This window comes from Punica granatum, chromosome 6 (genome assembly GCF_007655135.1).
Source record: "Punica granatum isolate Tunisia-2019 chromosome 6, ASM765513v2, whole genome shotgun sequence".
Lineage (NCBI taxonomy): Eukaryota > Viridiplantae > Streptophyta > Magnoliopsida > Myrtales > Lythraceae > Punica > Punica granatum.
In genome coordinates this window covers 669,737-730,684 of record NC_045132.1, presented here as the reverse complement: position 1 = coordinate 730,684, position 60,948 = coordinate 669,737, and the positions used below count along the sequence as shown (strand labels likewise).

The window sequence follows — 60,948 nt, the reverse complement described above, 5'->3', positions numbered from 1 at the left end:
GAAGAAAGTAGCTGATCTTGAAAGATTGTTCTTCATTTGATCATTATAGTTGGACCAATCATTTTCATTTTTTTAAAAAAATATTTTTAAATTTCCATTTTGTTTTTATGTTTCTCCATTTCTTCGGTGTTTTCAAATTAGTCCCGAATAAGGTATCTCTTATTTCCAAAAAATATTTTCTTTAGTAACTTTTATTTAGAAAAAATTACAAGAAATTTCATATTAAAAGAACTAGATATACAAACTAGGATATATGCAATATTTTCTTTTTCAAAATTTTAGTTTGAGAATGGGGAAGCTTGAACATTTTTCCCTTGTACTCGTTTTTGTTATCAATGAACACTCATTGATTTTTGAGTTTTTTAAAAAAAGGTTGTTAATGGGGAACCTTATCATCACAAGTGTCCCCTTTTTTTTAACCTCCTTCTTTTGTCCAGTGTTTCTAAGCCACTCGGACAATGTAGTGGTGTAACTTGATTGACCTATCATACTTAGACAAGTTCTTCCCAACATAATTTTTTTTTCCCTTTTTATCTAGATTTGTCCCTATTACGTGCAAATTTTTTTCTTTTAACGATTACTATATTTAGAAATAATGTCACTTATGTAAGTAAACCTTTAGCATTTAAAAGTTAATATAACTCATGTTTTTCACTCATGTGACATGCAAGTTTTTCTCCCTTTTCTTGATCACTACTATAGGATTAGACATCATGCATTTTATATTTTTTTCAATAAGATGACGGTGCCATGCATTTTACATTATTCTCCTTCTCTATTTTATCTTCCTGAAAAAGTTATACGTATACTTTATACTCTCTTTTTTAGAAATTTTCATTAATGGATACAAACTTTTCTTTATATTGTATCTTTCTTAAGGAAGTAAACTAATTATACACGTACTTTTTCAAATTACAAGTAATACATTTCTTCTTTGATCCATATGTGAAGAACCAAAGATGAAAATTAATTTCGTTGTTTACATTATTTTTCATAAATTTATAAAATACAAGCATTTTGATTTTCTTAAAGTACATCATGTTCTTTTTTACTTAATATTGTTTGCCAAATTTCAAATCTTACTCATTCCTTTCTTTAAAGAACAAAACCATAGGTTTTATACTAAAGAGTCAACCCATTTAACGCATTAAAGACACACTCCGTGAAATAAAATAAAAATATAATATATGATAATATGAATATATATATATATATATATATATGATTGAATTATAAGCTAAAACTCGCATTTTAAAAATTAAGAACAAACATTGGCACATAAGAGGAATGAGTTCCATCATCTATTAATTTAAAATTTTAAATCGAACATGTGCCAAAAGATTTATCCCTCAATAAATCTCTTACATAAATATATATAGAGTAAAGTTAATTGAATTGGCATGATAAATTATAATAAATTTTATTAAATGGAAAGGTCTCAAATTCAAGTTTAGTGTCAATAAAATATTCAATAAAAGAATGACTAAATAATGATCATGGCATTAATATATCATAAAAATTTCATAAATTTGAATTGAGTTTATGTAAAAAGAACACATTTAAAGATAATACAGAATTATAGATATAATTTTATTCTTTTGTATTTTCTAGATATATAGAGATGTTTATAATTCGTTAAAAATAATTAAATAAAGGTGTCATCTAATTTGTAAAATTTCTATAACTTAAAAAAAAAATTGACTCATAACGAAGTACTGGTCGTTTGTACTAAAAAGTATCACCATATTATGTTTTAATCATTTTTATATTTATTTTTTCAAATATTTGAATTTATATAATAAGATAAGTTGAAAATAATAATGATAGTTATTCTAAACTGAAGATTTTATTCATCATAGATTCATGAATATTCGAGATCTATTGTTTTAAGATATTATAATCATTTAAACATATGCAGGTTTTTCTTATTCATTTTTTTACATATATAATTTCATCCTGCATCAGGTTTATTGAGATTAAAAAAGAAGAAAATGAATATATATACTGAAAGTCTTTTGTATATTGAAACGGAGATATGTTTTAGTTAATAATGTCCCTCGTCCTTTTGCTGTAACCAAGCTGACATTTCGGCGAAGATTAGTGATAGCGAATAAAGTCGGGACCCTCGTGAATGTGATCCGACCGAATTGAAAAGGAGAAAAAGGTTTGCCGTTAGTGCATACACAATTGGAAAAATAGACTATATATTATATGTAGAATTTCCCAATTCACGTCAACATTAGCCAGAAAACCGAAGAGGAAAAAAGAAGAGAGAAGAAAAAAAAAAAGGAAAATATTATGTCAATTTTATTATATTTTAAAATTACAATATATATCATATCTTTTAGAATGTATTGTCAATCATAACATAATATTTTGCTTTTGTATTAATTTTATCATAACTTTTTAAAATTACACTATATAGTACATCATTTAAATGGTAGTGTCAATTATGGGATGACGTCAAATTTTCCGTGAAAATTAAATGGAAGGCTAATGTGACACACCCGATGATGAATAGTGGACTCGGACTCTGCCACATGGGAAATAACTTATATTCCAACCCTTTCACCCACTCGACTCCCTCGCCATCAATACTTGAATCTCATTTCAACTTTTCACACATCTCTCGTCTCACTACAGCCACAAATTTCTCTTTAGTTTAGTGCTTTGCCCTTTCTATCCCTTTTCATCCATAAGCTTACAAGTCTCTCTCTTCACACTTCTCATTCTTTTATTCTCATAGAAGAAAATAAATTAAGGTTTATATTTTATTTGACAGGTATAAACTTCTCTTTTCTTTGTAATAATTTTTCATCTCTTATTCACTATATGAACCGCAATAAGTTTAATATGTGATTTTTTTATTCTATTGATGGCGTAATTGTTTTCAAAAAGAGCAATTATGTATGTGAAGAGGCGGGACTAATATTCAAGTATTGATAGTAAGGAAGTCGGGGTGGGTAAAAGGGCATGGAATGGGTTAGAATTTGGGTTATTTTGTATATGGCAAGAGTCTGAACTCATTATTCACCCACACGTACCCTACTTCGACATTCTGTTTAATATTTATTGAAAATTTAATATCATGTCGTTATTCTCACTGCATTTCATTATTTTAAAAGGTTACGATGAAATTGACGTAAAAATAAAAGATTGTGCGCGTATATTTTTCAATAAAAAAAATGAAAAAAGAAAAACCCACCTCGCCGTTGAGAGCCGTCGTAAGAAACCCTTTCCATGCTTCCAGTCCACCATGATATCTTATGAGTCTCTGTCTCTACCCCTGAGGATGAAGCTGACGGACTGCGAGAATTAGCAGAAAGAAAGGTACTCTCTTTTGCTTTCGTTTTCGATTCTCGCCGACTCCATTTTCTTCTCTGCCTCATGTTGCCGCAGGCAAGGCTTCATCCATCCCCTGTCTCTTTCTCTCCGAGCTTGTTCTGTATAGATTTCTGCTGGGCAACGAGTAAAGTTTGAACTTTTGACTTGGGGTGCTCTGTTTGAGAGTTCTCTCTGTCGAATTTGAACTCTCAGTTGGGTATTTGCTTTGAATATTGCCATTGGGTTAGATTCTTCTTCTTTGATTAGGCAAGGAGCTAGATAGGGCTTATATCCGATGTGGTTGGGGCTGACATTTTCCTCTCTATCATTTCTTATTGAGCAGAATTCGTCTCAGTTCTTATTTGGGGATAGTTGTGAATTGGATCAAGCGAGCGTTTCTTGGGTTTATGTTTAGCAAGTGTGCAAGTGTTTTGGTTCAATGGAAGAGCATTTTTTGTGGACTGTTGTCTGATTTCCTATTTGGTTATTCGAGTGATAGAGATGATTGTTAAAGTAAACTGATGCTTTTCTATGCGAACCAACTTTCGCAGATTATGGTGTTACATCTTCAGCCGGTCTGGTAGCTATGTCAGGACATGGTGCTGAGGGGACAGAGACGGTAGAATCCATACTCGAACTTCAGGTGCAAAATCCGGATGAGGAAGTCTTCTCCTCTGGAGATTTGAAGTGGACGGGGTATGGGACTGCCGAGCGCCATGATGTTGTAGCCCTGATTCCATACGCAAGGGTTGATGATTTTATAATTGGAGAATGTGCAAATGTAGAGTCTCCCACGAGGTTCCATATTGAAAAGGCGAAAAAACGACCCCTACGGAGCTTGAGAGAGTACAAGGAGGACGAATATTTGGAACATAAGCTGTAAGTTTAAAAAGCCCTATCTCACTATGTAAGGTGTATCTCGTGTCAATGCTGGAGAATTTCGTACATGTTACTCTATGCCTGTAATTCCAAGAAGAGTTCCTTTCCTCGTATATTGTGTCATCCTTTTCCAGTGGGGATGGTTAATCAGGTAACGACTGGAAGGGAGAACATTTGTCTCTATTCACCGTATGTGCTATAGAGGTTTTCTTTTTCAACTGTGGAAAGACTATCACAGAGTTCAGGTTGATCATTTTCTCCTTTCTGCACCATGAACTTGACTGAACACGCTTTTTCTGCCTTTGTGGCTTTAGCTAACAAGCTGGCTGGAAAGAGTGAAGAATCTATGCAGCAGAACTTGTCAGACGTAATTAATTTTCATCATTTTTTTATCTGAACTTTGAAGGTACTGGTGTTCTTTTGGTCCAGAAGACTATGGAGAAGGTGGCGGTGTATTACCTAGTCGAAAATACCGGTTGAACACTAGGAATCGAGCTGCTAGGCCTCAGTCAATGCGAGGGTGTATGTGTCGTTTTGAAGTGACACGGCTCTATGCCCGTCCCTCGATTGCCCTCATCAAATACATCGAAAGGCGCCATGTGAACAGGGCAGGCTTCATCTGCCACGGCCCTCTCGATAAGGATGCTATTGGGCCTGGAGCCAAGAAGACGCCATACCTCTGCAGCAGGATCAAACAACAGACAATGTCTATGATTTATCTTGGAATTCCTGAAGAGAATGTCTTGGAGAAGCATATTGAAGGTATTCAGCGCTACTGCGGGCTTGATGAAAAGCTCATGATGCTCGCTTCTCAGGATGTCCACAAACTGGGGATGATAATTAAGAGATCGACGCATGAATTGGCTCTCGATGATCAGGCAAGCATCCGGATGTGGGTTGAAGGCCATAAGAAGTCTATATTCTTTTACCAGGATTCTTCAGAAACAGATGCTTTTGTTCTCGGGATTCAAACGGAATGGCAGTTGCAGCAAATGATTCGATTTGGGCATAGGAATCTCATTGCGGCTGATTCCACATTTGGCATAAAGAGACTTAAGGTACGCCTTGTTACTACCTTTTATGAGTAGCAGAGAGCAAACTACTATTTGAGCGGTCCAGATAGAGACCGAAGTGCCCTATGGTCTCTGTTTTCAACTCCCCCATGCCTCATTTAGTGCAAACTCATACTAGTCACTAGTTTCCTGATGAGGCCGCAATTTACCCAAATCCATGGGCTTGCTGGGTGTCCGTGGCCCCTGGGGCTGACTCTATCTGGAGTAACTTTTCTCAAAAGAGTTACTAATATCTTTCTAAATTGCAGTATCCCTTGTGCACGCTACTGGTGTTTGATTCCAGACAGCATGCACTTCCTGTTGCATGGATAATAACTCGTAGCTTTTCAAAGACGGATATGACCAAGTGGATGAAGGCACTACTTGATAGAATCAGAAGCACCGAACCTGGGTGGAAGGTCAATGGTTTTATGATAGATGATGCAGCTGCAGAGATTGATCCCATAAGGCATGCTTCTTTGTTACTAATTCGGCAATGTCTTTTTATGTGAATTAACGGTGATAAAGACTGCATACTTTTCATTTGATGAGTAGGAGCTCATTTTACGCTACGGGATTCATATATTTATTTATTTCAGGGATGTCTTTGCTTGTCCAGTATTGTTGTCTCTCTGGCGAATGCGAAGGACATGGCTGAGGAACGTCATCAAGAAATGCAATAACTCTGAAGTTCGGCGAGAAATCTTCAAACGACTGGGACAATTAGTCTACAGCATTTGGGATGGTGTTGATTCTTCGGTTGCCGTGGAAGAGTTACTGCAGGATTTTGTCGATCAGACGGCCTTTGTGGAGTATTTTAAAGCATCTTGGGTTCCTAAAATAGGTAAGCTTTGGGCACTCCACTTGGTTTATTCTTTTTGCACTTGTATTTCTGGAATGAGTTCTCACGGAACTTGTTCAGAGATCGAATCTATAATAATGACAACCAGAAAAATGGGAACAGGCATTCTATAATTAGACAGGAATACAAGACTCAAAATACAACTTTACCATGGTACAGCTTAAGCTGGTGGCCAGTGCTCTAATAATGTAAATTATGTACGGTTTCTGCACATGCAGATAGAATCTTGAATAATAAGGAAATGGAATGGACATAACAAAGCAGGGAGGTAGAAATGGGTCCAAGAAGCATAACAAAGCAGGGAGGTAGCAGCATGTTGATTGTCTGAATTTTTTTTGAAAGTAATCCTAGTAGGAATGGTTTTAGTCAATAAATTGTAACGAAACAACTGATCGGTCATAGTGACGTGCATGGACACTATATTCATATCAGGCACAATATAATTGGACTTTGTGCTGTTTGACAGAAATGTGGCTTTCTGCAATGAAGTCCCTTCCGCTTGCGAGCCAGGAAGCATCTGGCGCCATAGAAGCCTACCACTTGAAGTTGAAAAGCGCATTATTCGATGATTCACATCTGGGTGCGCTCCGGAGAGTTGACTGGTTAGTACATAGACTTATGACAGAGCTCCATTCGAGCTATTGGCTTGCTAGATATGCAGATGAGAGCGATTCCTTCCAAAACGTAAAGGAGGAATACATTGCTTCTACTTCATGGCACCGAGCTCTACAAATCCCCGATTCTTCTGTTGTATTTGATGAGAAAGCTCGGCTCTTTGCTAAGGTCTTGAGCCAAGATGACAGCAATAGGACATATCTTGTGTGGAACCCCGGGTCAGAATTCGCGTTCTGTGACTGTGCATGGTCACTTCAGGGGAACCTCTGCAAGCATGTGGTCAAGGTCAACATGATGTGTGAGAGTCTGCAGGGCAATCATCCTTCACTATCTCTGCAGTCATTCAGGGAAAGGTTATTAGATTTTTGGAGAAAGCCGATGGATGATTCAATCGACCTCAATCTGTCCGTGGCCTGGACATATCAGATGCTCGATCAAATTCAGAAGCTTGTGGAGCTGCATAGCTCGAAGGATATCAGCAACATAGTGAATAATCTACAGGTGCAATGGGCCTCGAAGAGATTGAGAACATCGCTTGGCGTGCCTTCATCTAGAATTTGTTCCGAGAAAAGCACAATGGATACTGCCGCTAGGAGGAGGAACCGCAAAAGAAGAAGATTATCGCAGTTGGGATGACCATGAGTCTGCAGAAGGATAGTTTTAGGGATGATGCTGGCCATGAATTATGCGGTTTTTTCGAAGTAGTCCTCATGGTAGTAGTCAGAGTTACTATGCAAACTGACACTTCATCATTTTCATCTTTCTACGGTTTCGTTTTCCTCCTTGTTCTTCAATAATTCAGTTCATTTCTTCGGCCCCTTCAACATATGTTTACTTTCTTTCCCCTTTCTGTAGGCAATAGCGGATTTTTCTTTTCTTAATCTGTGATATGAGAGTTCTGAAACTGCTGTATAGAGTCATAGACTGACTGATTCACTATTCAGAGCGAAAACTTTCTTGCTGGATTGAACGAACTTCTTGTATACTCCCGTCAACCGAATGAATAAACAGCTTTATGCTCAAATTTCGGAGTTCTTACTGCTTTTGCCGGTGCAGAATGAAAGATTTATTTTCCCTTGTTTTTGGATTATATGGATAAATATTGGGCAAAAGCGAATTCAAGGATGCTAGGCCATCCCTATGGGATCCTGAATGTGGCTATCGGCGCCAACGATGATGGCTGCAGACCCGTGCCAATGGGCGGTGGCGCCGAGAAGAGGATGTAATACACTGATTTTGCTTGTGCCCTGGTTTTGCCGGACAGATGTGAGTCACAAACTTGGATTTCAATAAGTGGGGCCAGAGCTCAAGCCCTCCACAGGCTGTCCGAACACAGACAGCATTTGAAGAGGAAAGATTTCATTAATTAGGTTTTGCCCAATGGACGAATGCGGCAATCTCACCTTATCCACACTCCCACCACAAACCTTGTCCTTCCACATCATCATCCCCTCCCAGCATGCCATTATCTGATATATCTCTTGACTTCACAATTTAGATCTCTCTCTTTAACTTAAAAAAAGAGTTCGTTGGCAGCTCAAGTTTGAGGTGGACTGAGCCCAAATGGCAACTCTCAACTCAAGTGTCTTGGCCTGCAAGTACTCCATCTCGGGATCCGGAGCCTCCGGGCTTACCTCGAGGATCAGCTCGGTCTCGACGGGGGTGTCGAACGGTGTGAAGCTGCCTGTGATCAGAGCCCAGCAGGCTAAGGAGGAGACCTCTGCGACTGAAGGCAGGAGGGCTGCTCTTGGGTACTTGGCTGCCACCATCTTCGCTGTTGCCGCCTCCGCTTCCTCCGCAAATGCTGGCGTTATCGAGGAGTACCTCGAGAGGAGCAAGGCCAACAAGGTCTCTTTTGTTTTGCAGATGTGTTGGAATCCAATTTAATTCATGCTTCCTTTTTCCCCTGAAGATGAGTCCCCGATGAAGAGATCGACTTGTGTAACTGTTACAGGTTTCTAATACGATGATGATTTGTTTTGCTTGTGTCGTTAAGGAATTGAATGACAAGAAGAGGCTGGCCACGAGCGGGGCGAACTTCGCAAGGGCGTACACCGTCGAGTTTGGAACCTGCAAGTTCCCCGAGAACTTCACCGGCTGTCAGGATCTCGCCAAGCAAAAGGTTTTAACCATGATCTCGAGCTTTCCATTTCATAGGACATGAAAAACGAGATTTCGGGACATTCGTCGTGCTTTCTAACGCTGGGACATCTTTCATTCATTGTTTTTTTTTTTTAATGGTGCAGAAAGTGCCGTTCATCAGTGATGATTTGGATGTGGAGTGCGAAGGAAAGGACAAGTACAAGTGTGGTTCGAATGTTTTCTGGAAATGGTGAATAGAGATTTGAAATTGAAATCTCCAGCAATCCTGAAAATGAATTATAACCCTGTACTTAATCTTCTACCATTAGTTTAAACTTTAAACACTGAAGAGCATTTGTTCGGTTAGTTGTTGATCATCGTAATTTCTTTCCTGATCGCTTCCTTATGGTTCTTATTCAAGAGGGATCGGTCGATCACCTCTGATTTGAGAATTTTAAGGATGAATTCGAGAGGTGAATGATCTAGAATGGTCACCACGAAAGACAGTGTGAGAAATACTCCATTACAACACGAATTTGTGGATCCGATTGCAGCAAAATAAGGATCACATGGAGGAAAGAAAATCATTTAACTTTTCAAGTCTCTCTCTGTACATGCCAAACTCTCTCTCTGTGTATCATCACTTAAACATCTATGGGATGTGTTGTGTACAACGAAGAATGACCTAAGTTTAAGGTAACATCAGAAAGATGCAAAAAACTGAAAGTTCCTGATGTTACTCTATCGGCTAACTTCAAAGAACGTACCCTCATTCGCCAAAATTTGTTATATTCCCGACTCCTGAGCAAAGAGCTCCTCTCCTCAGCCGCAGATGATCAGCTCTCTTAGTTGTTCCCTGTCCAGTAAGCAGTCAAATGCAAAAACTACATTCACGCCCAACGTATGTGAATCTCCACCACTAATCTATGGAGCTCGAGTGAAGCTTAGGCCTGACCCAAACCAAGACCTCCTTTTTATAGGCAAAGAGAAGAACTGTTGTTCTGCATCTCTAAACACGGGGCTGGAACAACTCCATCCGCAAAGCCTGAGATAAATTCACAGTGCCACTTCAAGTTTGGACGGAGTCCGAGTGTCGTCACATTCCTCATGCAGATATCTTCAAATGCTGCACCCTCCATGCCCTCCAATACCGGTGCTTTCGTTGAATTTATACTGTAAATGTTGCTCATAAAGATTCCCTTTATGGTTGGGACAGCTTTTGAGTCCCATCCGTCATCAGGGTGGTCATTAGAGCCTCTACTAAACCTTATTGGCACTTTCACTCTCTCCATGAAGATGTTGCTAATGCTTATGTTAGATACATATCCACCTCGGCCTACATCAGTTTTGATACGGACCCCAGCAGCAGAATCCCAAACATGGAGGTCCTCTATAGTCACATTTGAGATCCCTCCAGACATCTCACTACCAATTCCAACCCCAGAGCATGTCGGGGTTGTGCCCGATATTCTCCTAATTGTGATATTCAAGCTAGGACGAGCCATTGAAATCCCATAGTGGTCCCATCCACTTTTAACTGCCACCAGATCATCTCCACTCTCGATGTAACAGTCTTCAATGCAAACGTTGGTGCTCGAGTCTAACATACATAAATCCATGCAGGGTAATTTAGTGGCGTATTTCTCCTAGTATACTCTTAATAGTTTAATGAAAACAACTCTAGCCTGAACCAGAATGAAAAGTATTCCTCCAGACAGGGCCAATGAAATTAATCGTGTGTAGGTTCACCATTAGTTATCTTCGAACCCCAATAAACAGTGGCTGTTATTAACCAAGTCCTAGGAAATCATATCTAAATTGAGTAAGGATACCTAGTTTCTAGTGCTGCGGCATCTAAGAGAAAAATTACGAGAGGGTACAAGAAAGGGATTGCTTACCAGGATCTATGCCGTCAGTATTTGGGGCATCCAGAGGAGCCAAGATCGTCATGTCTTTGATAACGACATTACTGCAAACAAACTTTAGAACTAAGTTAGTTTTGCTTGAAACTGCCTAGCGCATTTGGTATAAAAATGGGGATAATATTCATGGCATTAATCAACATCTAATAATGATATAACATTGGACACAAAGCAATGAAAAAGAGTATAGTTAGACCTGGAATAGACTGGGTGTATGGTCCAGAATGGCGAATTTTGGAAGGTAAGGTTGGAAATGAGAATATTTTGCGAGTTCATGATTTCTACAAGGTGGCCTCTTGTGTGTTCCAGTGTCCTGTTCCACCATAGCTCCCACCACATCTTCCCTTGTCCATCTATTGTCCCATTATTTCCTGTAAAAAGGATGAACACCAATCAGCAGGACGAGCAAATAGAATTTCAAAAGGAAAAAAAGAAAAAGAAAAGAAAAAGAGTAATCCGTAATCAGTTCCCTAGTTGCGTTGATAATCTCCCACAATGTTTTTTTTTAAGATTCTGCACACTAATCATACTCATTCCAGAAAAAGATTCATAGGTCATAATAGATCGTAAACCCGGGGCATCAATACCTGTAATGACAACATTCATGAGGCCATCTCCGTGTATAAGGCTTATGTGCCTTCCTCCTAATCTCTCTCTTCCTCTTCCATAAGAAGGTAACGGCTTGATAATTGGCCAATCCTCTGGCTCCTATCATTTCAAACATAGATCCATCAGACATAATTCTTTTTAGCCACTTTATGATCATTTCTTTGTTAAATATCTTGTTCAGACTCTCGCAATTTAAATTACTCAAAAAGACAATTAAATATCTGAATACTGACAACTTCATTATTTAAGAAATATATGTAAAACCACCAGACGAAGAGAATGAACAAGAAATCAAACAAAAGTTCAATTTTATATTTGATTGCTTCTGCAGAATTTAAACCAATGCACTACACTTTCTTTTCTTAATATCACAACGGAGATACCATCCTCATGTCCTCATCCACATGTAACTCACAAGTCTATAGTACGACTGAAAACTACGAATTTAAATATAACTTCAGAGAATGAGCAAGAAACCAAACAAAACCTCCAGGTTAATATATGAATTCTACTGCAGAACTCAAAGGACATAAAAAACTTTCGATGCCCCTAAGAGATTCCAATTCCGTATCTGTCCACATGCAACAAATAAGTGTATCATAGTGTACAATTGGGAATGCAAATAAGAAATTACCCCATGAGAAAAACTAAAGAAGGTGCTAGTAAAGCATTTTTTTCCCATCAGGTTTGATTCAGATTGAATGTACATTTTAAAAGGGAATTTAAGCTGCTCATATCTTACAAAGATGTGGAAAGCAAATGGGTCGACAAGTGAAGACAAGGAATATAGCCTGCAGTGGGTCCTTGCAAAGGACCAGACACCAACTTTGTCACTATTTCCATATGATATTGCCAGGCCGGTGGTTAGTATTCCATCAGCAAGAGAACCGTGACTTCCTAAATGCCTTGCTTCATGAAAGAAACAAAAAATCTTAAAAGATATCGGTGCTATAGGTATAGGAAAAAAAAATCCCTAAGTTTTTCCTTTTCCCTTTTCTTAACAACTAAATTACTGTCAGTTTGCACAAGGGAAAATGTAATATTTCTGATAAAAAGATGAACCTTGGTTTCGGTTCATCAAAAAAGTTGAAGAACAAAGGGATCCGAATACAATACGCATTCTTCACTGCAAGAAAATTAAAATATGTAGTCTGCTGTCTGCACCCAAAAAGCTTTCAAATTTTAAAAGAAAAGGTGGCAGAACAAACATAGATTTTCCAGTTTCTTTTCTCGAGCAATCGGGAAGATTCGTTAAAGAGATCATGATGAGATTATATAGGGGCAAAGGGAAAGAAGATCTTGTTGCCTTGTTGGGGCTAGGATTCTAATTAATAATCAATATCATCAAATCAAATCAAATCATTATCATGCACCATTGGTCCTATCTTCTCACGTAGAACCCCAAAATGATATCATAATCTGAAAAGCTCCCACTAATTCCAGTTCCACTCTTCCTCAGACACCATAATCACAACTTTGGAAAACTTAATGATCAGTACAATCCCAGAGAGAAGAAAACAAAGATCAAAACTTTAACTGGTCAGAAACAGAGCATCCCATGTCCAAGCCCTGTCATTCATAGAAATTCAAGAGCAGATGATAAAGTGACACCCAATTGGTTTCTAGTAACTTTTTCATAGTGCTGAGCTCTGACAAATTCATCCATCACCCTTATGCGAATTCATCTAAACAGACTAAGAATTCGTACGTATGTATGTGTAATTACGCGTATATACTAGAAGGATGAAAAGCATAGTGTTTCTTTAAGGAACGATCGTGATGAGAAATTGAGGTTAACCTGAGATCCCAAAATCAAAGCGCCCTCTTCGAGGAAGAGCGTGAAGTTGCTGGTGAGGTTGAAGCTCCCCGTGAGCCACGTCCCTTTGGGGACGTTCAGCTGGGACCCACCCCTGTCCCCGAACCTCCCCATGAACCGGACCGCCCTCCGGAACGCTTCCGTGTTCGACGTCCTCCCGTCCCCGACACCCCCGAAGTCCGTTATCGACATCACCACCTTCCTTTCCGCCGACCCCCTGAAGAACGCACCGCAGCTCGGCCTCCCATCCCTCGTCGGGTTAGTGATATTCCCGGGGTGAATCACCGGCGAGCCGGGGATGCCCGGAGACCTAGGGGTGAGCTGCAGGGACAGGATTGCGATGACGGAGAAGAGGAAGAGGAGCGGGGCCAAGGCGGGTCGGGACGGGGTGCTCCACGGGGCAGAATTGAACATCGGCTTGTCGGAGTCCATGGACGATTACATGCATGCTTTGAGAAGAGCGCTCTCTGACTCTGTCTCTCTCTCTCTCTCTATATATATATATACAAAATATGCGTGTACGTATAATATGTATACGGAGACGGGGAGAGTGAATGGAATAGTGGTTGAAGAGGGAGGCGATTTTCTTACAGACAGAACGATAGCAGAGAGAGACGTGCAGGGGAAAGACAGACAAATCCAAAGAGGAGAGAAAAGGCGAGAGAGGTAGAGAGAGGGCCCATTAGCAGCTCTAGTTTGTGAATATTTGGTCCCTGAACTTTAATTCACTTTTTGCATGCGTCCTTTTACGAGGGAAACTCTTGCCTGAACCTGATTCATGATATTCCTCCACACTCCATCGATCGCAGTATTTTGATCATATGAGAGCAAAATTTCATGCAGCTATTGAACTCGGCTAACACGAAACTGATGTGAATAATTTGAGTTTCAATTCAGACTTATTAATGAGCTGAAATTACAACGTTAATATTAAGTTAAGAGGGAGAAAAAAGGTGATGAAGTGGGAGTTTGAAATTGTATGACTGAGCTAATTAGTGCCTATATGGACAAAAATAAAAGGGGGAGCAAACTGTGCATGGTTCATTTATTAAAGGAGCTCCATTATCATGTCTTTACTTGTAACTATTGAGATAATACTAAAAAGATTTGGGATATGTACTCTTTTTAAAATTACAGATTGGTCCACGGGACAAGGTCTAACTGGATTCATGAACTGCAATATATATCATGCCGCTACGTGAAAAACCAAATCTCAAGAGGTGTCATCATCATGAAGTTCATTTAGACGAGCTATATTATTTACAGGGTTCGGAGGGAGAGAAATTCTCTTGATATTTACTGTTGTTAAATGTAACATGACAAAAATAAAAAAGTGTATATTTCAGTAGTAGAATGGAATTGAAGAAGAAGATTGCATATTTAGGTTTAGGTGGTACGAGTGGATTAGCCGAAACCGAAGAAATTCCAAACTGAATGAATGGATCATGAATGATGGCGCATCGCATCGCACCACATTGGAGGTGAGAGCAAAGTTTGAGGACCCAAATAGGGCCGTAGATCAAAGTTGGAGGAAGAGAGAAAAAAGTCTTTATAATTACAAAAAGTTCCCAGGGTGCCATGTGGGCCCGGTTCGGAAAGTCCGAGGGAGGCGGCCATCGATCGATCGATCCGTTTTGTCCGGCTCCACCTGTCCACCCCATGCCATTGCGTGGCATTGCATGTCCGATCCAGACCGAAAGATGAAAAAGCAAAAAAAAAGGAAAAAAATGAAGAAAAGAAAAGGAAAAAAAAAATCTGGGCGCAAAAGTCGCTCGGTGGAAGAGGACCGTGAGGCCGACACATGGTGTTTATGTCGGGATCGGCGATTCGGCGTATGAATGATTGTTGGTGGAGTTGACTTAAAAGGACGCCGCGTCCGGGCCGGTTTTGCGTGTGTGAAATGAATCGTATTGTGAAACGAGAGAGAGAGAGAGAGAGAGAGAGAGAGAGAAATCCGCTATTCACGGGACGACAATCTTCTCTCTCTCTCTCTCATGCAATCCAATCGGAATGTCTGCTTTTCTCATTCATATTATGCTGTCGGATTTTCAGTTATTTGGCTCAATTTCTTGCTCAAACGTCGGAGTTTTAATTATTATTTTTTTATATTAGAAGGTAATAAGTATAATAAAATAAAAATTATAATATCTGTATATCTAATAAAAAAGTTATAGCATGAAAATTGAATCCAGATATTTATGTATCACTACGCTGCTTCTTATTTCGAGAATTTTGATTAGTTCAATTAAATCATTTAGGGTGTTGGGGTGCCTCTACCCAGTCAATCTTTATTAATAATAATAATTATTGTTTTTCTTTCCCGTGTTTTTTTGTCGCAATTGATTGAAGGGAAAACAGAGAAAGTTCTCCTTTTTGCTAATATAGACAGAAAGAGAAAGTGCGTAGATTCTCTTTTTCTTATAAGGGGGACTTTCCGTATATATAATATTCTATCATTGAATCATGAGATTGGAGATGAGCCCCCGAGCCAGCCACGAAACGAAGTGATAATATTATTCTCATCTGGTCCTCCTCCTCATATATATATATATATGTATGTGGAAGGAATTATTTTCAAGGGAATTGCTCGGTTGGCCTGCCATACTAGTCAGACTTCCTATCCTATTTTATGGAATTATGTAGACTGAGTAAATATAGACCGACTAATTTCTGATATATACGGAAAACTCTGTAGTGTTAATTCCATGTACTAGGGTGAAGTGGACATTTTTTTCTCATTATTATTATTATTATAAAGAGAAGAAGAAACGCTGAAGAAATTAATGTTTCCGAATTTTTTTATCCTTTCTCTTGGTTTTAATTTTACTTATAGGAAAAGATATGGAATTTTTTTTTTTTGGATCTACATCATCTAGTATCCAAAGATCCAATAATCTCAATAATTCTAAGTTCACATTGGGTCTTAATGATATCCTTAAATGAGTGAATTATTATGTTATACATGAGAGACATCGACTTCCATGGTGGAGACGAGCTGAAATTCGGGCAAGATTGGTTGTGTTTGGGCTAAAGCCTAATCAGTAGTGTGAAATTGTGTAATTGATCATCATTTTTGTGCAAAGCCCATTAGGATTAATTCATGAGTCCATGGAAAGTCATGTTTCCCAAGAATCCCAACCCATACAAAAGCAAGGAAGCCCGTGCCATGTTGAGGTCCGTCAAGCTAAGATATGATATGATTAACATATGGTCTAATAACTTTATTATTATTATTATTTTGGTTGGAATTATGAAAATAAAGCCTAAATGAAAAGTTCTAGCTCGACGAGGGACATTTAATATGATCATTAGTATCTGGTGAATACTGTATAAATCTACTTATATGTGCGCATGGTATGTACATTTGGCTTATGGTTTTTTCAAGCTACAATATAAAATTTAAAGGAAATATTTCCATATCCAAGAATCGGTCTAGCCAAATAAAATATGACGTAGAAGCTCTATCTCCATAGTTCGAATCCGTAAGTAAGCTCCCACACTACGTCCAACTCGTTTCTCTCTTTTAACATATATATCAATTAAAATGGAAGAAGGAAAAATTAAATCCATTGATGAGGCTGCGACCTTAGCTAAATAGATCATACAGAAGGGACGATGACATTAATTCATTTCATTTCCAGCTAGTTTATATATACATATGATTATATTGTATAGGTCGAATTTGGTTGGATTATTTGAAGGAAGTTCCTAAGAGACTTCGTAGCAAACGCAATCAGCGGGGGAATGTATGACTTGACTTTCTCGGGTCTTCCACTCAAACATATTAAATTACATAAAATAATCAAAATGATTATATTATTTTATCATAAAAAAAAGAAACATACTAATATACATAAAAATAGTACGTACTATCGGCCATTATATATATATATATATATTATCATGAACTGTAAGAAATGATTACCAGCAATTATATATTATCGCTACAGGAGATTACTGTTTGATCTCCTTTTTAACATGTTCCGCCCCTTTTATTAACTTATCTAACAATAATTCACGACCCAGCCAACGCTCCGTAATAGAATCATTGAGAATTTGAAGCTTTATATATATATATATATAAAAGTTCAGCAGTATGATAATAATTATCTAAGCAAGTGCTTCTGACCATTATTTCGTCAAATCTACAAAGTGAAAATCCTATCTTACGTATCGATCAGTTCAATTAACTACTTTAAGTATAAATTAAATACAGATAAGGTAAGCAACATATCAATTTCCTTAATTAACGGGCAAGAGAGAAAATAAATCATGATATTGCTGAACAATCAATTACTTCCATTATATGAACAAAAGAAAATACAAAAAATAAAGGCATATACGAGAAGTCTTATAGCAAATATATTGATTTTTTGTTGCACTTGATTTATGAGGTTGATCCCAAGAAAGAGCCGTGTCAAAAGAGATGCGACCTCTAATAATTTCATCCGAGTAAATGGGAAAATTACATCACCCGGCAAAATTTCTAAACCTTTTTCTACGAGAGCTGGTACAGTTTGGAAATTTGACATGAGCTAGCATAAATTCTTGTCTCTCTGTCAAATCTAGCATTTTGTTAACCTTTTGTCTTAAATTCGATGAAAAACTAACACGGTATCACACGTATGCAGAGGTATGCCGCGTCAGTTTACTGTAACATTCGAGATGGAGAGTTGGCGCTAGACTTGGCACATAAAAGGGAAGATTCGTGTTAGGTAACATCAATTTTTTTCTTAAAATTATGGTAGAACATACAAAAAAAAAAAAGAAAGGTAAACACCATACTATCCGGGGTAAGTTTTCAATAGACATGGCATTCGCAATTAGCTATCTCCAGGATACGTGAGATATCGCGATAGCTTTCTGTCACATTTTAGACGAAAAGTTGATAGTGTGTGTTAGATTGACACAGAAAAAAGAATTTTGAACTATTGTGTCAAATTTTAAAACTATGATAGTTCGTGGAAAAAACCTAGAACTGTGATTATGTAGTGCAAGTTAATTTTCCCAAAGTAAATAACATTTCTTGATCGATGACAGGTCCAAATCAAGAGTTTTGTCGTGAGATCCGTTAGCGAGAGTCTGACTAGGAATATGAGAAAAGGATATATGGGAGCAACAGGTCCAAAAATTTGATATTAATGGGATAGTCGTGGTGAACCACTGGGTATATAAAATTTACACGTCCAATGGCATGCTTGAAATATGAAAAGGCAGCAATAAAGGTTAAATCGAAGCTGACCCACGTAACTCTCTTGATTGCTATCATACACTCCGGTGCATCATATACCATATATGATCCTAATATAAACTTTACAATCACAACTACCATTACACGACAATCATTAAATTTTTGTTTTTTTAACTACAATGAAGACCAGTACTTAGTACAATAAAACATGTAATACCTAATAAAGGGATATGGATAATCCCGCTGAGTATTAAATCTGACACCTCTAATTGCCATACAAGAGCATGCATCGTCGCACTACATCCTCTTTTGACGTGACATCACTAATTTGATATTTCAGAATCGGTCCATTTGCACTGCATTATGGTGCAACAGAAATATGAGATTTCTTCTTCTTGTTCATATCCCTACGATATGCTGCGTTTGGTTTCAAAGTAAAATTTTAAAATTAGATTTTGATTTTGAAAAAGAATGGTATAAATGGGCCCACCCTTTGACTCTTTGACTCTGTATGAGTTATTTTGTTTTGTTGTAGAAAAAAAAGTGATATAAATGGGGCTCACTCTTTGATTTTGTATGAGTTATTTTGTTTTGTTGTTGGTAGAATTAGGTTAAAGTTGTGATTTTAAAATCACATTTGCAAACCAAACAAGCCAAAGTCATCGATATGTGGACTTCGCTTGCATAAAAATAAACTTTGTTAAATTTGTGTTGTTTTCTGTTTTTGGATCACAAGGCCTATGGACTTACTAAGAGAAGGAATTTAATTAAAGGGCCATGTGAATATTTAATTATGCATGATAATCGAACTAAAAAATTGTCAATTTTAATCTCTGTCCCAAGACTCCCAACGTATTCATATTTTGTCAATTTTTACATGTTTGTTGTCATTTCAGCGACTTAGCTAGGAATTTACAGACCTTGAACAAAGTGAAAATTATTGAAAATTTTTAAATGTGGTAAGTAATTTCCACTTTAGCAAGTAAAAAGAGCTATTCATTAACTTATTATTATCTAATTTGACCTCAATGACGTCACTAGAGGTTTTAGATCCCTCAATGGCGATATCAGTAAAGGTCAATGTGGCTAGTTTTGAGCAAAAATGAGCTTCTAAAGACCCAAATTTGAAACATGTATATAAATCTATAAAAGAATGTCATGATAAAAATTTGTCAATAATTTCGTACTCGAAAAGATTTGCAATTATAGGTATTTTTTGTTACAATTTAAACATTGAAATAAATTTGAAAATGAGTGTAAATGCTAGCTATATACATTTCCTAATCCATTTCCATTTACCCCAAACCTAAATATTTTGCTCCATCTGTCTAACAAAATATTCATAGAATTCTCCAAGTCCTCAAATGATCAGTTGTTCCTTTCCCTTCATATAAGATAGAAAATAGATAAAGGAATTGTTCAAATGATTTTCTTTCTCTCTTTACGACCTTTAATCATTTGCCAAGTCCATAACTCTTGACGAATTGAAGATGCAGGCACCCATTGAATTCCGAGGAGAGTGTCTATTGCAGCCCATAGTTTTATATTTTGTAAAACTATTTTAATCTTTTATTTGAGGAAATTCATAATCTCATAATCGATTTGTCTTTCACGATTGTTGCAATAATATAACTTTATAATGAAAAGAAATTAATTAATATAACTTTGGTATGCACAATTTGTCTAATTTTGCCTATATATTTGATTTGGAAAAATATCTGTAAAAAACTATACTTATTAGGTGATATTTGAGGTATGATGTATCATTAAACTTCTAGGAGTTAAATTGAGAAAAGAAGTTGCAAGGAATAGAAAATATCAATGTAGGAAGAGTAAGATTTTTGTTTGGGAGTGCGGTAAGAGATTTCATAATCACATTTTCTTATAATCTTATGCAAATTTGGTATTTGGTAAGAGTTTTTGAAACCATAATTTGGATCGAAATTGCAGTTGCAAACGTGATTTTCTCAAGCAGGTTAATAGGTGTTTATAAAATCTACTTCTGCTTATTCTATTTCAAGTATTAATAATTATTTTTTTTACTTTTAGTAGTTTTTAATTGTTATTTCTCAAACGCTTTTGCTTATTTTAAAATCAGTACTTATTTTTCAATAATTATACTTCAATTATATTTCAGCAATAACACTCCCAAATCAAGCATTAAATTACAAAAGAAAAAGTAAAAAAAGATCAAGAATAAAATTAGAAAAAGAGCATAGTATATATGGCCATTTGAGCCATTTGTATAACTCTCTTTTACCTACCTTTCCGAAAGAACTCTCTTTTACCTTAGATATATTATATATATAGGTATAGATAAATATGTATAGAATTAGATATGTAAAATTTATAAGTTATTGGGCTTATTTTCAATCCAAAAACTCGAACCAGTAGGTTGTGGTACTTAATCTCTTATAAATACGTGGATTTCTCTTTTATTTTTCAGTGTGAGACAATCTCTCTCAATACTTGTCCTCATGTAATACCATGTAGTCTTTATCACCCTTTACTTACACATATCACGTGAACACTTAAGCCTTCAACAACTTATCTCGAGCAGGACTCTCCTCTTTTTTGGACTCGAGCCTTAACTATCTCGAGGTGGGCTTCAACTTTCATTTCCGGACTTGGACTTCACTAGCCACTAGTTCCACACTTGGGCCAAGCGTGATATGAGTTCATACACAGGCGCACAGAAGCCTAATCAACTCTGATATTATATAAAATTTCACTGGGCCTATAAACTATTGGGCTCATCTTTCGTCCAAAAGCTTGAGCCGATAAGTGGTGGAACCCAAGTCATATATTAACCAACGAATTTTCCTTTTCTTTTCCGTAACGTGTAGACAGAAATAGATCACTGTTGCACGTGAGAGCAGATGTTGAGGATGTTAATTCTACATGGAAAAAATAAAGGAATAACAATCGGTTTATATGAGGATTGGGTACCAATACTTATCAACTTGACTTTTTAAGTGGAAATGAGCCCAAATTTGTATAAGCTTAATGGAAATTTAATATGGTATCAGAGGCCAGACAACACGTATGAGCACCCACACTACACCAGGCCCAGTATATTCAAGAGTGCCTCGTGTTAGTCCCCCCTCAACTGAGCACGAAAAATGAGCTTGGCTCGAGGTTAGTTGTTTAAGGCGGGTGTTTTCCAACACGTATAGGCAGAAATAGATCATACGATGCATGTGAGGACGGATGTTGAGGATGTTAATCCCATATGAAAAAAATAAAGGAATAACCATAGGTTTATATGAGGATTGGTACCAACGGTTATTAATTTCAGTTTTTAAGTGGAAATGGATCCAATTATGTATAAGTTCAATGAAAATTTAATAAGATATAGACATAGACATAGATGAATAAAGGGGCAAATATAACTGGTTAATATGTTAATGCTTTTTAAGTTATAAGGGAGGCATATAGACCTAATACAATGAAATAGAAATCATCGTATCTAATAAAGATGCACATATAATTACACCTGAGCTTCTTGGCGATAAAGGAAGGGCGTGCGCTACCGCTGCATCCTTTTTTATTGAAATGTTAATGTTGATATGATTATTTCATCACAACGTTGACTAATTTTAAGTTAGACTGCTTGAAATATAGAGAGTTGAACATAATGACTGCAATGTTGCTATATACAAAAGGATTTTTCTAAACTATGCCCTCAGGGTATATGATAAGAACTCATACTGACCAAGAGTGTTTGTATGAATTTGAGAATAAAATAAATGTTTTGTATTTTTAAATAATAAAAATTTACTGAACAATATTATAATTTTAGAAAATTTATTTTATTTTTAGTTTTTATCCTGTACCCTAAAAAATCACAACCTTGACTATTAAGTTAGACTATTAACCGAAAAGTTGTATGCTCAATATCTAGTGGGATTATCGTGCCCCTTTATTAGTTATTTAGAATTTATATTTCATCGTATTAGGTCTTGGGTCTCCTTTGTGACCCAAAAAATCACAGCTTTTTTATGGATAAAATAGTGGGCAGTAATGATGGCAACCTTGCTATCCCCTACTACGTAATGTTTGGACTCTCGTATTCAACAGCAAATATATTAGACGAACTGAACAACCAACGCGAGCCCAACCTCTGACCGCGTAAATGTAGAACCACCAAAAGCCTAGTATAAAATAATAGAAGCCAGTGTCTTCCAAGCCCAAGCGAAGAGCGCACTCCTAGCAAATGTTTTGACACAAATGCATAGAGGGAAACCAAAAAAATCACAACCCGGACTATTAAGTTAGACCGCGTAAAATGGAGAGAAGTAATGGATGCACATAAAGAGGGAAACCAAAAATTGCAAGTATAGCTTAAGTTAGATTGCTTAAAATGGAGAGAAGTAATGAACGCACATAAAGAGGGAACCAAAAATGCAAATAAAGCGCGTAATTAGCACGTCATCTTTCACTTCATGTTATCACTAATCGTCTATTATTGAGATTCCAGATCAATTTTCTTAAAAAAATAAAAACAAATATATCTTTTATGGAAGAAAATGGCCGTATATTAGAAAAACTGAGCACGCAGCTCCAGTTACCGAATTTTGCTCAATTTTTCAAAAAAAAAAATATATCTTTTCTGATCACGAGTACGTGGTTTAATAGCACATTGATTTTTAGTGGGCAAAATATACATGTGATGTAAGAGTTTAAAACTAACGAGAAACGCCTTGTTATTAGAGGATCAAGCCGAAATCGGCACATGATTAGTTTGATAGTCTCAACAATAGGTTGAGCATATCTCTATGATCTTATATGGAAATATGACTTTTCCTTTGGCAAAAAATGGTCATACATTAAAAATGCCAACCACCTCCATTCCCCACCCTTTTTTCTCTTCCGGCCTCCTTTTTCATTTCCTAGTGAAATAAATAGGAATTCACAAATTCTTATCTGAAATTAAGAAATTTTTATGTTCGATTCTTACCGTGTGGTATGATTCCATATGCCTATCTCTAACTGAATAAAGAATAGCAAACTGATTTGATTATGTAGTAATCGGTTAGTAATAATTTTCTCAAAGTGATTGCATCTAAAATTCAAGTAAATTACCTAAAGCTGCAAGTAAAGTAGCCAAACATTAAATAAATTACATGTATTTTCAAATAAGTTGCACTTTAATTTTTAGTAAGATATTTTGAGTGCACAGCTAGGCCACCACTCTTGGTGATTGGACCATAAAATTTTCCTTCGAGTTCACTTCCTCTGTCTCTCTCTATATATATAAGTAACCATTTGGAAACAGAGCAGTGGCATTCTGAGGAAGAAGAAGAAGAAGAAGAAGCAATGGACAGAGAGCAAGAAGAGATGCAATTTCTCGGGTTCGCCGGGATCTACAAGGAGTCCTTCAAGATCATCTCTTCATGGAAGAAGCTCTTCGCCCAAATCTCAGTTTTCCTGATCCTCCCCCTCTCCTTCATCTACCTAGCCCACTCATGGATGACTCAGACCCTCTCCTACCGCATCCTCAGTGACTCGGTTGACCGCACCGACACCTTGAAGGATTCTAAAGAATACTCCAAGCTCTCCCGCTCGATCAACTCTGCCTGGCTTTCCCTTGGCCTCTTCAAAGCCGGCTACTTCACCTTCGTCCTCGTCCTCTCCCTCCTCTCGACCTCTGCCGTGGTCTACGCGATCGCCTGCATCTACACTGGGAAAGACGTCACTTTCAGGAAGGTCATGCCCGTTGTGCCGAGAGTTTGGAAGAGACTCGTGGTCACTTTCTTATGGAGCTTCGCAGTTTTCTTTGTCTATAATGTTTTCTTCGGCGGGCTCCTCGTAGCCTGTCTTCTCTTCGCCAGCCTCTACACCTACAGGCCGGTCGATCGGATCGCTGTCGTGGTTGGAGTCTTCATATTATACATAGTCGGTTTCATCTACATGTCAATGATATGGCAGTTGGCGAGCGTGGTCTCCGTCCTGGAGGACGTCTATGGAAGGAAAGCAATGGTGAAGAGCAAAGCCCTGATAAAGGGCAAGATGGGGATCTCGGTGGGCTGCTTCGCTGGCCTCGTCTTGCTCTTCACGGTGGTGCAGGTGGCGTTTGAGTTCCTTGTGGTCATTGACGACCTTGTGCGGGGACTCAGGAACAGGATCTTGATTGGGCTCCTATGCGTGGTGCTCCTCCTTGGGGTCGGGCTCCTCGGGCTCGTCGTGCAAACTGTGCTCTACTTTGTGTGCAAGTCGTTCCACCACGAGAACATTGATAAGCCGTCCCTGGTGGATCACCTTGAGGTCTACCGTGGAGACTATGTTCCTCTCAGGGCCCAAAATATCCAGCTAGAGCATATCCATGTATGACTCTAATTGGATTACCTCTCTTGGCTAATTTATACGTATTATATATCTAGCGAGAGATAACATGATATTATTGTTCTGTGCGGATGTTGTGGGGACGGTTGAAAGGATTGATGAGAATGGAGATGTGAAATTTATCTTGATATATGCCGATGATTAAAACTTTTTTCTTTCGGGTGAGATCAAAATGTATGGTCACTCAATCATTAGCTGAGATTAATATCTACTCTGCGTTCATTTTGAATTTACTCATAGTAAAGTGGACACCACTCTTTCCACTTGATCGTATCATCGTAGTATTTCCTGAAGTGTAACATTCCTTGTTGTTCTTCTTATCGTTGCTTCTCCACGATATCGCACACTATCGAATTGCAAGCAAGGCCAGATATGTAAACCCTCGAATATGCATATTGCGATTACTGCCTGTATCATCCCTAATTTGTTCTCTTAAATCTTGTTTCAATTAAACACAATATGAATGGTAAATGTGCGAATACTTCCTGGCACTGGTTAGCTTGATCCAATATTAATCAAGTTTAATTACCCAAAAAAAATATTAATCAAGTTTAGCGGCAGACATCTCACTCAGAAGCATGCTACTAAGATAGAGCTTCCCTAATTAATTTGTTCCCCTAAATCTTGTTTCACGTAAACACAATATGAATGGTAAATGTGCGAATACTTCCTGGCACTGATTAGCTTCATCCAATATTAATCAAGTTTAATTACCCAAAAAAATATTAATCAAGTTTAGCGGGAAACATCTCCTTCAGAAGCATGCCACTGAGATAGATCTTTCCCTAATTAATTTGTTCACTTAAATCTTGTTTCACGTAAACCCAATGTGAACAGAGCCTTCTAGCAAAATTAGAAGAATTTCTCTTCATACTGGCCATCTGTGTTCGGTCCAAAAATGTTTATGAACCTAACGGAGCCTTCTAGCAAAAGTCAAACTTACAAGAGATCGCCCATGACGCCAAAGAGGCAAGGGGAACATTGCATGATCATTGCTGGAGATGGATGTGCAAGGAATTCCCTTTTTTATTTTATTTTTTGCTTCACATTTTATTTCGTCGAATGAATTGGAGATTTATTCTCCAAGATGATTAGTACGATATATATATATATATATATATATATATATATATAATAACAATGGATTCTGAAATTTGCTCTTAATTCTCACGATTCACATGAACACTTTACTAGCCCAAAAAAATATTGAGTGAGTATTATTCATTATTTTTGGATAAGTAATAACCGATCTGAATGTTTATAATCTGAATTTGTGGACTCGTTGTGGAACAATTTTCACTTTCAAAAATTCTGATTGTGTATTACATAATTAAGTGATTGAGTAATATTCACCGTATATCCCGCAAGCCATTATGATATTTTCTCTCCTTGTAATATTTTTTTCATTAATTTAACAATTTAGCAGAGTTCTATTTGAATAATTTTCAGTTTGGTATATATGTATGTATTCGATCTAGATCGATTCACTAGAATTTCTCATATACGCCTACAAATACTAAATCCGGTATTCATTATAAGGACCCTCGGACAATTCAATCAAATGCACTTATTCTTTTCTGTTTTTATTATTCTGCACTTTAGGAGTTTTTATGCTTTAGCAAGTTATCGTTGTTCGAATTTAGCAATCCTTGAATCAGTAATGGAGAAAGTTAGCCATAGATAGAAATTATTAATTTTGTATAATCAATTTGATACATTTTCCATACTTGTATCCATGATTTTTGTACACGTTACAGTATTAATACAAGCATACAACTCATGAGCATTAGGCTGATATTCTCACAAACATTTTGAAATCCCTTATGATATTAGAGCCCTAGATCGAGCCTTCTCTGAACTCTTCTTCGTCCACCTCGTGTGACCACTCCTCAGACACCTTTACTAGATCAATCTCAACCCTCTTCACTATTTATAGCCTCAGACTTTCTCCTTCAATGGCTGACTCCACTTCTGCTATGATCACTTCCACCTCTAGGACAACCAATTTAAATCAGTTCCAACCTCTCCCTACTACTGTTCCCACCGTACCAGTCAAGCTTAATGGAGGTAATTATTTTTTCTAGCAAGGTATCATGAGTGCCCTTCTAGAAACATAAGATTTGCTTGGTTATGCTGAAGGTACAATCTCGGCTCCTAAGAAGACAATCTCGAAGGATGGCACCACCACTCCCAATCCAGCCCATCGACAGTGGGCAATGAGGGATAAATTTGCCCATACCTGTATCATGCTTGCTGTGATAGAAGAGATAGGCTGCAATATTATCGACTTAAAAACCTCTCACGAAGCCTGGATTGCATTGGAGACCATGTTCTCGGCACAAACCGCATCATAAATTGATTTCCTCGAGCAGCAGTGGCGTGATTTGCGAAAGGAGGGAAACACTGTGCTAAAATACATCAATGTTGTACGTCAATTAACAACATGGTTTGCGCAGATTGGAAAACCAAAAACCTCTGAGCAAATCAATCGTGCGATTGTGACTGGCCTTGGAACCGACTGGGAGCCACTCGTTCTTGCTCTATGTCCATCTCTCTCTGCTATGAATACTGATGAGCTAACTAATCATCTCCTCCACGATGAATCTCGCAGAATTTTTGCTTCCATTATGGTGCAGCCAACGCAACCAATGATGCCACCACTCTTGGGTCTTCTCGGACCACCATTTGCAGAGGTTCACTACTCCGATAGCAATAGAGGAAAAGGTCATGGCAATTACAAGGGATGAGAGTGCAAGAATGGTGTGTAGGGAAAGGCCATAGCAAGGGTAACAATTTGGGTGGATGAAACCCTAATTATGGCTATGGTGCTTTCTCTGGCAATGGAAGCTTCTTTGGTAATGGAGGATGAGAAACAGGAACCGGATGTGGGTAAAGCTGGCAATTGGGTCAGATGCGTGACTCGACTCACGTCCTGACATCATTCTCTCATTTTTCCAGCTCACTTGCACATTGGCTATCAATTCGACACGACCCTTCATTCCGTGGGATTACACATAGAGTTGGGCCTTCCATTAATAATTTAATTTGCCAAATTTGTAATCGAGCTGGACATTCGGCTCTTTACTGTCAGCTTCGTGATGGGCAGGCTCATTTTGCTCAAGCCTCTTCTACAGGAATCCATGATCTCAACTGGTATGTTGACTTAGGAACCACTCATCACATCATGCTTGACCTGGGGAATCCACACGTTCATGATGATTATCCAACCTCGAGTTAGCTATTCATGGGAGATGGTAAATCACTACCTGTAGTAGCTACGGGTTCCTCTCTTTTCCGATCCTTGAGGTAGGATAATCATTCTGAACGTGTTTTCCATATCATTCGGGTGCCTTTGTTTTCCATATTTGCATCCTTACATTCGTCATATATTAAAGCCTCGCTCCATACCTTGTGTTTTTCTTGGTTATCTCACTCATCATCAAGGATACAAATATATCGATCTAGTCTTTGGTCATATTTTTATAATTTTCCAGGCTACTTTTGATGAGCAGTCATTCCCATATCAATCAGGGTCATCTATCTCGGCCGGTTCGAAGTAGACTTCTCCTTCACCCATACATGCTCCATGTACGACATCCTTCTCTTCACATAATACCTCTTCTATACTACATCTCATATTCCCCTTCCAGTCTTTTCCGCACCTCTATCCACTGACACTACAAGTGAACCTCTTGGACATGCTTATTCTATTGGACATGTGAATCCCCCTGGACATGATGGTGATGTTGAATCTTCGGCCCCTCGAGTTATCAATCACTCTGATGACTCTATGGATCTCATACAAGTGGCTCAGGCTGATGAACCTGTCCCTCAGAGAACTCATTCTATGGTAACTCGGTCTCGTGATGGGACTCTTCCTGCTCCTTGTTTTGTCATATCTTGACATCTTGATGCCTTTTTGATTTCTGCTAATCTACAGGAACCTTGCACTTTTTCTAAGGCATGACCAGATCCACAATGGAGAGCCGCCATGGAAGAGGAGTTATAGGCTCTTATTCATAATCATACATGGGATCTAGTTTCTACTCTTCTTTCGAGGATTATTATTGATTGCAAATGGATTTACAGGATCAAGCAGAAGACTGACGACACAACTGACCGGTACAAAGCCCGTCTTGTCGCCAAGGGCTTCAATCAGCGGGAATGCATCGACTATGAGGAGATGTTCAACCCTGTTATTAAGTCGGTAACTATTTGGGATATTCTTTCCATAGATGTCTCTCTGTAGTGGTCTATTCGACAGCTGGATGTGAATAATGCATTTCTTTATGGTCATCTAAGTGAGGAAGTTTATATGAGTCAGCCTCCTGGATTTAGCGATCCACTACATCCAGACTTCGTCTACCGGTTGAGACATTCTCTCTACGATCTCAAACAAGCTCCACGTGCCTGGTTCGCATGTTTGAGTAACTTTCTTCTTAGCTTGGGATTTTATGGTTCTCTTGCAGACTCGTCCTTATTCATCTCACGGGGCAGGACTTACACTACTCTAATTCTTGTGTATGCGGACGACATTATTCTCATTGATACTCCGGGAGCTCCTTTTGACTCACTGATTGCTGCACTTCATCAGGAATTTGAGATGAAGAACTTAGGGCCGCTCAACTATTTTCTCAGTATGGATGCTACATTTGATAGAATAAGACTACACCTAACTCAAGCGAAGTATATTCATGATATTCTCTCGCGGAGTTCCATGTTGGATTATGATAAGAGAGGATTTGTCCATGAAATGGGTAAAATTTAGACTCGGTTTTATGTTGTTTTCATGGTATCTGATGCTTGGATGACGATTTATAGGAAAATTGTCCAAGAAAAGAATTGAAGGCAATTTGATGCATGTTCGGGATGAATTGGAGACCATTGAAGTATCTAGATGGAACTTGCAAGGATACAAGGACTTCTGGTTAGTGGTGCACCACGTGCACAACCGATCCGAGAGGGAGTTTAGAATCAATTCTCGATTTATTTGCAAATCTTAGAATTCCCTTTCAGTTACAATGGGAGTTTTTTAGGAAATCTTTAAGATATGTTCATTATTTGTTTCCTATTTTTGAGGGAGATATAAAAACCTATGGATCATTTAGGTTTAGGGTTTTTTTTTTTGCTGGAAGTTTAGTTTTCTGTGGAGAGAAACTGGGAGAGGAGGCTGGCGGCTGCGGAGTGTTCCTCCAACGATCATCAGTTTTCATGGATCCCTGCATAGCCATGCGTGGCTAATTTGTTTCGTTTGACTTGAGAACGGAAACCTCACGGTTTGGTTGTGAGGAGCAGGTTTTAATATTTCGATTTCAGCACTTATTTATTCTTGGATGTCATCGTTACAAGTATTCTGTCATGGTTGTGAATAGGATATTTGTAAATTAGCTTATCGACGACTACTACGGTGTTTGTAGAAATCGATTCGAAGCAAGACTAATTAGGAACAAACGGTAGTTGCTGCCCTAATTGGTTAGAGAATGATAGGACGAGTCAATTAATTGATGAATCAATTAATCGCTCAGGTTAAGGCATCCTTGCGCTTAAAGCTGTCGCTTAGTTAATTAGGGAATCGGTTGATACCTTGTTAACTAGTTGATGAACTTACTAGTTAGACGGTGTTTTGACTAGTTAGAATTTAGATGCTAGTTGATTCCTTGCGGTCGCGGGAATCGAATCTTAGCTGCTGAAATTTACATTCTGATGCTTCTATGATCAACCAAACGCTAGGTGGTTTTCGAACTCAAGTCATACGTCTCTCGATTATTGATTACTTACTCTCCCTTGCACTTTTAAATTGTTTTTGCTGCAATTTAGTTTCTTGATTATCAAAATTCCCCTATCGTTACTTTGCTAGCTCATTGGTTTAGAGAATCTTTTAGCCTCCTTTGGGATTTCGACTCGGCTCTCACCCTTTTCTTACTACAAGTTTTGGGGAAACCGATTTTATTTTGGGGGCTTCGACAGGCCTTGCCAAATTTGGCGCCGTTGCCGGGGAGGCAATTTAATTCTCTTAATTGTTGAGCTAATATATGCCCCGTTCTTCTCGTACAGGTGAAATTATCTTTGATCCAGAGATCGAGAAGACCGCAAGGGCGAATCGAAGAGCCAAAAGGCTAGCCGACGGGCTCGTGGAGCCAACCTCTTCTTTCGACGACAGTGAGAGTGAAGAAGAACAAGAATTGACTGCAACCACAATGGCTAGAGAACGAACATGGAGGGAGCTAGCAGCTCCTGACTTGAACCAACAACCATTGTGTATTACATACCCAGAAACAGAGGCCGCCTTCGAGCTGAAATCAGGGCTGATACACCTTCTACCTACCTTCCACGGACTTTCAGGAGAGGACCCACATAGGCATCTCAAGGAGTTCCACACCGTGTGCTCCACGATGAAACCCCGAGGGGTGACAGAGGAGCAGATTAAGATGAGAGCTTTTCCTTTTTCCTTAGCTGACAAGGCCAAGGATTGGCTCTATTACTTACCGCCGGGGTCCATCGCTACATGGAACGATCTGAAGAGACAATTTATCGAAAAATTCTTCCCAGCTTCGAGGCTAGGCACCATCAGAAAGCAAATCGGTGCCATTCAACAATTCTCGGGCGAGACGCTATATGAATATTGGGAGCGGTTTAATCAACTCTGCGAGAGCTGCCCCAATCATCAGATCTCAGACCAGCTCCTGCTCCAGTATTTCTATGAGGGTTTGCTCCCTATGGATAGAACCTTATTAGAGGCAGCAAGTGGAGGAGCATTAGAGGATAAAACGTTACGTGAAGCTCGAGATTTGATCTCTAGAATGGCAGCTCATTCTCAAAAATTTGGAGGTAGACAAGATTCAGTTCCCAGTAGAGTGAACGAGGTGGGAAGCTTGAGCCTAGAGGGCCAGATATCAGAATTAACAACTTTGATGAAGCAAGTGGTATTGGGCCAAGTACAAAACACCAAGAAATGCGGCATATGCTTCCTCCAAGGCCACGCCACCGACGCTTGCCCACAGCTACAAGATGAACCTGATCCGCAAGCAAATGCCATTAGCGGGTTCTCAAATCAGCAAAGGCGGTACGATCCATACTCCAATCAGTACAATTCGGGATGGAGAGATCACCCCAATTTGAGATATGGACAGCAGAATCAGCAGACACCACCACAAGCTTTCAGATATAAGAAACCCGATCCTCCACATAACCAGGAATCAAACTCTTTGACATCATTGGAAGACATCGTCAAGAGCTTAGCAACTAGCACCCTTTCATTTCAAAAAGAGGCAAGGGCGAGCATTCAAAATCTGGAGAATCAAATGTCTCAACTTGCCACCACCGTAAGCAAACTAGAAGGTGCGAAAGGGAAGCTACCATCCCAAACGGAAATAAACCCAAGGGAGAATGCAAGTGCAGTCACGCTAAGGAGTGGGAAGGTGTTGGAACCTGCAGTTCCTTCTAAAAATCGGGCACAAGACAAAATTGATGAGGGTGAAACAAAGAAAGAGAAGTCGGTCGACGAGACGAAGGAAGACATCATTAACACTCCCATCCAAAAGATAGTCATTCCTCCACCATTCCCAAGTCGATTCGCGAGAGCTAAGAAAGAGGAAGCGGAACAAGAAATTCTCGAGACCTTCCGGAAGGTAGAAGTGAACATTCCTCTACTCGACGCGATCAAACAAGTGCCCAGATATGCTAAGTTCCTCAAGGAATTATGCACCAACAAGAGGAAACTGAGTAAGGGCGAAAAAATAAGTGTAGGGGAGAATGCATCGGCCGTCATCCAAAGGAAATTGCCACAAAAGTGCAAGGATCCAGGTATGTTTACCATTCCATGCACTATAGGTGAGAAAAGAATTGAGAAGGCCATGCTAGATCTAGGTGCATCCATAAATGTCATGCCTTTATCCATTTACAGGACTTTGAATTTAGGGCCTTTGAAGGACACTAAAATTATCATTCAGCTTGCTGATAGGTCTAATTCATACCCAGAGGGAATGATTGAAGATGTGTTAATTAAGGTCAATGAATTCATCTTTCCCGTAGACTTTTATATCATTGACATGGGTGACAAGCACAATTCTAACTCATCACACATTTTGCTTGGAAGGCCATTCATGAAAACGGCCCGAACAAAAATCGATGTGCATAATGGGACACTTTCTTTAGAATTTGATAAAGAAACGATTACATTCAACATATTCGATGCTATGAGACATCCAGATACTTTGGAATCTATATCTTGTGTTGATGTAATTGATTCGTTTGTTCGAGATGTGGCAGAACAGATTTTTGTGCAGGAAGAGGTCGATTGGGCAATCCAACAAAACAAGGATTATGATGCCCAATGGGAAGAAGATGGAAGAGCAAAAGATTCAATTCAGCCTTTAAAATCACTTATAGATGTGTCGAGAAGGTTTGAAAGTTCAGTTTTACCATTACCGACTTCCACCGATCGGCTTCTCCCTTCTATTGTGCAGGCCCCCAAGTTAGAATTGAAGAAGCTTCCAGAGAATTTGAAGTACGTTTATTTGGGTGAAAAGGAGACCTTACCAGTCATCATCTCAAAGGAACTAACAAAGGTACAAGAAGAACAACTAATTCAGGTTTTGAAAGAGAACCAAACCGCCATTGGATGGACGCTCGCAGACATCAAAGGCATAAGTCCCTCTGTGTGTATGCACCGAATCTTATTGGAGAAAGATGCACAACCAAAGCGAGACCCACAGAGGAAGCTTAATCCAACAATGAAGGAAGTCGTTATGAAGGAAATACTTAAGCTCCTGGACTTAGGAATTATCTACCCCATATCTGACAGTCAATGGGTAAGTCCGATACATGTGGTTCCTAAGAAAACAGGACTCACCTTGGTGAAAAACGAGCGGGGTGAGTTGGTTCCGACAAGAGTGCAGAACGGGTGGCGAGTGTGCATTGACTACCGAAAACTTAATGCGGCTACTAGGAAAGATCACTTTCCTTTGCCTTTTATCGATCAGATGCTTGAAAGGCTAGCTAGTAAGTCATACTTCTGTTTTCTCGATGGGTATTCGGGATATTACCAAATAGTGGTAGCACCAGAAGACCAAGAGAAAACAACTTTTACCTGTCCGTTCGGTACTTTTGCTTATCGTCGTATGCCTTTTGGATTGTGTGATGCCCCTGGAACATTTCAACGTTGTATGATGAGTATCTTTTCTGACATGATAGAAAACTGCATAGAAGTGTTCATGGATGATTTTACAGTCCATGGTGATTCTTTTGATCGTTGTTTAGCTAACTTGTCCAAGGTCTTGCACCGTTGTATTGAGTCGAACCTAGTACTTAACTATGAGAAATGCCATTTTATGGTGACTCACGGTATAGTTCTAGGTCATGTGATATCTTCTAGAGGCATTGAAGTTGATAAATCCAAGGTTGATCTAATTTTAAATCTGCCATACCCATCTAACATTCGAAGTATTCGAAGTTTTCTTGGCCATGCAGGTTTCTATCGGCGATTTATAAAGGATTTTTCAAAGATAGCTCAACCATTGTGTCATTTACTTCAGAAGGACACTGATTTTGTATTCGGAAAGAATTGCAGGGAAGCGTTCGATAAGCTCAAGGAGCTCCTTACATCAGCTCCAATCATCCAACCACCTGACTGGAAGCTCCCTTTCGAAATCATGACCGATGCAAGCGACTACGCTATAGGAGCTGTTTTGGGGCAACGAATGGATAAACGCAGCCATGTGATCTATTATGCCTCCAAAACCTTGGATGCAGCGCAGCGCAACTACTCGACCACAGAGAAGGAGCTTTTGGCCATTGTATTTGCATTAGAAAAGTTTCGATCATATCTGCTAGGATCGAAAATTGTTGTGTTTACTGATCATGCTGCACTTAAGTTCTTATTGGCCAAGAAAGAGTCCAAACCTCGGTTAATTCGTTGGATCCTTTTGCTGCAGGAATTTGACTTAGAGATCAAGGATAGGAAAGGATCTGAGAACTCTGTGGCAGACCACCTGAGCCGACTTGTGCGAGATGAGGAACCCCTTCCTATCTCCGACTCCTTCCCAGATGAACACCTCTTTCACGTGCAAGGAGAAGAACCCTGGTATGCCGATTTGGTAAACTTCATTGTAACAGGTACATTTCCCCCTGGATTAACTAAGGCAAGACGGAACAAGCTGCGTAGTGACTCTAGATATTACATATGGGATGAACCATATTTATGGAAGTTGTGTAGCGATCAAGTCATACGTCGTTGTGTTCCCAACAATGAGATTCATTCCATCCTAGCACATTGTCATTCATATGCATGTGGTGGGCATTTTGGGCCCAAGAGAACAGCTAGGAAAATTATGGATAGTGGATTCTATTGGGAAACGTTGTTCCGTGATGCACATGGATTTTGTAAGGGTTGTGAAAGGTGTCAAAGAGTCGGGAATATATCTCGTAGGAACGAGATGCCTCAAGTGCCCATGCTATTTTGTGAAGTTTTCGACGTTTGGGGCATGGATTTCATGGGACCTTTTCCTAGTTCATTTGGTTTCAACTACATTTTGCTTGCCGTTGATTATGTCTCTAAATGGGTTGAAGCAAAAGCTACTCGGACTAACGATGCTAAAGTTGTTGTAGGATTCTTGAAGTCTAACATCTTTAGCAGGTTTGGAATTCCACGAGCCATCATAAGCGATCAAGGAACCCACTTTTGCAATCGCTCCGTCGAAGCATTGATGAAGAAGTATGGAGTCCATCACCGTGTAGCCACCACGTACCATCCTCAATCCAATGGCCAAGCCGAGGTGTCCAACCGGGAAGTTAAGAGCATTTTAGAGAAGACGGTCAACCCATCAAGGAAGGATTGGAGTTTGAGATTGGATGATGCGCTTTGGGCCTACAGAACTGCGTATAAAACTCCAATAGGTATGTCACCGTACCGTTTGATTTTTGGGAAGCTTTGTCATTTACCGGTTGAAATTGAGCACAGAGCCTTTTGGGCGGTCAAACAATGCAATATGGATTTGAGGCGTTCCGGTGAGGAAAGAAAATTCCAGTTGCAAGAACTGGAGGAAATCCGCCTTGAGGCATACGACAATGCAGCCATGTATAAGGAACGCGCTAAATTGCTTCATGACAAGGTACTCCTTCGGAAGGATTTCTCCATTGGCCAAAAGGTATTACTCTTTGATTCAAGATTGAAACTCATGCCCGGTAAGTTACGTTCCCGGTGGAAAGGTCCTTTGTGGTTTATAATGTGTTATCTAATGGGGTTATTGAAATTCAAAACTTGGAGACGAACCAAATTTTCAAGGTGAATGGACATCGATTGAAACCTTTTGTCGAGAATTTTGCAGTGTCTCTATTGGAAGAAATGCGTTTATCGCACCCCATCTACATGGATTAGCAGGTCAACGGCATCGTCGAGCTAACGACATTAAACTAGCGCTAATTGGGAGGCAACCCAATCTTGAATTTTCCATTTTATTTTAGTTTCCCTTATTTTATTTATTTATTTATTTTTTTTACGCGGACACATTGCACTGATCGAGTCTTATCCGATTCTCTAGGAACACAGTCCACTTCCTACCTCTTCACTACTGCCGCAGCGCTTAACTCTCCAGCTACCCATGGCGATCCAACACCCGCACTTGGACCGCTACGAGAAAGAACAGAGGCACCAAGGTCGGATGTTGGAACGCATCCCTATCACCGTCACCACAGCCCCACCAGTCGTAGGGGAGTCTTGTTCCTCTTTCTTTTACTTTGTGTATCTCATTCTGTTTTATAGTTTGTGTTTGCATCTTGCATATTGTGTGTGTTGTCCACATGGAGGACCATTTGCGTCTTAAGTGTGGGGGGTTTTATTCTATATGCATATCACTTACATCTCATTGACATTCACATGTTGCATTCTAGATAGTTGCATACTCATGACATTTGCATGATAGGGACCCCCATATGATTAGCAAGATTATACATGTTTGAGTGAGATTAGCTAAGTCATGTGATAGATGAATTGCCTAAGAGAATTAGCCCATAGCTCGAGTTGTGAATCCGGTACCGAAGCGTGTTGATACAGTAATAAAAAAAACACCTATGTGAGGTCTTGGGCCAATGATTGATACACCTCTCTATCAATCAATTTTTTTGATTGAATGTGTCATTTCATGATTAAGTACTCTAGAACTTGCTTGGAATCTTGTTGAAATTTGTTTAATTGCAAGCATGGAAATGATGAAGGCATAGGATTATCGATTGAGCCAAACAACCTGCCCATCATGTTTATCCCCTTAGTGAACCCCTTTGAGCCTTGGTGACGTAAGCCTTTCCTTTCTTCATCCATATTGCCTTATCCTAAACTATGCACAAGACGTCTTTTTAGAAAAACCATGTTCCTTTTTTCTTCATGATCATAAGGAAAGTCGAGCATTTAGCTTAGATGAATGGGGGAAATGAGTGGTGAATATTTCGTGTGCGAGAACAATGAGATGAAGTTATTTATTCAAAAAAAAAATTAAAAAAAAAAAGAAAAAGAAAAGAAAGAAGGGCTGTAAAAAAAAAGAAGAAGAAGAAAGAAAGGCTGCAAATGAAAATGATCAAAAGAAAGAAGAAAAAAAGGTGCTCATCCATATCGGTATCAATTGCACATCATCATGGGATCTGGAATATAGGGAGAAATGTGTTAATTTGTTTGAATCGTGTTCTAGTAGTCTAAATGCTCTGCTTTTCTTATGGTTGTCTTGTGCTTATATGAACCTGAATTTTTCCACCTCTTTTTGTCCAAGCTACATTACATTCAGAAAAAAGTCCTTCAGATTCATGTCTTGCAAGTTATTTATAATGGAGATGAGATGTAAAAGCAAGCTTATGGTAGTGCATGCTCATGAAATTGGATTTGAGTGACAAACACATAGCCTAAACACTTGAGAGAGAGCGCATACACATCCCTAGTGAGGATTTACTATGTCAACATGTTAGGCGACGTTTCTTGGAGTAAGAGGGAAGTTCATTTATGCAATTTTATGCTCTCAAATGATTTAGTTGTATACTCATTTGGGTATGTATCGTCTTGTTAATACTGGGGAGCTAGATTTTTCTTTGATATCTTACTCGAGGACGAGCAATGTTTAAGTGTGGGGGAATTTGATAAGAGAGGATTTGTCCATGAAATGGGTAAAATTTAGACTCGGTTTTATGTTGTTTTCATGGTATCTGATGCTTGGATGACGATTTATAGGAAAATTGTCCAAGAAAAGAATTGAAGGCAATTTGATGCATGTTCGGGATGAATTGGAGACCATTGAAGTATCTAGATGGAACTTGCAAGGATACAAGGACTTCTGGTTAGTGGTGCACCACGTGCACAACCGATCCGAGAGGGAGTTTAGAATCAATTCTCGATTTATTTGCAAATCTTAGAATTCCCTTTCAGTTACAATGGGAGTTTTTTAGGAAATCTTTAAGATATGTTCATTATTTGTTTCCTATTTTTGAGGGAGATATAAAAACCTATGGATCATTTAGGTTTAGGGTTTTTTTTTTTGCTGGAAGTTTAGTTTTCTGTGGAGAGAAACTGGGAGAGGAGGCTGGCGGCTGCGGAGTGTTCCTCCAACGATCATCAGTTTTCATGGATCCCTGCATAGCCATGCGTGGCTAATTTGTTTCGTTTGACTTGAGAACGGAAACCTCACGGTTTGGTTGTGAGGAGCAGGTTTTAATATTTCGATTTCAGCACTTATTTATTATTGGATGTCATCGTTACAAGTATTCTGTCATGGTTGTGAATAGGATATTTGTAAATTAGCTTATCGACGACTACTACGGTGTTTGTAGAAATCGATTCGAAGCAAGACTAATTAGGAACAAACGGTAGTTGCTGCCCTAATTGGTTAGAGAATGATAGGACGAGTCAATTAATTGATGAATCAATTAATCGCTCAGGTTAAGGCATCCTTGCGCTTAAAGCTGTCGCTTAGTTAATTAGGGAATCGGTTGATACCTTGTTAACTAGTTGATGAACTTACTAGTTAGACGGTGTTTTGACTAGTTAGAATTTAGATGCTAGTTGATTCCTTGCGGTCGCGGGAATCGAATCTTAGCTGCTGAAATTTACATTCTGATGCTTCTATGATCAACCAAACGCTAGGTGGTTTTCGAACTCAAGTCATACGTCTCTCGATTATTGATTACTTACTCTCCCTTGCACTTTTAAATTGTTTTTGCTGCAATTTAGTTTCTTGATTATCAAAATTCCCCTATCGTTACTTTGCTAGCTCATTGGTTTAGAGAATCTTTTAGCCTCCTTTGGGATTTCGACTCGGCTCTCACCCTTTTCTTACTACAAGTTTTGGGGAAACCGATTTTATTTTGGGGGCTTCGACAGGCCTTGCCAGATTACAAGCCCATTAGCTCACCAGTTACAACAGGTGCTTGCCTTTCTCTTCATGATGGTGATCCCTTTGAGGATCCTTCCCTCTATCGGAGTGTTAGGAGTCTTTAATACTTGACTCTCACGAGACCAGACATCTCATGTTTGTTGTTGACCAAGTATGTCAGTTCATGCATAAACCAACCACAACTCACTAGTCAGCGATAAAGCGCATTCTTTGGTATCTCAAGGGCACTATTACTCATGGACTTCATTTCAAACCGAGTGCCATATCTTCCCTACATGGCTTCTTTGATGCAGATTGACCTGGCAATCTTGATGATCGTCGTTCTGTCAGTGGTTTTGCTATTTTTCTTGGTTCCAATCCGATTTCTTCGAGTTCCAAGAAACAACGGATTGTAGCTCGCTCTTGCATTGAGTTAGATTATAAGAGTCTGGCCAATGTCATTGCAATGATAATCTGGATTCAAACCTTGCTTTTGGAGTTGGGAGTTCGATTATCCCATCCACCAATTCTATGGTGCGATAATATCTCAGCTATTTATCTCACAACAAACCTTGTTTTTCATGTTAGGAACCAAGCATATTGAGATTCACTATCATTTTGTTCGCAAGAGAGTCTCTCACAAGAAGTTGCTCATCCGCTTTATCAGCAAAGATGATCAACTTGCTGATGGTCCCACCAAAGGATTTACTAGTTCTCGCTTCTTAGCACTTTAATCTGAGCTCAATGTTGCTCCTTCCCCGTTGCGCTTGCAGGGGAGTAATAGAGAAAGTTAGCCATAGATAAAAATCATTAACTGTGTATAATCAATTTGATACATTTTCTATACTTGTATCCATGATTTTTGTACACATTACAATATTAATACAAGGATACAACCTATGAGCAGTAGGTTGATTTTCTCCCAAACACTCTGAAATCCTTTAATCAGCAAGCCACTTTGCTTGCACCAAGATTAGCCGTTCTTGATCGTGGATTCATCGGTTATACCAAGCCACGACCTTGATCGTCTACTCTAAGCCACGACTTCATTGGCCACCTAGGCCATGATCGCCTTTGATGGCCCCTTCTTGGCTATGATCTCGACTGGCTTTCACCACAGTCCATTAACTGCTCGATTCGTCACATTCTATATCATTCCGAAAGGTTCACAAATAGTCGCAAGGATTTGAGTGGCTAAATTCTCAAGCCACACCTATTGTCTAAGACACCTTTTTCTTGCTATTCATAGCCAAATGTCATTCAGTCCTACATATAATCGACCCTCTGCCACAACGCATAGTGTTGGAGGCCGGCGACTAGTGTTGGCGTGGGGTAGTACGGGCCTAGCGCGTCTGACACAAAGTGAGAAGGCAGCTCATCAAGTCAAGTGCCTGCACATAAAAGGCAAGTGTGCTGGACATAATTAGATGAAATAATTTTTAATGCGCCCGGTAGAATCCACACGACTATGTTGATTTTGAATTAGGTAGAGGCGAGTAGAACTGGTTGATTTTTTTTTCTTTTTTCGGAAGTAAATAGAACTGGTTGATATGTTGATCTCGACAGGATCATTTTATCGCAACTATGACTATTACGTTCAACTCTTTTTTTTTTTTTTTTATAAGTGAATTCAACTCTTTAAATAGAGAGAAGTAATGGAGATATATAAAGCGGGGAGCCACAAACGGCAAATGAAAGAGAGATGTACCATTAGCGACAAAAGATGGCGTATTGGCGTCTGATAAAGTTAATTAAGAATTGTCTACTGACAAAAAAATTAAAAGGAATTTGCAGAAAATAATTAAGAAAAGAAACGTATAAGAAAGAAAAAAGTAGAGGAAGAATTAGAATGAGGATATGTTTTTCCAGGATTTGAGGTCATTAAAAGTATATATATATACACACTTTTGGCCAATTAAATCAATTTTTATTACTTTAGTGATTTTTTTCAATTGTAATTACTTATTAAGTGATTTTTTAGTCAATCTATATCTAGTCTAGTCTAGATTATTAGATAGACTCTTCTGATGGTGCAATGAGAAATCTCCGATTGTGCGATGAGAGTTTACCATATAAGTTTCTGTGAAACTTTCGCAGCCAGTGCTTGATCGATTATTCAAATCCCTTGTACATAAGTCAACCTATTAATAAATGTCCACTTTTTTTTCTCCTTCTTTTCGGCCACATCCCGACAAGCCCTTTGAACAAAAAAGAATTTCCATTGGCTTTTCTAATATATTTCACTAATTCCGTTTACGCTAGAGAAAATTTTCCAATATTTTGGATTACGGTGGAGAAAGAAATATTGAAGGGGAGAATTTTCAGGCTTTCAGCTATTAAAGGCTTTCAATTGAGGTAGCATGGTATAGGAATGACCACTTTGGATAAATCGGACTTATACTTCCTACAAGAGCACCTATGCAGGCAGGGATTCTACACATACATACATATATATATATATATATATAATTGAGAGGAACTTCTCATTCATGTGATGAGGAATTTCCACGCAGGTGTTTTGAGTAAATTCTTAATTCATGGTTAATTGTGTCTTCATGTTCCCTGCGATATTGAATTTAGGTTGTCTACTTTAGGGATTCTAATTTTAAAGAGTTTATTTTATTTTACATTTAATAATCTTGGCAAATTCATGGAACTAATATTTTTAGAAATTTTGATTTTCAATAGTTGTTGGATACATTTAAAAAGAATTTTGTTGTGTAGAAAGCAAGAGAATATATATATATATATATATATATCCAATAAATATTGAAAATCAAAATTCCAAAGATGTTAGTCCCATAAATTTGTCAAGGACAATGAAATTATTAAATGTAGAATAAAATTATTTTTCTTCAAAAAATAATCCTAAAGATGTTGTCCGATAAAAGATTAACGAAGTTATTAAATTTAAAATAAAATTAATTTATTAATATAAGATAAGGTGATTTAATAATGTAATTTTTCAATCTCTATCCAAATAATGGTAAGACCTAAATTATCTTTTCATGAGTATATAATTTCATGTCATCTCATTTTGAACTTCTGTATTTTACAATTGCCTTTTCTCTGAATACATTTAAACTGTATTTATAAAATTTAATAAATTAATTTTGATAAATTTAATCTACAAAGGATTAACCGAAAATTAGAATATGCAGACGCCCGTGCTTTGCTAGTAATTAAGTACATTAGACCCCATCTTTCCTTTTTCCATGCTCTTCGATGAAGCAGCAGGGTCGAAGTCTACTAGCTTTTTCTTATAATTGGTTTATAATTATCTTTTTTGGTAGACTAATTTATAACTAATTTTTAAATTCTCATTTAATTAAATTTTTTTATTATGTAACCTAATTAAGTTCTTTTACTTGCTCTTATGGGTACTCTTCTGATCCTTATATTTTTCATCAGTTTCCACAAAAATAAAAACCAAAATATCTTTTATGGAAAAAAATGACCATAAATTTTGGTCTTCAAATTTCGCGTTTATTTTTTCATGAAATTAAAAGTATATTTTGTAATCATGAGAACATAATTTAACGGCAAATTAAGCTCTTAACGGATGAATTTACTTGCAGCGCAGGGATTTAAAACTCACATGAAACACTTCGTGACCAGGTCAAGCCTCCCGAAACAAATCGGTTCCCACCAACATGCTGAGAGTTTCTGTACTTTGTAGCCTTTCCAAAAATAAAGTTTTTTTTGTAATTATAAAAGGGTATAGCGTAGTGGTGTTCACTATCGCCTCTGGATTTAGAAGTCGCAAGTTCGATACCTAGTGGAAAATATAGTTTTTAATTTTTTTTTAATTTGACGAATAATAGTCATTACATTAAAAATGTCAACTACCTCCAATTCCTCATCCTCTTTCTCTCTTCGTCTTAGGTGGGATTTTCCGTGTCATATGATTTCATATGCCTTCCTGTAACCGAATAAAAAATAGCAAACTGGGTTTGACTATATTTTCTTTTTCGGTAGATTGATTTGAGTGCTGTATATATTATCAATCGGTTAGAACGTAGTTTTCTCGAAGAACAAGGGCAATTCCATATGGCTTCAACTTCGAGTAAGTCCACTTGCTCTTTCTCTGTATATATGTAACCATGTTGAAAACAGGGCAATGGCACTCTGAGGAGGAAGAAGAGGAAGAAGAAGAAGCAGCAGCAATGGACAGAGAGCAAGACGAGATGCAGTTTCTCGGGTTCGCCGGGATATACAAGGAGTCCTTCAAGATCATCTCCTCATGGAAGAAGCTCTTCGCCCAAATCTCACTTTTCCTGATCCTTCCCCTCTCTTTCATCTTCCTAGCCCACTCATGGGTCTCTCAGACCCTCTCCTACCGCATCCTCCGTGATTCGTTCACCCGCATCGACACCTACAAGGATTCTGAAGAATACTCCAAACTCTCCCGCTCGATCAACTCCACTTGGCTCTTCCTTGGCCTCTTCAAAGCCGTCTACTTCACCTTCGTCCTCGTCCTCTCCCTCCTCTCGACCTCCGCGGTGGTCTACACCATCGCCTGCATCTACACTGGCAAACATGTCACCTTTAGGAATGTCTTATCCGTGGTGCCGAGGGTTTGGAAGAGACTCGTGATCACGTTCTTATGGATCTTCGCAGTTTTCTTCGTCTACAATGTTTTCTTCGGTGGGCTCCTTCTAGTATGTATCATCTTCATCGGAGTCTACTCATACGGGATTGCTGTTGTCATCGGTCTCTTCATATTGTACGTCGTTGGATTCGTCTACATGGCGATGATATGGCAGTTGGCAAGCGTGGTCTCCGTACTAGAGGACGTCTATGGAAGAAAATCAGTGGTGAAGAGCAAGGCCCTGATAAAGGGCAAGATGGGAATCTCTGTTGGCTGCTTCGCCGGCCTCGTCGTGCTCTTCATGGTGGTGCAGGCGGTGTTCGAGTTCCTCGTGGTTATCGACCTAGTGCCAGGGCTTGTGAACAGGATCTTGATCGGGCTCGTCTGCGTGGTGCTCCTCCTCGGGGTCGTGCTACTCGGGCTTGTTGTGCAGACTGTGCTCTACTTCGTGTGCAAGTCGTTCCACCATGAGAACATCGACAAGGCATCCCTGGCGGACCACCTGGAGGTCTACCGTGGAGATTACGTTCCTCTAAGGGCTCAGAGTGTCCAGCTAGAGCAGATTCACGTTTGACTAATTAACCTCTTGTCTTGGTCTATCTTACTTTTTTTTTTTTGGTGAATAAAGGAATTCTAGATTTTGGTCTATATTACTTTATCTAGCGAAAGATGACATATATATATTGTTAGTCTGTTAATATTTTGATTTTCTTTGTGAGGATGATATTTTGGGAACGCGTTCGATGAATTGATGAATATAAGGAGATAAAATAATTCAAACATTTGCCACATACATGATGAAGAAACTAATTACCAACTGTTGACTTGAAGAAACTGAAACGCCATGACTCCTCCTTATGTAGACTTGCAGGTGGCATATATATTGACTGGGTAAGTAATATTCTGGGTTCAGATCCAAGGCAAAGTGAAGTATTTGAGGTACATGTTGAAATTTGAGAATGGCAAGAGAAGGAAAGAGCAAATCACACCTACAACATGCCCAAGTAACTTCTGTCGACCATCATGGAACCTCAACTGAATGTCATATGCCATCCAAAGTGGGGTATTGCGCAGTAGCGTGAGCCATCGCCTGGTAACTAAGAAGTTTGAGGTTCGATAATTGTTGGTATTACCCGTACCCCTTTATTAGTCATTAGGCTTTCTATTTCATTGTACTAAACTCTCGTAACCCAAAAAGAAAATGTCAAATGCCAGTTTGTGCTGCATGACCTGCAGTTTTGATTTATTTTTGGATATATATGTTATAAATCTGATCTGCCTTTATCGAGAGGTTTCTGCAACTTCTGTTGATTCTTTTATGCTGCTAATAGAGATAGTCATGACTATACCATACTATACTATCTGTTTCTGTAATAGGGACACGAACAACCGAGAACCATTTGAATGTGTTCATATAGGCTCAAAATTAAGCAGTGAATGACAGACAGCCACTTTTATCGAGTTTGTTAAGTTCAAATTTGTAGGGCCAGAAATTAACAAACATGCCTCGCAGAAGTACATACCATCATCTTGAAAGTTGTTCAGACAGTTTTTGGTGGAACAAAACATGCTGATTGTTGACAATATTCAACAAGATTAATTATCAAAACCTCATTTGAGATTGCCGATGAACTGTTGTGTTCTTCTCTTATAAGGCATTAGCCGGAGATCCTTGAAGACAGACCGGTCCATGTTGAGCTTTTATGATCTCGCACGGAGGATGATTACCTCAACTCAATCATGCAAGGGACCTTTGCCATTGTTTCTGAAGCACAAACTCAACGGTCATTGTGTTCCTGCCATAAATTTGCAGCAAAAAGTGGCACAGTTTCTATTCTTGGCAAATGGTGCGGGTGTGTCCGTCGACCAGTGCAAACTTCAGACAGATCAAACAACAATAAAACCTTTGGGGCCACAAAACAGAGAACAAACTGCCTTCACCTTATCTGCCTGCAATATATTGTTTCGTTAACTTAGTATGTACTCCACTATTATACAATCAGCTGAAACACTACATATGTATGACTCAGAGATAATGAAACCAGGTCCCCTTGAAGAAGCCCTTTCCATCTTTTATTCCTTTCCGCATCTCAATTTATTTCTCTGCTTCCTCCAACCTCTATTTTCCTTTATGAGACAAGGATGCTTCTATGCTTTCGTCAGCCTTCATTTTCCTTCTCCTGTCTATCGATCAGCCAATCCAGGTCGTCCAAAAATAAGTTCTTTTAAGGATCTCAGAGGAGAGAAGTGTCCGTAAGCTACGCTGTCTCTCCAGAAAGCCATCCCTATAAGGCAAACATTGTCCTCCATGGTTGAGCTTATATAAGAGTGGCAGCCTAACTTATTTCAAGGAACATGTATACTAATAATATATGTGTACTCACCTATCCAAGAAAGCAGGCCACCTGTTGCTGCTAAGAAGAATTCCCTGCTGATACAGTTGAAACTGGGAAGAAAAGAACAAACTCTTCAGTCAACTGTCAGTCTACTCACATATGTGGAACAGAACCACCTCAAAGAAACCAAGAGTGACAAAGTCATTATAGATAGATAGATAGATAGATAGATAGATTACCAATACAGGCATAGAATGTTTGCATATCCATACAAGAATGCAGCCCATGCAGAACCAGTGAACCTGCAAAACATAACCCGGCATTTTACTTCTCCATTCAAACCCACACGATGGTCCAAACGAAGATCACTTGCTAGAGTGTTGGCAAAAGGTTTATGTATGAGGAATTCTTCCTCTGTCAAGTCTCCAAAGGAACTTGAGATTATAAAAAGTGAATGTATAGTGGTTTGGAGAAAGTACTGACAAAACAGTGACCATGAAATTCAAATGGCTTAATAAAATGGCCCATGAAAACAGAGCAGAGTTTTACCACATGAAATCACGGATGAAGAGTGCACGTGGGATCATGAGCCCGTTGCCAATCATAGCAAGCAACATTGTGGAAGCAGACAAGCCTTTAATGTTCTCAGGATGCAGGAAATTAGTCCACTGCGAATTACACCAACCTTTGTTAATAAAAACTCAGATAGAATTAATCAACGGTATTTGCAAAATTTCCAAGAGAGCCACAGAATTTCAGTTCACCATCTGGGAGACTGGCATCCACATGAAGAGAAGAGTAGCTGTCCAACCAGATATCGATCTCACAAATCTGACACCTTTTTCTGAGAGTTTTCCCATTCGTTCCTGAATAAAAGAGCCCATCACAGCATGAAGTTCACCAACATATAGCATCTCCTACTGAGCTTGACTAGCGCCCAGTTCATTGAATCAAAAACCAAAGGAGAGAAAAGGAGTACGATTAGTGAAAGAAAAGGGCGATGTTCTTGGCCTAAACCCTACTGATTTGCATTAAAATCAAGAGCTTCATCTTATTGTGCACTAACAGTTCAATAGTTCCGTATTGAGGAAACTGATTCACACTAGCATAGGTCACCCACCAGACTATGGTAGAATTAGTTAAAAGTATCAAAATAAGTTGATGCAAGGAAGCAGACTTTAGTCTAACAGGATCTTTGTTTACCTATCCGTCCTCTAGCCCAAGCAGCATACTTATATCAGGACAGCAAATACAGTTTCTTTTTTTTTTTTAATTAAATATTTTTTGGCCACTTTTTATTAATTAATGGATAAAGATTAACATTTTATTAGTAAAACCAGCAAAAGGGTGCACATCCTAATGCAGAAGGATTTATAAAACGTATACAAAAGAGAGGAAAGAGAAGAAAAAAGCCCGAGGGATGACAAGCTTGATTGAATCTAACAGAAGGGCAGCATGGTAATCAGCATTCTAAACCATTCACTGAACGATATACAGATGGGAGTAGCTGTGTATTGAAAAGATTGATTGTTCCAAACCAGCCAAAGAAATTGACTAAGGGATGCAACCAAGGGGCCAGGAATTGCACCATGTTAGCTTTTACAGTAGAGCAACCATCGACCAATTAAAGAGCTATTTCTTGCTTTCTCTATCAACAAGTTTTTCTTTACCATCCTTGAGAAAGAAGCAGTTTTGTTTCTCGGCTGCACTACAAAGGCAGATCTCCAGCAGGAAACAACAATTAGGATATTTGTGGCAAACTGGGGAAAAGCAGTTTCTCAAAACTGGATCCTCAAATGCACAATGGTTCTCGGGTAGAGATAACAAGGATTTTTTTTATAAGGTGCGACATAACTAGAACAACTTCATTTGATGCTAATAAGAGTAGAAAAAACTGGAGTTATTTAGTGAGGTCTTTCCTGAAAGGTAGGGGACGGAGAAATGAAAAAGGAAAAAGCTTATACACATATAGTATAGCTTGCACATATTAACTTCTCTATCATTTTGATTCTAAGGTTGATTATTATCTGAAAAGACAAGCTGATGGGGAGTGAAGCTTACCATGAGAACTGCTGCCACAGCAACGACAAATGCTGCAATCCCGGGCAAAATACTATTTGGAAGGTAGGGCACGAATGTAGACCACATGACCTGTATTGTATTCAGTAGGTGTAGGGTGGGTTAATCAACAATTTATATTATCAATGCGTGTTTGCGTTTGTGTCCGTTTGTGCGTGTGCACGGGCATGGAAAGAAGAGGAGGACAAGAGAGGAGCGTGGAAAGATAGAAGATTCACTTGAGGAAGAACGGAAAGTCCGCCAATGGTGATGAAGTCTTCCCAGCGGCGCCAAATAGGGGCACTGAGAATGCCAAAATAGTTCATGAAATTCAAGGTGAGACCGATGGCCACCACTGCCGAAGTTGCCAGGAAGTGGGGAAGAGGCATGGCCTCAGCAGCTGCGAGCTGACATATCACGACAAACGTGGATATGACTCCCAGTGTCTGAACCAGCATTGCCTCCTTCTCCCTCTTCTTGGCAAAGTAAGATAGCAGTGACAGGTTCCCGAGCAAGCCTGTCAGCATACCCTGCAAACATTAGTTAGGATTAAGAAACTGAAAAAAACCATGGTCACGGTTCGGCTCGTGATGGGAATGGAAAAAGGTTAAAAGGTATCACCACATCAGAAAGGTGCCTGCTTTTCCACCTATCATCTAGTAGCTCTTTAATTAAGCAGGTTTTTCAATTCAGGCTACAGGCTATACAAATTAAAAGGCTAACAACATTGGACTGTAGTCGGTTGTCCACCAAAACAAAAGAATGAACAGTTTGAGATCAAGAAAAGCTACCAGCCAAGGGATGGCGAGGAGGGCAGACTTATTTCCGGACAAGAGATTTCGGGCATTGAGGATGATCTGAGGGAGCTGGAGTAGCAAGAATGGTATATTTGCAGCAGCAGAGAACTTTGCCGTGATAGAGTCCCATTGTTCCAAGTCCTTCTTGGGTAATCCCTGTCAAATAAAATCCCACCCATCCCCGCATCATCATCAGAAGAGAAGATTATAAGGGCAATCAATCAATCAATCAATTCAATTTCAATTTCAATTTCAATTTCAATTTCAAGTTCAAGTTCAAGTTCAAGTTCAAGTTCAAATTCAAATTCAATCGGGTGGGTTGGTATGTATGGTGTACCTGGGAATGAGGAGGGAGGTGGTCGGAGGAGTGGAGAGCTCGAGAAGAAGAGGGACCCCGTTGTCGTTGGCAATGCCATCGGTGATGGAGACTGGTGGGAGGAGTTAAAGAAGAAGGAAGATGGTGGGCAAGGCCAAGGCCAAAGGGGGCAAATTATCAATGTCGAGGGAACAACTGGAAGCGGTGGTGGTGGGCCTCCTCATCCCCATCCTCATCGTCATCGTCGTCGTCCTCCTCCGTATTGAGTATGGAAGATTTGTTGATATAATTCCAATTCCAAATCCAACACTAGCCGTCAACATCCTCTTCTTTTCCTTAACGACGCTTCCGCTGCCACAGTACGAAAAGGACGCCGAGTTGGAAACCAGTAGAGATTCCGCCATATCTTCTTCCTTTTACCTTTGAAATTTGTTGCAGAGCAAGGCAGACTAATACTGCTACTACTACTGATGATAGCTCATCGTCGTCGTCGTCGTCGTCGTCGTGATGTGCTGATACCGAGTTGAGTTATCAGTTGGTTGCCGCAGTCCGTCCGTAACAGAGAGCAAAATTGCAACCTATTACTATTATTGGAGTGGAGTGGAGTTCTCTCAGCTTCCAAAAATGGACAGATAGGGGGAGAGAGGAGGCAAGTCCTTTATTGGTGGCAACTTCTCCTCTCCTCCCTCTCTCTCTCTCTCTCTCTCTCTCTCTCGCTGTCAGTAGCCGTACTACTGTAGGCAGTGAAAGTGAAGCAAGGCTTGGACGATGGAGTCGACCGGAGAGGAGGCGGGGGAGGATGAGGAACTGGGGCAAATGCATCGGATCTGCCAATCACCACTGGACACGTTTCACCACTCCCGCCGATATTTGCTCTCCCTCCCTCCCTCCCTCCCTCCCTCCCTGTTTGTGTCTCTCACTGTCTGTGCCTTTCAGCTCAATTTCACAATAATAATAATAATAACATCGTATGTTGTTGGATCTTCTGTCTCTTATTGGATCCATTTCATTTGCATATATGCATCTGCTTTGGTTGATCCAATGCCAGATCCAAGTCCAAGTTCAACCCAGTCAAATTCTCCAATACCAAGGCCCAATTAAGCATTCATTGATCCAATGCCAGATCCAGATCCACAAAATCTTCCATGTATATAAATGTATATATAGTATGCTCTCTTCCCATTCATCATATCATATTATATTAGAGTTTGCACCCGGGGGGACGCGCGGCCGATAAACTAATCGAGATAATATTAAAAGTGATCAACAAAAAAGAAAATATATTATCTATACAATGTATCTATACAATATAATATATAAAAGTGTAAAACTCACTCTGCTATCTCTCGCCTTTTGAATTTCAAAACTACCCTTTAATTTTATTTTATGTAAAATTATCTATGAGTGATTTTTGTTATGTGTGTATTTAGCAGTTGGCCATGTTAAAGGGTAGATGAAGACCCAACCAGTTCAGGCTCTGTCATGAAAACAATGCTTCCTTCTGGCCAGCCGCCCGGAAGGGAACCTCGGCTTCTCAGAGGACGGCAAGTTCCCGTTATGTGAAAAAAAAAAGAACTTTCATCTCTTGTGGAGTGATTTTTGTGTTTTTGGTCAGCCAAATTATGAAACTTTATTATGCTTCGCTCTGGGGTGATAGCAAAAGATATTCTGCACTAAAGACCAAATTAAATTTGATATCATGAATTGGTGGAATTGTCCTATTTGACCATCTCGCCTTTGGTCTACTGGTGAGCCATAGTCTTCTATGATCCTCTGATAATCGGTTTAAGTCTGGTCGAGAGAGAATTGTCCGGTTCGACCGGAGGCTGATAACTCATTGGGGTCAACATTTCTTCTCGTGCTGCTTAATGAAAATCGAGAAGCATATCAGGAAGTTCTTTCAAACTGAGGTGAAGTAATGGATTTTTATAGGCAGGCTGTCTGTTTGCATATCGCAATTTATGTTGGTTGCAGTATAGAACCACGCAATGAAGTTACACTTCCACCATAGGATTTGATCAATTGGAACAAAATAATTTCTGTAAACGTTTCATCTCTTGTGCCAGTGTGGGTGATTTTGGTTTTTTAGTTGGCCAAATTATGCTTTGATTGCAAGGTATGCTATGAGTTATGGCACAAACCAATCCGGACAGTTGGGCTTGATAGTACTATCTTGTTCATCTTAAGGCTGATAACGCCTTGAAATCGATATTTCTTCTGCTGCTCAATGAAAATCAGTAACCTCTTTTGAAAATATTTTCAATTGAAACGAAGTAATGAATTTTACTTGGCAGACTGTTTATTTGCATTTCCTTATGAATCTTGTCTGAATTGTAGAACCAACCAATGAAGTTAAAATTCCACGATAGAATTCAACATTTGGAACAAAGTGCTTTATGAGGGTGATTTTGTGTTTTTAGTTGGCCAAATTATGAAATTTTTTGTGCTTAACTCTGACGTGATAGCAAAGGGGACGCTATGACTTATAACACTGACCAATTTGAATTGTTAAGATAGATAGTGCTATCCTATTCGTCTCGAGGCTGACAACGCATTGAAATTGACATTTCTTCTTGTGTTGCTTAATGAAACTCGAGAACTATTTCAAACTTTGGTGAAGTAATGAACTTTGATTGGGAGACTGTCTATTTGCATTTCCTAATTTATGTTGCATGCAACGTAGAACCAGCCAATGAAGTTACACTTTCGATAGCATTCGGCCATTTCGAACAAAATAGTTCCTGTGAGAGGTTTCCTTTGCCACCAGTTTTGCCTCTTTTCATTTGCCTGTGCAGTCGTGCAATTATTGAGTATCCATAGATGTTTAATTTTCTCTTGTTAGCATCTGATCGCTATTCTCTCACTTTGCATTTGCCCAAGTGATTACTGCTATGAGGCTTTGCTACCAGCTTCCTCTGAAATTATATGAAACATATTATGCCTCGGGAGTTAGAGATCACCTCAAAAGCATAAACCACATGCTTTATTCTTGTTAAGTAGGCAAGAAGTTTTTAAAATCTTTTTGCTCGTTGGAAGTTCCACTAGCTCATAGGCAATTAAATGCCATTCTTTATTTTTTCTGTCTGCACCTTCTATTTCTATCGTATATTTAGCAATTAGCATGACCGACATCCTTTCTTTTCTTTGGCCGTTCACACCAGATTGCTCTAAATCCTGACGCTCTTGTGATAGAGTCCGCTATGCAATTTTAACCGTGCAACAAAAAGGGGCACGGGCCAAGGCTGCGATTGAAAGCCGAAACACGAGCATGAGCATCTATGCCTTCTATGACCCCCAACAACCACCTTGCACTGCCGAAGGTATGCGCAATTGCACATTTTAGCTTCCTTTTAGTACCATTACTTACCCCCAACAGTTTTATTCCTTCTTGGTACTTACTGGATCTACTTTCACAGACTGAACACCTTCATTTTCTTTTGCTTTTCTCATATATGACTTCACTGCTTTTGCAGTTCTCTGACCGAGCCAATACTGTTGGGGTTAGGGATGTACTCAACCAAACAATAACGCAGCAATTAATCTTCCTCCCCTACTGGTGTAATCGAGATAGGAACTAATCAAATCAACCAACAAGCAGTAAAGTAAAACAACACCAAGAATTTTACGTGGAAAACCCCAATGTGGGGAAAAACCACGGGACCAACTCCGAATCAACGATCCACTATGAAGATTATACAATGTCTTTCATCAAGGGTAAACCCTTGGATCACCAAACTCAAGAGAAACACTCTCTTGGATCACCCAAATACTAAATTCGTCACCCACACCGGGTGGTTCACAAAATCAGCTGAAACAGCACCTACAGAGCTCGAATAGAAATTCTGACCGTTCAGAAGTTAGCCCCACGTGTTGTGAAGCTGCTGTCAAAATTTCGTCCCAATCGGAGTTCGTTTGATGTCCCGATCGAGGTTTGATCTTCAGCTGCGCGCTGCCCCTGTTGAGCAGAATTCGGCTCTGCTCTTCCTTTGTTCTTTGTGCTGTTTTGCTGCTTGCAGCTCCTCTGCCGCTGCTGTCTACCCTCTGCTGCTACTGCAGTCTGCTGCTGCTTTTATACCTCAGCTGATTTGCTGAAGAATAAACCCTAACAAAAATGGGTTCTTGGGCCTATTAAAGCCCGATAAAAGCCCAATACAATTTGAGCCCAACTTCCTCCAAATTGGAGGGATACCCAACAAACTCCCCCTCCCGACTATTTGGAGGCTTCAAGCATACCGGCTATACTTCGGCAAACATGAAGTTTCTCCTAGCGAGAGGTTTTGTCATCATATCAGCTCCATTCTCATCGGTGTGCACTTTGTCTAGCTTCACCAGCTTGGACTCCAACACATCTCTAATCCAATGAAGCTTGATATCGATATGCTTCGACCTCGAATGGAAAGTGGGATTCTTGCAAAGATGAATTGCGCTTTGACTATCACAGTGTAGAACATACCTTTCTTGCTTCAAGCTCAACTCCTGCAAAAACTTTTGCAACCACAACATCTCCTTGCAACCTTCGGTCACCGCAATGTATTCGGCTTCCGTTGTAGACAAAGCGATGCACTTTTGAAGCCTTGATTGCCATGAGATAGCTCCCCCTGCAAAAGTCATCAAGTATCCCGAAGTGGATTTCCGGGAATCGATATCTCCTGCCATATCTGCATCCGTGTAGCCCACTAACTCCGGCTTACCAGTGCCAAAGTGTAAACACACCTTGGATGTTCCTCTGAGATACCTCAGAATCCACTTAACTGCATTCCAATGCTCTTTCCCCGGATTGGAGAGAAAACGACTAACCACACCAACAGAATGAGCGATATCTGGTCTTGTACAGACCATGGCATACATCAAACTTCCTACAGCTGATGAGTAAGGAACTTTCTTCATCTCTTCTTTCTCCTTCTCACTTGTAGGACATTGCTTCGAGCTAAGTTTGAAATGAGAAGCAAGTGGTGATGAAACTGGTTTAGCATTACCCATGTTGAACCGATCCAAAATCTTCTCGATGTACTTCTCTTGAGAAAGCCAAAGTTTTCCACTTGATCTGTCACGAGAAATATGCATCCCAAGGATCTGCTTTGCCGGTCCCAAATCCTTCATGGCAAAGGACTTGTTGAGCTCCTTCTTCAACTCTGTAATCTTGCTCATATCATGACCAACAAGTAGCATATCATCCACATATAACAGTAAAATGATAAAATCACCATTCGAGAATTGTTTCACGAACACACAATGATCTGAAGTTGTCCGTGTGTAGCCATGGCTCAACATGAAAGAGTCAAACTTTTTATACCACTGCCGAGGTGCTTGCTTAAGCCCATACAAGCTCTTCCTCAGCCTGCACACCAAATGCTCCTTACCTTTAACTCGGAATCCTTCAGGCTGCTCCATATATATTTCTTCCTCCAAATCACCATGTAGGAAAGCTGTTTTTACATCGAGCTGCTCGATCTCCAAGTTCAGACTAGCTGCCAGTGCGAGAACAACTCGGATCGATGACATCTTGACAACGGGCGAGAAGATCTCCTCGAAGTCAACTCCTTTCTTCTGGTTGAAACCTTTCACTACCAGTCGAGCTTTGTATCGAGGTCGCGAGTTCTCTGTCTTCAACCTGTAGACCCATTTGTTCTTCAATGCTCTCTTACCTTGCGGTAGCTTCACTAGGTCATACGTGTGATTTTCAGACAAGGAGTTCATCTCCTCATTCATCGCCTTCAACCAGTGCTCCTTGTACTCATGTGCCACAGCTTCATCATAGCACTCAGGTTCTCCCCCGTCAGTCAGTAGCACATATTCATGAGGCGGATATCTTGTAGATGATCGTCTTATTCTATCAGATTGTCTAGGTAGATCTGCAGGCTCTAACTGTAACTGCGAGCCTGTATCATCCGTAGTCACATCATCATCTACCTGAGGAATCTCACCCCCAGTCGTGGTTTCTTCATACTCACCAGGTACCTCTTCCATTGGATGCTCTACATCAACCGGTACAGGAATAGAGATCTCGTGAGGATTGCCTACACTGGCCTTCTCTAACTTTTGCAAATCCTCGATTGTCTGGTCCTCAAAGAAGACAACATCCCTGCTCCTGATGATCTTCTTGCTATCAGGGTCCCAAAGCCTGTACCCGAACTCTTCATGTGCATAACCCAAGAAGATGCATTGTTTTGCCTTGGCATCAAGTTTTGATCTTTCATCTCGAGGAATGTGAACAGATGCCCTGCACCCGAATACTCTGAGATGCTTGTATGATACTTTCTTGCCGGTCCACACCTGCTGGGGTACATCTCCATCAAGTGCAACTGACGGTGTAAGATTAATAAGATCAACCGCTGACCTCATTGCCTCGCCCCAGAAAGGCTTAGACAGTTTCGCTTGAGAAAGCATACAACGAACTCTCTCAACAATTGTGCGGTTCATCCTCTCTGCAAGCCCGTTCTGTTGTGGTGTCTTCGGTACCGTCTTCTCAAGTTTGATACCGTGAGTCCTGCAATAGTTCTCGAAAGGACCTCTATACTCACCACCATTATCAGCTCTGACACATTTCAGCTTCATGCCTGTTTCTCTTTCCACTGCTACATGGAAGTTCTTGAAAATCTCAGTCACCTGATCTTTAGTTCTCATAGGGTAAGCCCAAACTTTCCTGGTGTGATCATCTATAAATGTCACAAAATAGAGAGCACCACCAAGAGATCTATCCGACATAAAACAAACATCTGTATGCACAAGATCAAGTATATGATGGCATCTAGAGGGACGACTTCTAACAAAAGAAACTCTCCTCTGCTTACCAGCTAAACAGTGATCACAGGTGCTCAAGTGCATACCTTTAATGGGCAAAGACTGCTTTCTAGCAAGAATTTGAATACCTTTCTCACTGATATGCCCAAGTCTCCTATGCCATAGCTCGATAGGATAATCCTCAACAACATTAATTTGACCGGAATTGTGTCTGGCACGCAGCCTGTAGAGAGTGTCGGTCTTCTGACCCCGTGCCACAATCAACGAACCCTTGGAGAGCTTCCATCTCCCATTGCTGAATTCATTACTGTAGCCTTCATCATCAAGTTGACCCGTCGAGATTAGGTTAAGGCGAATTTCTGGAACATGCCTCACCTTCTTCAAAAACAACTTGCAGCCAAGCTCGGTCTCTAGACAGACATCACCAATACCGACAATCTTGCATGATTGTCCATTCCCCATTCTCACATAACCATAGTCCCCGGTAGTGTAAGATGAAAAGAAATCCCGATGAGGAGTGACATGAAACGAGGCACCTGTATCTGCAACCCAGGTAGAGTCCTGACATGTGAAATTCACATAAGCTTCATCACAAATGATGTAGGTCTCTCCATCACATGCCACTGCTGTAGTGCCTTCTTCCTTCTTGCTCTCACCGTTGCCATTCTGATTTTTCTTCAGAGCTCTACACTCCCTTTTGTAGTGTCCCTCTTTTCCACAGTGATAGCAAGTGACCACTTTCCTCGTCTTCGACTTTGATCTGCCCCTCGATTTGCCACGTGAGTTACTATGCTTGGAAGAGAAATTTCTGCTTTGACTTCTCCCCCGTTGTTCAGTAACCAAAGCTTCAGACTGAATGGAAATTCCCGTGCCTTTCCTTCTAGTCTCCTCATTAAATAAACTGTCTGTCACCGTAGCCAACGATAGCTTTCCGTTTGGCGCAGAATTGCTTAATGCAACCACAAGTGTGTCCCAATTATCCGGTAGAGTCCCTAAAAGTAGACAAGCCTGCAACTCATCGGGTAATATTATCTCCAGGTTCGTCAACTGGTTAATAATATCCTGGAAATTACTCATGTGCGCAGCCATATCACCTCCATCCTGAAAACGAAGATGAACCAGCTTCTTCACGAGGAATGCTTTATTTTGCGGTGTCTTCCTCGCATAGAGATTTGTCAATTTATCCCACAAAGCTTTTGCATTTGTCTCCTGAGCAACATGATGATAAATACTATTGTCTATCCACTGCCGAATCAAACCAATAGTCTTCCGATTTGTGCGTTCCCAAGCCTTGTCATCCTTATCTTTGGGTTTCGCGGAATCCCCTTCAATGGGATCGTACAAATCCCTGCAAAATAGAAGATCCTCCATCCGAGACTTCCATATAGAGTAGTTGGTTGCATTCAACTTGAACATGGATCCTGTAGACTCCTCCATCTCGAAAACACCGAAAAAAAACTCAAACTTCTCTAACCCGAAGCTCTGATACCACTTGTTGGGGTTAGGGATGTACTCAACCAAACAATAACGCAGCAATTAATCTTCCTCCCCTACTGGTGTAATCGAGATAGGAACTAATCAAATCAACCAACAAGCAGTAAAGTAAAACAACACCAAGAATTTTACGTGGAAAACCCCAATGTGGGGAAAAACCACGGGACCAACTCCGAATCAACGATCCACTATGAAGATTATACAATGTCTTTCATCAAGGGTAAACCCTTGGATCACCAAACTCAAGAGAAACACTCTCTTGGATCACCCAAATACTAAATTCGTCACCCACACCGGGTGGTTCACAAAATCAGCTGAAACAGAACCTACAGAGCTCGAATAGAAATTCTGACCGTTCAGAAGTTAGCCCCACGTGTTGTGAAGCTGCTGTCAAAATTTCGTCCCAATCGGAGTTCGTTTGATGTCCCGATCGAGGTTTGATCTCCAGCTGCGCGCTGCCCCTGTTGAGCAGAATTCGGCTCTGCTCTTCCTTTGTTCTTTGTGCTGTTTTGCTGCTTGCAGCTCCTCTGCCGCTGCTGTCTACCCTCTGCTGCTACTGCAGTCTGCTGCTGCTTTTATACCTCAGCTGATTTGCTGAAGAATAAACCCTAACAAAAATGGGTTCTTGGGCCTATTAAAGCCCGATAAAAGCCCAATACAATTTGAGCCCAACTTCCTCCAAATTGGAGGGATACCCAACAAATACTTCATGAGTGCATATATTTTCCATCTACATTTCACTTAAGAGTATATTACTTGCCAATTACTTCTTCTACCTTTTTATTGAATGCCTATTACTGGACTGCAGCCAGAAACTAGGAATCATAAAGTACCTTCTGTTTTGCTTTAGCCATAAGTATTTCGGATGTGCAAGCTTCTTTCATGTTCACTCCTTATAGGTGCCATTTTTTTTCCCCCTCTCTCCATGGATTAAGCGGTCTATTTTAATATATAGTTTAATACTGAAAAATATATACAGACGCCGCCAACACTAAACCAATAACTGCAGCTAAACAGAACCCAACTAATTACATATCAACCTCAAAACAGATGATTCATGCTTGTTTGTCAATCCCAGTTTTGCATCCACACTTCTCCATGCTGCTTGTGTGGCTGCACTGCGAAAGAAGATATGTTCCAAGGTCTCCACTTCATCGTCAACACTCACATTGTGCCAATACAATGTTAATAGAGAATGTGAAACCGAGCATGCTTTTTCAGCTGCAGAAGCAGCCAAGCATCATGGAAATATACGTTTTTCCTCCTTTTTTCTCTAATTCCACTAACATGCTTTTAGAAGTTTTGGAGTCTTGAAAGATATGCCTTTAGTTACGTGTTTTATCAAAAAGGCTGCCGAAAAGGAGTCTGAATATTCTCTATGTCAATTCCGAATCTTATACTTCTATTCACTAAAACTCTGTTGACCTTTGGCAGGGCAACTTCTTCCCATTTAAGTGTTGCTCCATCTGCACACTCAAAACCACTACACTTATGATGAATTGTATTACATTTTTTTTTTTTGCAGTTTGAGCACCAACTGTAGTCGTGCTTCTTGCAGATATTAGTTAAGACTAACTGGAGGCCGAGAAAGCATAACCTGAGGCCTTATAGAGGATCATTCTTAGGAAGGGATATGTAAACCCAACCAGTTCGTTTGGCGAATTCCACGCTCCTTATCTCCTGAAAATCATAAAGCAAACCAAGAAGGAAATATTGTGAGAAAAAGATAAAATTAATGTCAATCATTCACAAGATGCATGGCTGTTACAGTTGATTGGGATTTTATTTAATGTTTGACTTTATGATAGTTTGATAAACTGATTACTGTTAGGAGATTTCATTTGAGGATTTATATGAGTATGGGTGTGACCAAAAGGACTACATATGAGTCACCTTCTTTTACAAACAAAAGGTCAGTATAAGAGGATTAAGGGATGGATTTCAAAGAACTAATCCTGTGTAGATAACTGTTTTACTCTGTAGCTCCCACCGTTGTGTTGTATAAACTTGGAGCTGTTTTGAGTTATATTCTAATTTGTGTGATTTTTGTCATAGATCTCCACAGTTAGATTTCAGTTAGTTGGTATTAGATAATTCTCTGCTGTTGAGAACTCATACATAAATGAATTTTGAAATAATACTTCTTGAACACATTAAATGAGAGCACTTGATGATCGTAAGCAGCTTCTGTAAAGATAGAATGGCGGCTCAGTAAGATTGATTCAGCTTTGTACCCTTCTGTGTTAGAGCTAACATATTTGTATTCGATTGAAATGTCACAGAGCAGTAATATATAAACTGAGTGCTTCAGGAGAACCTTGAACAACGGATCTAACAGATCGAAAGATCAATTTAATTACAAAAGATGGCTTGTTTATATATTTTCTTTTAGCATAAAAAATTCACATTTTGACACATAAGATTCCATAATGAGTATATACTTCTGCAGAAACATAGCAGACGTTCTTCTTAAATAATTATGAGATGTTTTTCCATACTTGCGCATTCAGTTCTAGCAATTTTTTGCACCTTCTGATTGATCTGAACAACATAAACCGATCCCCTAAACCCCATTTTCAGTACTTATGGAATAGAATGAAATTATCCTGTTTTATCTATTGGTTGAAAGAGAACCTTGAGCTTAAACTCTATTTTTCTCTTAAGATGTGAACTATTGTCATGTTTTACTTAATTTGACAATGCCTGTGTTTTCATTCTGTTAAGAGGAGATCGTTTTGCCTTTGCTTGGATAGGGAAAACTTAGTGAACACTTGTGTTTCAAATAGCTATTCTTTCAAATAATCTAAGCAGAATGGATACCCACATGCGCTAGATCAAAGTTTGTGGCCCTGGACCATGAGTATTATCAGTAAAATATTTCCAGGGCGTAAATTTTATTTATTAAGATTCCTTTTCTTTATTTTGATTATTTACTTAGCCAATTATAATGTCTAGCAGTCTACCAATCTTCTAACTTCTTTGCCTTTCCTCGCATGAATCCTATTCTTGATTGCCATTTCAATTTACCTCAACGAAGTTAAATGCACACTTTTAGGAGATAACATGAATGTAACCCCGTTGACGAAGATGATAGGGAATGAAAGTCTCCATTGAATTTATTAGGCTAGTCAATATTGCTAGTTGAGTAAGTTAGCTGTATATTGTAAATGTTTCCTCTCGGAAGAAGTTCAGGAGTTTTGGCTTGTACTCAGTTGTTATTTGGTTTTGTTGGTGTAGGAGTCATATACGTGTGCTCGTGCAATCTCGAAAGATAGGTAACGATTTGATTTATATATCAGAAAAGTAAAATATCGATTCATATGTAAAAAAAAAAATAAAAAAATTTACGGCTGTTTAATTGAGCAATCTCTTGGAAAATATGGATGCGCTAAACTATCTTTCCTAATGGATTTAGCTATCAAAGCAGTCTGCTAGACCTGCTCAGCCACAAGGCACAACCCATTTCAGCCGCTTAGACAGTTGGTGCAGCCAATTCCACTGTCCAGTATTTACATTGGACAAAGTGCTAAGGTAAATGATGTCCTTCCCTGTACTTTAGATTGGTGCTGGAGC

At 39.4% G+C, this 60,948-nt stretch overlaps 7 protein-coding genes across 8 annotated transcripts; 5 read left to right on the top strand and 2 right to left on the bottom strand.

Moving 5' to 3' along the window:
• The first annotated feature begins 3,173 nt into the window (after positions 1–3,173).
• On the top strand, positions 3,174–7,766 carry LOC116210431. Of its 2 annotated transcripts, none has more exons than XM_031544298.1 (6): positions 3,174–3,330; positions 3,876–4,203; positions 4,610–5,261; positions 5,525–5,724; positions 5,855–6,099; positions 6,584–7,766. In XM_031544298.1, the coding sequence occupies exons 2-6, from the start codon at positions 3,911–3,913 to the stop codon at positions 7,366–7,368; spliced, it is 2,175 nt and encodes a 724-aa protein (XP_031400158.1). In that variant the 5' UTR covers positions 3,174–3,330; positions 3,876–3,910; the 3' UTR covers positions 7,369–7,766. The 2 variants fall into 2 exon arrangements, with proteins under 2 accessions (XP_031400158.1, XP_031400159.1); XM_031544299.1 differs by having other exon boundaries at positions 3,317–3,399.
• A 403-nt stretch (positions 7,767–8,169) lies between these two features.
• Positions 8,170–9,406, top strand: LOC116210434 (photosystem I reaction center subunit N, chloroplastic-like). The gene is made up of 3 exons (XM_031544301.1): positions 8,170–8,580; positions 8,729–8,854; positions 8,979–9,406. Exons 1-3 carry the CDS (start codon positions 8,296–8,298, stop codon positions 9,066–9,068), a joined length of 501 nt encoding a protein of 166 aa, XP_031400161.1. The 5' UTR covers positions 8,170–8,295; the 3' UTR covers positions 9,069–9,406.
• Positions 9,385–13,775, bottom strand: LOC116210433 (probable polygalacturonase). The gene is made up of 5 exons (XM_031544300.1): positions 13,144–13,775; positions 11,324–11,444; positions 10,933–11,107; positions 10,713–10,783; positions 9,385–10,414 (listed from the first exon to the last, which is right to left on the bottom strand). Exons 1-5 carry the CDS (start codon positions 13,591–13,593, stop codon positions 9,789–9,791), a joined length of 1,443 nt encoding a protein of 480 aa, XP_031400160.1. The 5' UTR covers positions 13,594–13,775; the 3' UTR covers positions 9,385–9,788.
• Positions 13,776–23,671: 9,896 nt separating this feature from the next.
• LOC116210954 lies at positions 23,672–24,685 on the top strand. Its single transcript, XM_031545119.1, has one exon. It carries the CDS (start codon positions 23,672–23,674, stop codon positions 24,683–24,685), a length of 1,014 nt encoding a protein of 337 aa, XP_031400979.1.
• A 2,834-nt stretch (positions 24,686–27,519) lies between these two features.
• Positions 27,520–36,071, top strand: LOC116210952. The gene is made up of 7 exons (XM_031545118.1): positions 27,520–27,603; positions 27,789–27,850; positions 28,787–28,904; positions 28,962–29,110; positions 29,195–29,334; positions 30,752–35,902; positions 36,022–36,071. Exons 1-7 carry the CDS (start codon positions 27,520–27,522, stop codon positions 36,069–36,071), a joined length of 5,754 nt encoding a protein of 1,917 aa, XP_031400978.1.
• A 7,074-nt stretch (positions 36,072–43,145) lies between these two features.
• LOC116210951 lies at positions 43,146–44,207 on the top strand. The gene has a single exon (XM_031545117.1). It carries the CDS (start codon positions 43,146–43,148, stop codon positions 44,205–44,207), a length of 1,062 nt encoding a protein of 353 aa, XP_031400977.1.
• A 1,258-nt stretch (positions 44,208–45,465) lies between these two features.
• Positions 45,466–49,314, bottom strand: LOC116211229 (maltose excess protein 1, chloroplastic-like; the record flags this gene model as incomplete). Its single annotated transcript, XM_031545511.1, has 9 exons — positions 45,466–45,918; positions 46,018–46,079; positions 46,209–46,271; positions 46,519–46,637; positions 46,734–46,835; positions 48,031–48,120; positions 48,267–48,557; positions 48,819–48,980; positions 49,162–49,314. Coding segments are annotated over 9 exons (1,143 nt in total), but the record flags the coding sequence as incomplete, so codon positions are not given.
• Between the last annotated feature and the right edge of the window lie 11,634 nt (positions 49,315–60,948).

Coding starts and splice junctions, on each gene's coding strand:
- LOC116210431 (XM_031544298.1), top strand. CDS start 3,911: ATGTCAGGACATGGTGCTGAGGGGACAGAGACGGTAGAATCCATACTC. Junction 5,262..5,524: donor TTGGCATAAAGAGACTTAAG/GTACGCCTTGTT, acceptor TCTAAATTGCAG/TATCCCTTGTGCACGCTACT. Junction 5,725..5,854: donor GCAGAGATTGATCCCATAAG/GCATGCTTCTTT, acceptor TATTTATTTCAG/GGATGTCTTTGCTTGTCCAG.
- LOC116210434 (XM_031544301.1), top strand. CDS start 8,296: ATGGCAACTCTCAACTCAAGTGTCTTGGCCTGCAAGTACTCCATCTCG. Junction 8,581..8,728: donor AGAGGAGCAAGGCCAACAAG/GTCTCTTTTGTT, acceptor TGTGTCGTTAAG/GAATTGAATGACAAGAAGAG. Junction 8,855..8,978: donor AGGATCTCGCCAAGCAAAAG/GTTTTAACCATG, acceptor TTAATGGTGCAG/AAAGTGCCGTTCATCAGTGA.
- LOC116210433 (XM_031544300.1), bottom strand. CDS start 13,593: ATGGACTCCGACAAGCCGATGTTCAATTCTGCCCCGTGGAGCACCCCG. Junction 11,108..11,323: donor CATGAATGTTGTCATTACAG/GTATTGATGCCC, acceptor TCCTTTTTACAG/GAAATAATGGGACAATAGAT. Junction 10,784..10,932: donor ATACACCCAGTCTATTCCAG/GTCTAACTATAC, acceptor GTTTGTTTGCAG/TAATGTCGTTATCAAAGACA.
- LOC116210954 (XM_031545119.1), top strand. CDS start 23,672: ATGGACAGAGAGCAAGAAGAGATGCAATTTCTCGGGTTCGCCGGGATC.
- LOC116210952 (XM_031545118.1), top strand. CDS start 27,520: ATGGTGCTTTCTCTGGCAATGGAAGCTTCTTTGGTAATGGAGGATGAG. Junction 29,111..29,194: donor AAACAAGCTCCACGTGCCTG/GTTCGCATGTTT, acceptor CTCACGGGGCAG/GACTTACACTACTCTAATTC. Junction 29,335..30,751: donor GCCGCTCAACTATTTTCTCA/GTATGGATGCTA, acceptor CTTCTCGTACAG/GTGAAATTATCTTTGATCCA.
- LOC116210951 (XM_031545117.1), top strand. CDS start 43,146: ATGTTGAAAACAGGGCAATGGCACTCTGAGGAGGAAGAAGAGGAAGAA.